We start from the raw sequence: 72089 nt of genomic DNA, 5'->3' as shown, positions 1-72089 counted from the left end.
AGCTTGATTTTTCAGTAGCATCAACCTATGTGGCTATTTGATTTTTGCCAGCATTGCTTACCAATCCAGGTACAGGAGGGAAGAACACAGGTGGTTGGGTTGAGCCAGGATTGGACTTTGCTATATGGATGCAGCAGGATAGTAAAGGCAAGAGTTTGTCAGTATAGACAATAGAATTTTTAAATTAGGGATCAAAGGCTCAGACTTAGTATCAAAGAAAATACTTCCAGGAAGAAACTTTTAGATTGAGAGGGAAAAAAATGGAACTGTCCAGTTATGGAACTGGACACCAATAAATTGTAGAAATGGGTACTAGAATAAGAGGAAGCTAAGCCAGAGAGTGAGGTACTGGCATAGAATATTTCAGAAATGGAGCGTCTCCATGATAAAAAGCCCAGATTTGGCTGGAGGTGATGATTGAAGAGGAGGGAAGAAAAGGTCAGTGGCTTTGACAACACCAAGCAAATATGATACTCATTTGTCAGGTGGTCCACCCAATATTTGGAAAAACCTTAAAGGGCACTAATCCAGCTTCCTTAAACAGAAACTTATATTAAGGCATAACCTTCAATAAATCTTGGCCAAGTAGCTGTCATCCTAATCATAACGTAGTGGCCCAAAATAGAACATTCTCTAGGAATGATTTTACTCACGTTCTTTAAAGCGAGTGTAAAATAAAATCAGTGATACTTTTTGTTTGTTTGAAATTAATGATGATTTGCATACAGTGGTTTGTATCTTTTATTTTCAGAAGAAGTCGTTGACATAATGTGGAGAGAGGGAACTTTTGATTCACTCTGGGTCAAAACCACTTGAACAAAACTTCTAGTGGGAGAAGCAGTGAAGGATGTAACTAAGGTTCTCTTCGAGTGGACATTTAAATTACTTTTCGTGCACAGTCATGAAGCCAACCTCCGTTTTCCCAGCCCAGCTACTCTTGTTCAGCCAGCTCTATTACCTTAAATACCCAGGTTTGGCAACATATCAGAGAGCTAAATCCTATTTTTTTTAACTTTTATATAAATGCATCCCTGGACCTCATATGGAACCAAACACGATCCAAAACATCAATACCTAACCATGGAGCTTTGAATCTATCAGAAGGTTCTACCATTATCGGCCTCTATCGAAAGAAAGCTTAAAGCTGCTTGCTTCCCCAGCCTCTTTCTCTCACTTTCTCTCCAAAAAATGAGTCAAGATCAAGGAAAAAAAGTTTCATTTCCCCTCCTCCTTGAGAAGGAGTGTCGCTTATTGCCAGCTGCAAGACAAGAATAGGCCTGTTGAGCGTGAACAAGTTAATCGAACCCTAGTTAAAAAGCATTAGAAGATACATGCACACGCTTCTTAAAATTTTCCTGAAACCTTTAACTTTATAGCCTAACTATCTTCACCCACTGGCAGAGAAAAGTGAATCTGAGAAGAGAGCTAACTATTAAGAGTCAGATGCCATGATTGCTTCATTTACCACACGCAGTTCTTCAACGGTCCTGCAGTTGAGTTTGCCTATCCTTTCCTTCTGCACTTTCGGGAAGCTCTAGGAGCCACAGCTGATCTGATTCTGGGACCTGAGTTTGGTGTTTGGAATACAAGCTTTTGTGACATGGAGATTAATAAAAATAGTAATAACTGCTAAAACAAAGCCCCAAACAAAACTCCAAAAAACCAAGTGTTAATTGGATAATATGCATGGCTACCTTTAAAAGCTCTAAAAATTGTAATATAGAACATTTAGTTATATTTCTTGTACATTACTGCTGTTGCTATAGTAATTTCTCTTTCGCTGTTGTGGACAACATTAGGTCATAACTGCTGTACTCACATTTAACCCATGACTGCCTAGATAATCGTAAAGCTTACTCTGCCACTGTCTTTCTCGAGCACTCTGTCAGTCAATATTCCTAGACATTTAGTTTTCTTTACCATGTTAAGCAAAACATAAATTATAAACATAATTTATAAATTTATTTGTAACTGTAATTTCAGGATTTTGCTGAATCCTTTCATTACCAGAAAAGAACTCATTTTCCTTCAAACTAGCTAAGAAGTTGGACTTATTACAACTATTTTGCAGATTTCCTAAGTCAAGCGCAAGTAAACTTAAGAGTGTTAGAATCTGGTCTTTTTCTACAATTTAGCAGGATAGAAGGGCCTTTACATTATGTCAAATAATGTGTAACACAAGAAGCTTGACACCAACAGTGGTGAAAGCTAGGCCATAAGACCAGGTGTTTGGCACTCAGGCACAGACACAGGCCTGGGGTGGGTGGGGGGAGTTACTGCCTAGCTAATGCAATGCAGGTTACATTTGAGGATGATTAACTGAAGATCCAAAGGGAAGACAGTTTTCAGAAAATATTTTTCCCGTCTTCAACACGTACCGTCTTGTCAGAACAAACTACTTGCCGTTTCTGACTGTGCCGCACTGCTGCATAACTCGCGATCCACCGTAGGATCATGCCTTCCCAAAATTACCTCTACTCACTTCTCTGCCTGCTGAACTTCTATTCATTCTTTATAATTCAACTAAAACAAGCCCCAGGTGGAACGTTCCCTCATTCTTCTCTATGCCTCAACAGCATATTGTCTATACCTAATTACAATATAAATTCCCCTGTTGACTGAAGCTGCTTACTTGCGGGTTTTGTCTCCTTCAAGTCAGGGACTGTGGCTTCTTCATCCTTGTATTCCCAGTGGCACGTACAGTGAGTGCCTGGCACTTTAGAAACACAGAAAACAATGTTGGATTGTGTTTTAATAAAGGCAGTACTGAGATCAGTGAGATGGAGAGGATAAAAAGAATACTGACAAAGGAATGTTATTTAGTGGTGCTATAAATGAAGAAACAACCTTTGATTATGTGTAAATTAAATGTTATAGATCACATCCAACTTAGCATAGGAGATGTCGGTATGTTCAGAATTGGTAGCAAAAAGAGTAGGCTACTTTTGATGTAACATTAAGAAGCGTTAGAGAAATAGGAGGGAGAAAGTGAATATAAGCAAATGATTCAAGGGCTTGGGATAAAAAGATTACAATGTAGTCAGATGGATATTTTTGGTAACAGTTTGGTAACAGTTTTAGTAGAGAATAAAGATCCAATAGATACATAAAAAACTGTAGTATACATGAAAAAGAATCATTTCATTAAAATGCTTATATTAATGAATGAAGCAAATAGAAACCAATAAAACCACTGAGTTTATGGTTTAACTATAAAAACACCTTGAGAACACAGATAACAGAAGGATAAGTATTAAAGTAAATGATCAGATAATTCAGAGTAGAATAAAGAGAAGTGATAAGCTGGTGTTAAAAGGAAGGTAAGGAACAATTGTCTTATTAAAGAAATGTACAGCAAAAGCCCAGGTGGGGAGTAAAAATGACCTAGGTATATCTTAGGAACAGAAGCCCCAATCCAATGAGGACAAAGCACTGTTCTGATGGGTGGTAGATGCTTGAGTTGACACTAAAGATCAAGTCTTTCATTTCCATAGATCTTCAAATCTTTTTCTACTGTGCTGACAACGATGCCAATGGATGTTTGACTTACAATGAAATAGAGAGTCTACTAGGAGAAGAGACACCAGAACAAGAGTTATTGGAGCTATTTGATGCTGATAACAATAAGATGTTCTCCTATGTTGAACTAATAAGAGCATTTGGACTGACTGGTAAGGGGCTTCAGGGGCTGGGACATGGGTGAAGGCCAGGGGACAGGTAGCCTTGAACAGCATTCTGTATTACAGCCCCAAACTAAGTAATCCACAACTTATAATTTTTAGTTTAAAATTAAATCCAAAAGCAAAGGTTATAAGAAAACCTCGAAAGTAACAAATAAACATGGCATCCCATGCCAAATGCAATGATAAATAGAGTAACAAGTTAGTTTAACTGCATGAGTAGAGGGTTTATGTCTTCTGGAGGTTAAGGAAAGACATAGTAATTAGTGTTCCTCTGTACTTGCTTAAAGGATTTTAGGATGACACTCTTAAGACTGAAACTTTAAAGCTTGACTAGTAGAAAGCAATGAGGTAAAAACAAAACTAGAAGGCTACTTACTATTCATTGATAGAATAAAAAGTTAAAGCAATATGTGAAATGAAATCATACAGAATCTAAAGCACCTTTTAAAATTATACTATTTCCCTCATCTGCTTCTTTTCTATTTAGTTTTCGTAGACTCCATGGTGTAAGGAATTTGAAAACACTTACATTAAATATCTAGGCGTAGTTTCTTAACCAGTGATGTGAAGAACAGCAGAAGGAAATATGGTGGCTATGGAAAGGAAGTGTTCAGTCAATTAAATGAGAAAATTCTGATGTGAAAAAAAAGGAGACGTTTTTAGGTCTAAATTTTTTGAAGACATTAGAGCTGACATCCGAAGCTGGGAGATTAATAGAACACACTTGGCCATAAAACAAAATTCCATGTAATCAAATGCTAAATTCAATCTATTTACTTTTAAAACTGGAGAATAATAAATTATCCCTCTCATTTGAGAAAATATACAATAGTCAGCAGAGAGTTGTTTTGAACCGTCCCATCTTGGCATGGAAACACATGAGCTGACTCTACCTGCCCCTCCAGTGCTGTAGCTACATTCTCAGGGATCACATCTGCTGCATGGTGAAAACATCTATGACATAGGAGGACCCACATGGCTGTAGATGCCTGGATACCGCCAAGGTCTTGCATTTGCCAAATCCCATTGACTTCTCTGGGTCCTGTATTCAAGACTTTAAAGGTCTGTGCTTGATTTTGTCCCGTCCCACCTTCATTTTGGTGAAGAAGAAGAAGAAAAAAAAAAAGATGGGCTAGCATTCCAAAATACAAATTGCATGGCTGGAGGAACCATTCATCCAAAGCATCCTTTCTGAGGTAGTCATGGATCTGAAACTTCTGCCTCCTTCCCAGGACATCCTTGCTTTGTTCCCCACACCTGTTTACTGCTACAGGGAACATGAACATGCTGCCATCCTAGGCTAAGCTCTTGAATGGCTGCCACCTATCAGGCCTGGGCCTATCTCTGGCTCTACCTGACAACTGGCTGCATTCCAGCATCTTCTTTTAGTATCAGGGACAATGAGCGATGCTAAATAAATGAGAGTTAGAGAATCAGAGATAAAACGCATCCTGGTGCAGAAGATCCTTTTAGAAGCTCCAGTAAAGATTATGAGGCAGGCTCCCATGGGGGAAAGTTCAGGTCTCTATTTGTACAAATCAGTTATATAAAAACTTTGATTGACCAAGTGGGAGGTAAGAAGGGGTATACATGGCTTGACAGTTTAAAGATCCCTAAGCTACACCCCAAACCAGTTTACAGGGTCCCCCAGCCAGAGGTCTACACAGTGCCCTAGTCAGTGCAGCATTCTTCCCAAACCTGTGAAGAAGCACCATCTGTGTATTCATTGTTTTTAATGGAACTTCCATCCTAAATGACATTCAGCTAGTTCAAAATATTTTTTTTTGAATTTTATTTTTTTATACAGCAGGTTATTATTAGTTATCTATTTTATACATATTAGTGTATATATGTCAATCCCAATCTCCCAGTTCATCCCACCATCACTACCCCCCGCCACTTTCCCCGCTTGGTGCCCATACGTTTGTTCTCTATATCTGTGACAGACAAAATATTTTTTAACACAGTTGAACATGTTCTCAGTTTGGCCTTTGGTAATTTGGAATGCTTGAACTTCCAATTGGGTTTCCATACTCTGTTAAAAAACAAAGGCATCATCATATACATAAGCACAATCTATGCACCATAAACCTGGAAATGCTAGGGCAACTTAGAAAACATCGAACAGTAGACAACCCAAGAGAGGAAACTGAAAGCTTGGAAGCAAGAAGATGGTAAGCAAGGAAGGGAAGAAGGCAGCTTATGCAATAAGTAGTATGAAATCTGGAACCGGAAGCCAACACACTCAACTCAAAAGTTAATTGCGGCTGGGCCCGTGAGCCATGGCCACTGAGCCTGCGCATCTGGAGCCTGTGCTCCGCAACGGGAGGGGCCACGGCGTCGGGCGGGGTGGGGGTGGGGGGGGAGTTAATTGCGCTTTCACAAACGGCAACGCTGGCTTATCCATTCTCTTGGATCTGTGAAATAGATTCAGAGATACATAAGTGAATTTCTTCCTTTTCTAATCTCCTTGAGACCCTAAATGAAAAATTGTGTGTCAGTTGAATTCATTGTAAGAGAAAATATTATTCATAACTAGGATCTAGTTTGAACGTTTAAATCTCAAAATATTTTTTACTCTAGAATAAATAAGATGGAAGTTCCAGAAAGAAGACTATATATTCAGAGCAGCAGCTTGATTTTATAACAATTTCATCCTGTTTTCCACAATATTTTAGCAAGAAGTGTTACAGAGGTACATCTGAGTTAGATGCTAAAACTGGCTAGTTCTTTTGAATATCATTCAGTTTCAAAGAAGTTTTTCTTTTGAAACAAACTTTAAGTTTATAATACCACCATTATTTAAAAAATAGGTGAAGAAATTTTGGTTTGAGTTAATTTTTATAATCTAATTCTAAAGAATTGTTTAGTATAATTTAAATGTTAACTACACATATGCATACTTAGTATTAACATTATATATTTATATAATGCATATATATATACATTTGTACTTGTTTTTTTTTCTATTGGCCAAGGCTTTAACCAGTTGTTCACAGTGGCATATTTAAGCACCTAGAAGCACCTTCTTATTCATAAGGTGAACTTGTTATATACAGAGGGCAGAATCAGGATTGGAAGCAGAATTGATGATTTTTATATGTTAGCCTTGGGCTTTTCTAAATGCCTGATCTCTATCAGTTCTTTCGATTTGAGAACAAAATGCCTAGACATCACTCAGAAATATAACACCACACATCATCGTTAACTTGAAATTTAATGTTACATGCTATTTACCTAATATGTTTATACTCGAAGTTACCATTTTCTGCTGAAAGTAAGGAATACTCATGGACTTCAGCTACAGTTTCATGAGGGTAGCTAAAGCAGAATTAGCATAAATATATAAAAGGCTTCCTAACATATTAGTTTTTGACATTCTAATGCAGTGCTGTGCTAAGAGTAATAGATCCTTCAACAGCAAAATTATTTGTTTGTAACTAGGCTCTCAATAAGAAACTATTTTTTGTTACATTGTCTTTTACTTATTTCTGACCTGGATGGAAAATTGACCTTAATATTAGGACTAAGGACTTAACGGCTTAGTAGAAATTACCTTTTAAAAGTGTAGATCTTATATTAAATTCAAGCTAGCTCTGCCTTTGTAATAAGAAACAATTGCTTACTGCATAAAATACATTACTGAAAGAGTCAAAACTAACTGTAGATAGAAACTAACACAGCAATGAAATATTTTTAGTTGTATAAAATTCAGTGAGGGGGCTTCCCTGGTGGTGCAGTGGTTGAGAGTCCGCCTAATGATGCAGGGGACACGGGTTCGTGCCCCGGTCCGGGAAGATCCCACATGTTGCGGAGCGGCTGGGCCCGTGAGCCATGGCCACTGAGCCTGCGCATCCGGAGCCTGTGCTCCGCAATAAGAGAGGCCACAGCAGTGAGAGGCCCATGTACCGTAAAAAAAAAAAAAAAAAAAAATTCAGTGAGGACTTCAGGTTTTATTATTTAATAAATGAAAATGCTTTGTAATACCTGAGACATTTAATGTTGGTGTTAGACTTCTTTGAGTAGATTTACACTATAATTGTTTTATTTGAATAACATAGTATAATTTTACATGTAGTTTTGATTTTTCAACGTGACCTTGGATTATATCAATATTTTGCTTGCTGGAAAAAATCTGCTGGTTTTATCACACTAACTAGGCATATTATCAGTAATCTTGTGGGTTATACGAATTAATTCTTTCTTAAATTATGTCTTGTTTATCCAAAAGTAAAGAGTGCAAATTACATAATTATAGTGTGCCTTTTGGTTTCCATATCTTGAAAAATAAGACCATTCATGCCATTCCCCACCCTGGCCCCAAGTCAGAAGCCCAAATACCCAAGTGATTAGGAACTTGTAACATCTTGCAGAATTTGTAGAAAAATGACAATATGTCATTTTGACATATGTCTTAATTGTATAGATTTCTAAGACACCACTAGCTAAAATTTGTTAGAAAAATGTTTTTGCTCTCTGAAAAAACTTTCACTAGCATTTTTGCATGAAACATGCCTTTAAAAGCTGGCTAAAAATTATACTGTCTCAGAAGCAAGGATAAGAAGCTCTTTAATAGCATTCACATAATTCTTAAACTTTGTCATATAAGATTTAAAAGTTTTCTATTTCAAATTGTTTTTGATAATACCAATTGCAAATAAGCATTCTCTAATGTGATTTTATATTTATAAACCAGCTGAATTACTTAGAAACAAGAATGAAAATAATTATACTTCCAATAATAAAACAGATCACTGTATTATCCCTTGAAGTCGTTTTTGTCACCTTATACTGGTTCTCTCATTTTTAAACCTTTTCAAAGTGGAGTCATTCCATTTTGGCAGCATTTTGGGATCTGGTGAATAGCTGAGCTATGAAGAGAGAGGACAAGATATAACTGTGAGAGCCAAGTGCACCACTGACACCTAAAATACCACCAGGTGAACAGAAGCCTTAATAAATAGTTGAATAAATGAATGAAATGAATAAAACACATTTTCCTAAACAACTTTCAAAAACTGAAAGCACGATGATGTGAAAGAAGTTAGTCTATTCAGTATATCCATGACTAATACCACAGATTTGAGGGCTCATCCTGTGCGGGCCATTATGCTAAATGCTTTAAACACATGCACGCACACACACAGTGTATTAAACATTCAGTATAATGGCCAGCACAGTGTATGTGTGCGTGTGTGTGTGTATGTGTGTGTGGTGTGTGTATATGTATTCAAGAAAAGCCCATGAGGTAACCATCATCATACAAACAAGAAATTCAAAAGTTAAGGATTAGTAAATGTTGGGGTAAGCCTTCAAAGTCAGGACCCTCAGACAATCAGAGCTTGAATTCAATACCTGATTCAAAAAATAAATTCATGAGGATGTTCCTGATGAAGCAATTAACGGCATGGACATTGTGTTACAAGACAAGCCAGTAGTGAGTGTGGATTCTCTGGTGCACACAGAGAGGCTTCTTTGACATGTATTCTTGCCTCCCAGGTGTTCCCACAGTACCCTGCACATACATCTGCCATGGGCCCCAGCACTTTACATTATAGTTACTTCTGGGTCCATGTCTCCCACTAGATCACAAGCTCCTTGAAGGAGAGACTGTCCTTATCATCTGTAAACTCCCCTGGTATCCAGCATACTGTCTGCAATGGGACAGGCATCCACTGAACGTCAAGTCACTTCCACTCCCCACCCCTCCATGGCAGTTCCTGAGTTCTTGCTTATAAATAAATATTCTCTCTTCAATTCACTACAGTTGTGTATTTCAAAGAAGGTTCTTACCGTTTATAAATAACAATGGTCCACAAAATGTTTCACAACAACAAACTGAACTTCTTTCATGTTAATTTCATCACAAGTTTTATGCCCCACAGTGTCCAATTATAATGTCTAATCTGCCTAATTACAAGGCAAAGCTGGGAGCATGACATTGAGACAGGTCATCTGAGCATAAATATTCTTGTAGTTTTGGTGGAAACAGGAAATGGGTGGGAAAAAAACAGGATGCTACGTCTTGTCTCAGCAGTGCCTCACCACTACTGGTTCCTAGAAGGGAAGGAGGACAGGGGCAGATAGCAGATCACCTGAATAGGTTTTTCTGAATTGGAGTCCTCTGTGGATCTAGCGTGGTGCATTTCAGCAGTTGGAGAGGGGTGTTGTGTATCACAATCTAGCGGGAGATGTGGTCAATAAGTTGTTGGATAGGTAAGGTTCAGAGGCGATTCATTAAGGACAGTACTCCCAAACCTAAGTTGATAAACACCACCAGAGACTTTGCCAGAAGATATCAATGTTGTATTTGGGAGTCTGAGAATGTCCCCAGATTGTAATACAAAGTGTCTACATCCTCAAGAGAGAATCTCTAGCTTTCTCCAACTTTAACCTAAACACCACTCCCCTTCAATCCCGGACATTCAAATTCTGCCTCTACGTCTATGTGGAGGGATATTAAAATTTATGGCTCTAGAGGAAAAACGATTGATGTCTTAATTCTCATTTGCATTTGATATGATGACCAGCGACAGAAATACTTGCAGAGGTTCTTTTTAAAAAATAAATGAATAAATACCTTCTTGAAAACTTTACTTTATTAGAGAATCTAGCCCAAGCGTGGAAAATTTAAAATCACTCTATTTACCAAAATTGGCTAACAATAAGCTTACTAAAAAAAAACAAAAAAAACCAACAATGATCAGTAAATACCTACACTTAACATTCTTAATTATGGGACAATTTTAAGATCCATGTTGATGTACTTGTAAGGTAAATACCTCTGTTTAATAATAATTTAAAAAAATTCTCACATGTAACACTGTTTTCACACTCATATACACATATAAAGGTTGGGAGACCTGTCTCAGAAACATGTTTATAATGGATTTACATAATATTGTGAAATAAAATCTGAATAAAAATTTTATTCCAACAACATTTCTCTATTTTTAAATAATGTTTATTGTTTAAGTTTTTATCACAGTGGAGATTAATTTATGCTTAATCATCCAGTGAATGCCTACTGTCACCTTTATCCAATTCCAAAAAAGCAAAATCAACTCATTCATACACTCTAAGTCCTGTTGCCATCCCACCATTCATTGCCTGTGTCTTTTTTCCCTTTTAACGGCAATATTATAAGATTGTGAAAAGGTATAACTAATAGGCTTATATGTGTAATACCATTTCTTCAAGTATTCAGACAGCAATATATTTGCCTGCATTGTACACTAGAAAACTACTTGTGACATTATTTCTAAGTACAGGAGAGTGGCTCCTGGTGGGAGTGTGATGAAGTTGTATGTCATAGTGTATGATAAGGATTTAAGCATTCTAGAATTTTCACAACTCTTCCCATGTTAGCGAACGTCATTAGGTAGATGCTGTATTTTTCTACTGTCAGCTGTCAGACATAAGATGTCAAACTACAAATAAATAAAGCATACACTCAACATGTGTAGTGCAAATGCTAAGTAAACAGAATGACAGGGAATAAACTCGTAGTTGCCAGCAAGTGAATGGTTCAGTTGGGAGGTCCTGATTTTGTGATGTCTGTGACTTGCACCCCTATCCTCAAATGAATACTATTCCTGTCCCATGTCAGCCACAATGGATTGAAGTGAGGGTGAAGGCAGTGAGGAGGGGAGTGGGAACTCATTTTCACAAACAAGTAGTACAATTTCTCTGTCACTTCTGTATAACATGTAAAGTTTGACTTGGTAACCAGATCTCAAACCTCTCAGACAAAGCAGGTACCAATATGAAGAAAAGCAAATGTTCCAATGAAAAGAATTAAATGTTGGCACCTATGTAACAGACTGTGTGGCCCAGACAACAAAATAGGATGAAGGAGTTGTTTTGTTAAAGTTAAAACTTTGGAAATACCACACCTGAACATTCAAAAATTACATTACAGAAAAGCCATCAAACAGTTACAAAACATTCAAATAACAACCCTGTTTAAAGATGCCATAGAAGCAGTAATCTTCAGTACTCTGAACAAAAGTCAGAGCTTTGTTGCTTTGTTTTAATTATACATTTAACATACTGTTATTCATTAAAATGAAATAGAAGAAAACTATAAAATTCTCCCAGAGGCAAATTATTGGTAGGGAGAAAATAGAAGTAAAACGTGACAACCAATTTATACATTTACTTAATTGTATGTTTTTTCCCCCAGAAGTATCCACAGTCTGTAAGAAAAGTAAAACTAAAAACAAAAAACCTAAAATGAATAAACAAAAAAACCCTGAAAGTACAAAAACCGGTGTCATCTATCTTTTCATTTTCTTCCTCTGCATTCAGTTTTGAGGGAAAAGTGTTCTTTCATGGTAGTGTTCTGAGCCCCCATATATGAAATTCTAGAAGAGAAACGTCTGGATCCTAACCCTCTTTCTATTTCATTCTTGAATGTGTTGTACCGTCAACAAATGTAACAAGCAGCTGGCTGAAATAATCTTAATTAGGAAACATACACACACACATACATATACAAACAAATCTTTTTTAAGAGAAAAGAAACCATTCCTTATCTGGGACACACATATATCAAGACTTAAAACTAAAGTCTGACACGGTCACTTAATTGATTTAAATAATTAAGGCTTCTAAAAGGTTCAGTGCCAAAACTCTCTGCATCAGTATTCGCATAAAATACATTTTTGCATTTTAGGTCTGTGCTTTTTACAGCCATCTTAATTCCACAGAATTTCATTAGTAAGATCAGATAAGGGAGTGTTAGAATTGTTTACTGATGTTTTCCTTTTAGTAGTTGTTAGACTAAATTATAGCAATAAAAATTCAATGACTGAACAGATTTGTTACTATCAGGTGGGGCTGTTGGCTCATTTCACCTTCTTTTCATGTTTAATGTGGCCATTTCTTTTATACTTGCCATTGGGGATTCCATTATGGTAATGTCCATTAACTGTGCTATGCTTATTTCTAGACCACAAACTTTTGATTTTACTGTAGATAAATTTTGTGACCCAGGACAAGAGGAAGTAAAACAAGGCAGCACCAAGCAAAAGCACAAAGGCAACATCCAGTAAAAAATACTGACAGAAAGAGATTTGATGGACAGCGGCACGTAGGTGATGGGCTCCATTGTGACGCAGAATGTAATCGATCCAATAGACAGTCCGATTGACAGGGTGCCCAGGTTGATCCTTGTGGATTTCTGAAAGCTTCTGAGCCCTCTGACGGTAGCTATGAGGTGGAGGTAAGACACAGAATGATCATGTAGCTACAAGGCTCAGGATCATAACTCCCTAAAGTTAAAAATGGGGAAAATAATAAAAATAGCTATCCTGTATTAAGTACCCAGTATGTGCCAGGCACTGTGATAAGTGCTTTCAACACATTACCTTATACTAACACAGTAAAATAAATTTTACACAGATAAGGAAAATGAAAATCAGAGAGACCAAGTGACCTGACCATGATTACAAATTTGAGATTCAAATTCAAGTTTTTCTGACTCCAAATCCCATGCTCCTTCTACACTAGACCATGCCTCTTATATACACGTAATCCTTCTCTTCATATGCTTTTAAATACTATTAATCAATGAGTCTCAACCAGGAAGAGGAGTGAATTTATTAGATTCTAAAACAGAGGGACGGTGGAAAAAAATGCAGAATTTTGTCCCAACACCTTTTCCTTTTAGTAGTGACATTTAATTCTGTTCTGATTTAAAACAGCACTAGCTGACAGAGTGAGATTATTATATTTAGTAAACAGATGAAAAGGAATTGACAAACACTATGAAGCCATATGTGAGTGACATTATATGCAGTAGAGATACATATATGTATATGTATATACATACATATAAAGAGAACACTCTTAAATGATTGATAAGAGGATCAAAAATATTTAACTGTACATTTCTATGCCAATCTTTGGCACAAAGCCCCTTTGAGCATGGATCTCTGATTAGAGATTGCATTGTTCAAACGTAAGAAATAGTTTCCACATGGAAGGATTACAAAACACATCATGGAGGGTGTGGCCCTCGAGCTGTGCCTTATACAGGAACAAAAGTTTGGACATGTGAAAACTTGCTAGGCCAAGAGAAGAGTGTGAACTAAGTAATAAAGGTGGGAGGGCAAGAGTATGCCCAGAACAAACTTATTTGGAAAGAGTATGTAGCACAGGGGTGTTTGGCTGGAAATTAGACTGGAACGTGAGTCTCCTTCACGTGTGTTCAGAATGACAGATATGCAGCCCTGTTCTTAGAATCAAAGACCATTAAATCAGAGAGACTGGCTTTAAACCAGAGCTTCAGGGATAGGATTAAAGAAAGGAAGAGACTGATGGTGGGAAGATCATCCAAAAGACTGCCCTCGGGCTTCCCTGGTGGCGCAGTGGTTAAGAGTCCGCCTGCCGATCCAGGGGACACGGGTTCGTGCCCCGGTCCGGGAAGATCCCACATGCCGCGGAGCGGCTGGGCCCATGAGCCATGGCCGCTGAGCCTGCGAGTCCGGAGCCTGTGCTCCGCAACGGGAGAGGCCACAGCAGTGAGAGGCCCGCGTACCACAAAAAAACAAATACAAAAACAAAAGACTGCCCTCATGGCCATAATTTCCTGCCTCCCAGGGTCCATGATCTTTCTCCTAAGCCATACTGTCTACCATGTGTTGAAAAGTTTGTGAAAAAACTATAGAACACTGTAAACTGTTGTTGTTTTCTTGTATTTTGAATACTTATATAAGTAAATTTTTTAAAAGAAAAAGCCCATTTTCTGTGTCATCCTAGCCTTACAACAAAATTACTGTTATATAATAAACCCAGTTGGTTTAAAAGTGTAAAACCTCACCCAAATATTAAGAGGCCATCCCTGTAATATTCCTTGTACTATTAAGAGGCCTTGCTTTGTAATCTATCATTATTTCTAATCAACGGCAAAAGGTAAATTAGAAACTTTTGATTACTCTGTTTTGTGAGAAAATTCTTACAGGATAAAAGGGCATCTTTAAAATACGGAAGTGAAACATGGTATCTTAGAAAATGAAATTCAACCTTCTATTTTAACATAGAAGAAGGAGGATTAAAAACAATCTTGGTCCTCAGGTACCTTAATGTCATGAGACTATGGCCCATTCTCTAGAGATGATTAAACAGACTGCATGTGACAAAGATCCTTCTGCAGGGACTCTGGCTTCATTGCCACCTATGAAATTCCAATAGGCCCACTGGTCCAGAACCAGTCCTTACCTGCCTCAGCTTACGTGAGTATGGAGTAGGGCCTCATGGCTCAGACCTTTACTTCTCCCCAAGAGCAGACTCATTAAGTCACTGCCCGGCCCAATTTTCCAAGATTCCCCCTTTCAGAGGTAGCAAGTGGCATTGTCCTTTCAGCATAGTTTGCTTGACAACCCAAAATTTCTACCAGTAGGAATATAAAGTTTGCGGGGAAAAAAAAAAGAACAGTGTGATTAAAATGGTCACTTAAGGCCACTTCTAAACTCTCCTTATGAATGTCTTGGATAAAATTACTTTTAATAAAACAAATTACCTTGTAAGGGGCTCATGTGACTTGCACATTTTATTTTACAAAAGGGGAAGTGTCTCCTATCAAAAGTAATAACTGGGCTTCCCTGGTGGCGCAGTGGTTGAGAGTCCACCTGCCAATGCAGGGGACGCGGGTTCGTGCCCTGGTCCGGGAAGATCCCACATGCCACGGAGCGGCTGGGCCCGTGAGCCATGGCTGCTGAGCCTGCGCGTCCGGAGCCTGTGCTCCGCAACGGGAGAGGCCACAGCAGTGAGAGGCCCATGTACCGCCAAAAAAAAAAAAAAAAAAAAAAAAAAAGTAATAACCAAGGGCTGGATGTGTGTTAAGTTCATAAGGATTAACTACCCATCTTTCTCTACAACTTGCTTTAATAAAATCTCCAGATTCAAAAGAATTCCTTCCAAAGAACAAAAGCAATAGCTTTCAGTAAATAAACCCAAACTAGTATGGGAAGAAGGAAGACATGGTTCAAGTTGAGTAAAAAAGAAATAAGTGATACTTCTTTAGCACTATTGGTTTAAACTAGAATATCTTGGACACTATATTAGTGAATCAAATCAGCCTTTTCAATAATTATGGCATGTTAAATATGGAACATTATCATGTATTTGAAACAAAAAAGATAAATGCCTTAAGTTTACATATAATTACTTTTAGCAAAGAACATACTACCTGAATCATTGTCATTTTTACAATGAATAAAGACATCTTCCTACCCTGAATGTGCAAAAGGCTTTAGTTAAATATTTAAACTTTTCAAGGGTTATATGCAAATAACTAATTATTTATCTTATATGGATACTTTGTGGAAGAATATAAATTTATTCACTAAACAAAATAAAACCTAGTTTGAAATCAAGCACATATGTATACTTGAAGATGGCATAGCTGGGATTTAATCGCAGTGTGACCTAAGACTATAGCCTGGTCTCTGATTTGGCCCCTTTTACACCTCACAGAACACAGCCAGACTGATTTTGTGTGGATGATCCAGACTTTTGCTTTTTCTGCATAACCAACCCAATCTCGGCAGCTCTGCCACTATCTCTCTACAAACTCTACTTGAGGGCTGCATTGTACAAATCTTCCTTTAAAAGCCTGTATGAAAAAAAAAAAAAATGGGGCTTCCCTGGTGGCGCAGTGGTTGAGTCCGCCTGCCAGTGCAGGGGACACGGGTTCGTGCCCTGGTCCGGGAAGATCCCACATGCCGCCGAGTGGCTGGGCCCGTGAGCGATGGCCAGTGAGCCTGCGCGTCCGGAGCCTGTGCTCGGCAACGGGAGAGGCCACAATAGTGACAGGCCCGTGTACCGCAAAAAAAAAAAAAGCCTGTATGATACATACCATCTTCCATAAGAACATCACATTTTGAAAAACACTAGACTTTTAAAAGAAAGGCTACAGAACACAGATGAAGGGATCTCACAGTCAGGTACCTCAGATCAGCAAACATACTGATCCAAGTGCCAAGAGCTGTGACCAAGACACTGGATCCTCTAAGGGGTCAGCACACAAAGGCCACCTCCAAGCCCACATAAGACAGCATAATGAACTGCAGTGCACTTGAACCCAGCCTTTTACCTAAAAGCTACATCGCTTTATATGAAAGAATTGTTCTTATTGTTGGTTGTTTCTTAGAATATGGCAGTGTTTCTCAGTCTACTGTTATGCCATCTACCCTGGGTATAAACAGAAGAAGCTCACACTCTTCAGACATTAATGCCATTTGAAAGGCAAGATCAATTAAATGTCACGTAAAAATGGGAAATATTGTTGCTTTGTTTTAAAACTACACAGGCCAACTCTCTACTCTTTCAGGCTCAGTTGTGAACTGGGTTAACTCAAGACACATCAAGAATTTAAGAAAAAAAATAAAATAAAGATTCTGACTAGTCATTCACCTGAGTAAAAAAATCTTGGCATTTCATTGACGCCCCGCACTAGGGAAACCCAGCACCAGGCAGTATCAAGAGCACCAGCTTTGGAATCAGACAGTCTGGTTCAAATTCCTACTCTAATAGCTTTGTAACTATGGGCAAATTACATAAGCTCTCTGAGTTTCAAGTGCCTCATCTCTATAATATGAATAAGGAGAACGGTGATATATAGTTTTATGAGCATCAAAATGAGACAAAGGACACAAAAATGGACACACAGTAGGGACCCAATGGTTCCCATGGTAGTTTTTCCTTAGTTTGTCAAACCTTGGTAGAATATTATTCAAGGTCATACAAGGCTGGCCAAATGATTGCTATTTCTATTTTCCAAATGACAGAAACATGCACAAGGCATTATACACAGGAATCTAAAGGATATTTCTATAATTGGTTTATTGACAACCTACTGGCAATAATCAGCTATTGACAATGTGCTGTGGTATATATATTTCATCTGCTTTAATATTAATTGAAACCTTACCTGGGATTATTGATAACTTTCACTAGTGCTTCATACAGCTCTCCTTCAGTAACTGTCTTCCATTCTAGCAGTATCCCCATACCTTTTGCCTGTACCCGGGTCATAGTATCATAATGGTCTCCAAAGAGTGGGATTCCCACTACAGGAACACCATGATACATAGTTTCAAAAATACTATTCAAACCACCATGGCTCAGGAAGGCTTTAATATTTGAATGCCCTAAAGAAGGATTAAAAAAGAAAACAACTTAGAATATTGTGTATTGTTCTAGGAAGAGATTTTCCAGAAATTTCTTAAAAGCTGATATTATAATAAACATGTATTTCAGATATAGGATTTTTAAAGGCACAGTTTCACAGATTACTGCTCTATACCAATTACAATGCTTGTTATATACATAATTATCTGATTTACATATATCAGTTAAAAGCCATTTTTAAGCTAATATTTATACCTTTAAGAATTATATCATAATATCTTCTCCCAAAACACAAATATCAACTGCATTCAAATGGCCAATAATTAACAGGATATCAATGAAAGCAAGAAATGACAAAAAGTACCAGGGGGCAATCACATTCTACTAAACACAGACACTCACTTTCTGGCTACTCAAGCATTTATCTATATTAAAGTCTAACACACTTTGCAAAAAAACATATGTAAAAATGTGGGGCTGGATTCCAGATGTCCATGAAGAGTTTCTGTGCTTACCCAAAGAGGAACATTGTATGGTGCTTAGCATTTACAACATTCAAGTCATATCAGCACCTGTGCTACACAATCTTAGGGTCTGATTTTATATTTTAGGTATAAAAACATGTAGGGACAGACAGTTACAAAAGTTAGTTGTAAGAGATGGGACATCACGTAACATCTAGCTGTCATGGAGATAAAAGAGATAATTCATCAAAATTAATGAGGTATTTAAAAATCCAGATCTCCTTCTGAGCATAAAGTTTTGCATAAAAAGTGTAAGACAAAGAAACACTGCACTCAGGATAGGTGCTCTATGGCCAGAAAGGAATTATAGCTTGCAAAAACACAAACATTTAAGATAAACATACATCAAGTAAAAAAACAAACTCTGTGTGTGAACCTGGGTCTCAATGGGGCTCCAGGACTCTCCCACCTCAACATCTAGCAGGCTGGTCACTCAGTGTCTCTTACTCTGACCCACAAGCGGCTTCTCAACTCAGCCCAACTAAGGGATCTACCCTCGCAGTGGATTTCAAACTTTCTTTTCAGTAGTAGAACCAACCCTTTTTCTTTAAACAAAACTTTATTATCACTAAGCCCAGCAGTGAAAAATAATGCAGAGCTGGTGTATGGAGAGCAGGGGGGAGTGTCATGAGAGGAGGGGAGGGGAGAGACACTGACTTGGTTCCTGCTTTTCATCCTGGAGGAATCTTCTGAGCATAGTTAGAAACCAACAGAGGACCCACAAAGGTCATGGCTAGAGTTAAAAAGGATGCTAATGTCAGAAAACGCAGAGAGCTGAGATTCTGAGGAACCCAGAAGAGATGTGAACTTGAGGAGGGCCTCTGGGTGTAGCTACACCTCGCTGTAGAGCCTCGCAGAAAAAAACCCATAAGACCAATTTAGATGCTCCCAGACAGCTGTGCCCCTGCTGAAATGAGATGGCTGATGGTCAAGATATCTTATTTAAATTTACTGCTTCCTTCCTACCTTCTATGGAATCTGAAGTCATAATAGTAAAGACATAAAAAAGAAAAAAAATACAAACATCAAAAAAGGTAAACTGTCTTGTTATTTTTTTCTCAGTTTTACCATTTATAGAATAACATAATAAACTAAACAAAAGGAATTATTTATCTATATACTTACTGTTTTTTAGTTACAAAATTCAATTTGCAGGTTTTTAGGGGGTCAATTTAGCTTCTAAAAGATATTCTTTAAAAGTCTATTTTTAAGAATATAACTTAAAGCTACTTTTACATAATCTGTTAGATTAGTATTATTGAACAAATGATGGTTGATATTGCCAAAATCAGTAACATTTTTATAATTTCCTTAATAAGTAATATCTTAAAGAATAATATGGCCTTATATTTTCCTAGAGATTTAATGAATAAAACAATTTACATTTTACTATCTGTGCTTATTAAACAGAATTAGATTCAGATTCAGATATCTTAAAAGATATGCATATAATTGGTATTTTAATTTTGAGTTGAGGATCAGAACCCCAAGAAATAAATAAATCAAAAGAAATAATGTGTTCAAAAGTGCCCAGTGATTTAGGGTAAAATCTAGGCAGATAATCCAAGTAAAGTTAAAGTAAGTTGACTGTTATTTTGGCTTTCTGCTTCTCTGTGGTTTCAAACAAATGAATAATTTCAAATTTCTCTGGGTTCTTGGATACATCTGTAGTAAAACTATAACATAAATCTAAGTTTTCACTGTTTTAATTTTACTACTTTTAGCTGATCGACATAACTAGGTATAACTTTACTCACCACTAGCTTATATAGTATTAAGTATATTTTTCAGAAAATTAAAATTTGTGACTGGTCTAAAAATTTTAATTTATAGGCCTAAATGATTATACTTTAAAATTATTTGCCAATAACTAAAGGTTTGACTTGTTGGTCTGAAATCCAGGACTTAACGCACTAGATAACATAATGATTCTATCATACACCATACATGTATTGTATAAGCCACTCGAGTGTAAAACTCACATTTACACAATTAAAATCTAAAAGCCAAGTAAGCACCCACATGTCAGTGACTTACCAAGCAGGTCATTTTGTGGTAACCATTCTATGAGCTTGGTGTTGTTTCCCAGATTCTTTGGTTTGGTTCCAGAAAACCTGAAATTTACACCAGACTATGAATCTTCCAAAAAATCACACTTTACTCCTTGTGTGAACTCTCTGGTTAAATTTTTGGATTTAAAATAAATGTTACATGATCTTTCGTTGACATTCTTAAGAGGGAAGAAATGTTTTAGTAACAACAAAAATTTCAGTTTCTTTTTCACATTTTCATTGACTGAGGGATAAATAAGAAACACTCTGATTATACTGAGATCTATTTTCCTTCAGCTCTCCTCCCCTATCCACAGAGATGGGGGACATAGCAACCAAATGACCCTATGCTAGAAAGTCATTTTCTACCAGCTAGAAGGTGAAACAGGAACGACCAGCAAGGGCCACCACTGGGCAGTCAATAGCTCCCATCTGGACACCCCGAAACTGAGGGAAGGCTTGAGAATTGGAAGAAAGCAGGAAGTACTCTTCTCTAGCTGGGCCCCAGAGACAGTTCTGTGGGGCAAAAGGACATAATTAGGCTGTTTCCTGCCTTGATCTTTGAAAGATAAACCATACAGTGCTTATCAACTGAGAGAATGGCAAGAGTTTGAAATAAGCAGATACAAAACTGTTCCAAATAAAGTAGAAGGGGCACTTTCTGGGTTAAGCCTAATAGAAGAAATCCAATAGGACTGGAATCCAAAGGGAGAAGACTTAAACCATTGGAATAAAATATGTATCCATTTCATAGCTTAGCCAGGATAAGGAGGAGCTAATCTCCCACAGTTGTTACAAAGGAAAAACCCCTATTACTCAGAGCCTACTTGTAATGGCTTGACACTGGGGCTGACCTTGATCACTGCTGTATCCCTAGAGCCCAATGGTGGGGACAGGTACTAAGTAAATACACAATAAGTGTCCAGATCCAAGTTTAGACACTGCGTTAGAAACTCCAGAGACAGACACATGTTGGCAGTGCCTCCAAGAAGAAGTGGGGTCTGTTTTGACTAGCATTAACTGGCAAGTTACTGTATTTATTTATTTATTTATTTATTTTTTTGCGGTACGCAGGGCTCTCAATTCTGTGGCCTCTTCCGTTGCGGAGCACAGGCTCCGGATGCGCAGGCTCAGCGGCCATGGCTCACGGGCCCGGCTGCTCCGCAGCATGTGAGATCTTCCCAGACCGGGGCACGAACCCGTGTCCCCTGCATCAGCAGGTGGACTCTCAATCACTGCGCCACCAGGGAAGCCCAAGTTACTGTATTTTTAAAGGCCTGGTCTCTTGGATAAAGGAAATCGGAAGTATTTATAGACAAAGTGGGAGCCCAAAAGGTTCCATGAAATATTTTACCAATTTAATCATTCATCCATCATTTTTTCCTCATTCCAACACTGACTTGAAGGAGTATACAGAAATGCATGCAATTACACATTTTTAAGTGATAATAAATAATAGAAGGGTAAATGAGGGTAACATAAAAATGCACCCATCACAAGAATACATCATTGTGCATCAGATCTTCTTTTTATGCTATGGGCTAGATGTCTTTTTAACCATCACAGAGTATTATATAAGTTAATCCCTAGATTTCGATACACTAAGAAACAAAATGAAAAGTCAAAGGCATCCTGCTAATATTGCCAGGGAATCAATGGGCTGTGCTTTACTCAGACCTGCGGGCTAAGTAAGAGGATATGGAAATCAAGAGTGAAGAAACAACCTATATTATTACCTTACCTCCAAATCACTTTTTGGGGCAGTCTCCCCAGAGCTCCTGCCAGTTTGTTAGCAATGTCTTCTGACAGATACTTGACACCAGCTCCGAAAGATACCAGGACAAAGCCATGTTGATTAGCACCATTGACCCACCTTTGGAGATCCTGAAAATCAAAATGTGGCAGTTAATTTTATGAAGGAGTAACACAGCTCAGAATCAGTGTCATCACAGCTCAGTTTTTAAAAAGCCTTCAGATAATTTTGTTAAACAATTAAATAGTGAAGATAATATAATATTTTCCTTTAGATAACTGCTTTTTAAAAAAAATATTTCACTGAATAATGCTAACTAAAATAAGGAGGGCAGGTAGTTAATTTGGTTAAGATCAAAAAACAACAACAAAAAATCAGTAATTAATGACCTAAGAGCTCAGACAGAAGTAAAAAACAAAAAATTGAAACTCATGTTTAAAATACGGTCAGAGACAAATTTGTATGAGGACGTAAGTGAAAGATTAGACACATGACAAAGACATTAACTACCACCCCCCCACACCCACCCAGGGAGACTTTTATTTTAGGAGTGGGCTGATTTTATCTTGGTCTAAGTTTGATAATTTTCATTTCTGAAGAGCATACTGTATTAATGACTGAGAAAGAGAAGGAATTAGCTAATAATTCCAAACATCCATAGGCCTAACAAGTTTTACTATTTCTCTAATTATCTCTTCAACTCACACAGAATAGAAATCATGCATACTGTATAGTGAGGCATCCAGGGGTTCTGGAAATCTCTGAGCAGAAGCTTTCTCTCATTTTGTGGGAAAATGCTAAATTCTCAAACATGTCCATCTACAGCTAATAGATAAGGGGCCATGGCATATCTGATGTTAAATAGGGACAACTGTCAAATTTCAGGAATACTCATTTCAGAGGAAGACACATTAACACATTTCTACCAGTATTATTGATTTAACTGAAGGTGAAAGAAGTTCGTTTTAAGGGATGCCACCCTTGCTTTATTTTATTCTGTAGGCACCAGCTTTTTTTATGGTAAGTTATCCCTTTGAATAAGTCTTTGTCAAAGACACTGAGCTTCAGTTTCCCATATAAAAATGAATAAAGCCACAGCACTTTGAAGAATACATAATTCTGTTGTAAGGAAAACAAACATGCTGTCTACTGGCAACACCTATGCCATAATATAGTCATGGAAACGGGACAAACGCACTGTGTATTCATAATGTGCAGAGTGAGCTGTCACTGTTATATCTCGCAGACCCGGTAGGTCTCTTGTTCAGGATGAAGTTACCAAGATGACTGTGTCGCCCGTGCTCTTTGCATTTCACACCACTTTCTGGCATAATCTGATTTGCAGCTGGGAGGTAAGAAGTACAGTAAGGGGCTTCCCTGGTGGTGCAATAGTTGAGAGTCCGCCTGCCAATGCAGGGGACACGGGTTCATGCCCCGGTCCGGGAAGATCCCACATGTTGCGGAGCGGCTGGGCCCGTGAGCCATGGCCACTGAGCCTGCGCATCCGGAGCCTGTGCTCCGCAATGGGAGAGGCCACAGCAGTGAGAGGCCCACGTACCGCAAAAAAAAAAAAAAAAAAAAAAAAAAAAAGCAGTACAGTAAGTAGTATCATCGCAATAGCATCACCACATAGCTCAATACTAAGTATTTATATGGAATGTTAGCCCTCTTTATGTCTTTATTTTCTTTGCTTTCTTTCCCTTTTCTTTTCCTTTTCTCACTTAATGACATCTGTGTTAACTGGCTCTATCACACTTATATTCTTAGCAGGAAAGAGGGGACCACATTTTATGCCTCAAATGAATTAGTGAATAGTGTCATTATATGACCAAGAGTGATGATGGAAAGGAGGTACATCCTTCCAGCTACTGAGTGAGTAAAATAGGCTATAATTATTTGGGAGGGAAGAAAACCTTATCAAAACACCTCATTTTCCAGGAAACTCTATTTGTTTATGAACATATAAAAGAAATCGAGAATATATCAACTGTGGATTAAAGCTTTTAACTTATATTCTACCACATTTACCAAGACTATCACGTGCTGAAAATTTAACAGCGTAACTTGTAGATTCAAAGTAAGAAACAAAACAATTTAGAATTTTCAATTTATATATAGTCTTAAGCCAGATATACTTAGAACAAATATAAATGCTGCACAGTAGAATAATCTGAATTCATATGGTGTTTTCTCCCTATGGTTTGTCTTCAAATAATTTATCACCTACTATCCAATTCTCTAAAGAGAAAAATTTCAGGGTCGATGCCATTTGCAAAATGTTTACATTCAGAAATACTAAGCGTTATGGGAATAACATTTAAATTTTGTTTCCCGAGGACTTAAAAGGTCTTTGAGTTTCAACTGACTCTTTGTATACATGTTTGTTCTTTGTTTTGCATGATATAAAATGAAATCCATAAACCTATTTTTCCAGGTTTTTTCCTACCATAGTCATTAGCCGTAACAAGAATACATTCAAGTATATAATCTTTATTTGTATGGAAGGGAATAGAGAAAATTTTATTCATCATGGTTCCCTCCAGGGAAAGTACTCAGCATTTTTAGAAGGTAACACTGCACTTGGCTTAGAGGGGAGAGTGAGGCCCCAAGGTGATATCCCCACTGCCATGTCCTTAGCTGGAGATGGAACAGGGGAGTGAGAGGTCGGAGTAGAGAGAGTGAGGGGCAGAGGCCACTGGGCCGCTTGGGGATGTAACCCCTCCCCGTGATCTGTGATCGCCAATCTGCAGCCTCAACTCAGAAAATGTCTGGTGTGACTCATGTTTTATGAGAAGATAGAAGGGGCTGGGTTTGGGGTTTGGCTGATACAGTGACCTTCTGGTAGCATAGAGCCAGAGGCCGAAGGGATCTAGAATTTGCTCAACTTATAGTGAAGACTTTGGAACCAGAACTTCACAAAAAGTGTGCTTAGGTCTCCAAAGGGCTGGAAGGCCAGGTGGCATCTCAACTCTATATATATGTACTGTATTTTCTGGAATTTAAGACCCCATCAGTTATAAAATATAAACTGATTTAATAACAACTCTTCACTAAACCGCCCCCTTCATAATAAATGTAATTAATGTTAAAAAAAAATCCCAATTCCAGAAATTTACCACTGTTAAAAATATAGGTACTTTAGAAACCCCCTGTCCTGGGGCAAATACCAACTTAAAAAATTGGACTGAAAAAAAAAAACCCTCACAATATCAACAAAAATAATACATATTTAAGACTAGAGTAAACCTAAGGATGCACATAAAGAAAACAAGACAATTTTACCGAAGGACAAAAAAGAAAATCTATTCAAATGGAGAGATGTAACGTGGGCTGGGAAGGAAACATCAAAGTTATGAAGATGCTGATTTTTTATAAAATTAAGTTCAATGCATCCTCAGCCTACATTCCAAAAGGATTGTTATGGAACTTGAAAAGCTGAGCCTAAAATTCATTTAGAAAAGAAAATGTACAAGAGAGGCCAAGAAATTTTTGAAAAAGAACAGAGTTTACCCTTCAAGATATTAAAATGTACTCTAGAATCTAGAACCATCACAATGCATGTCTTCATTATTAGGAGAAGGAAGATAGGAAGTCAGCATTTTCATCAGCGGGGAAAGGAGGCCTCCAGCTACTGATTCAGAAAAAATAGTGAGTTAGCTCCCTCCACTAACACAAATTACAGAAGGATTAAAAAGTTAAATTGAATTAAAATATATGAAGTACTTGAAGAAAACCCCCAAAGATAATGTTCGTGTATTTGGGTGGGGAAGGTCTTCCTGGGCCAGTCACAGACTCCAGAAGTCATAAGGAAAAGACTGACAGATCTGACTGTAGAACAACAAAAATCTTCTAGGGTATGGAAGACATTTTACAAAGCAAAAGAATAATAAATAGATGCAGAAGTATTTGTAACACACAAAACAAAGAATTAATATCTAAAACAAAATAATGAGGGGAAAAAAACCCCGCAAACAACATGAGAAAACACCTCTTTCACAGAAGGAGAGCATTCGGCATAAAACATGGAAAGATGCTTAGCCTCAGATGGATAATCAGAGAAACGTAAATTCAAATTGTTTTCATCTCTTGTTCTCTCGGTAGTCTGTATAGTACTCTACTAGATGCTGTCAATATACTATTACTTAATTGATTTTAACTTAAGAATTGACTGTAGTATTTCCCTTTAAGTATTACTGTTTTATAATTTTCTGTCAACTATTTTGTTTTGCTAGAAGGATAAAATGCCTTTTCCTAAGTGGACTCTGGGTTTATTTTCCAATTATTTAGCAAACTTTTCCCACTTTAAGATTATCTTTTAAATAGCTCTACCTTTTTTTTTTAGTAATTTTACATCGTTTCATTTCTTTAAGTTTTAACCTTTCCTCACCACTTTTTTTGGAGTAAAGAATGAAACTGGGATCCATCTTTAATTTTAACCAAACAGCCAGCCTTCTCAACACTACAGAGTATTATTTCATCTTGTCCTCATTTATTTGAAATGCCACCCTCTCAGTCAATTTCTAAGTTCTATTCTCTTCCACTGATCTATCCATCCATTCCTGTGTCCGTGTCAAAGTTTTACTTACTGCTCTTTTATAATAGATTTTAATATTTGCAGTGATAGATTTCTCAATACTTTTCATTTAAGGACTTTGTTTTTTAAAACACATCAACTGCCATTTGTTAGCAGTACCACTTTTTCTTATGTATGTTATGGATATTTGTGCATATATGTACAGAATACACACCTCACATCATGTACCGCACGAGTTTAGTAATTGCATTCAGTCCTTTATACTTAATTGGCCAGCACTGCATGCTCGCTGCTCCACTAGATGGCAGGGCAGGAACAGAGCATGGATGTCCGGGCTCTGCTGAGTTTCCCAGGCTCTCAGCCATCATCACAGGCCCAAACCCAGAGCCTGTCTCTACGGTTTTTCCTGCTCATTCTCCAGGGGAAAAACTCTGTCATTTCCACAATGTAAGTAAAAGCAAAATCGTCACAGGAATAGAACAAGTACTGAGCAGGAAAGCAGCAATAGTCATAGGTGCTTCTCTCACTTTATTACCATGACTACTTCCATTTCTATGCAATTAAAGTAACCAATTTAGATACTTACCTACACTTTGCTATAATTTTATATACATAGCTTTTGAAAAGACAACCTTGCAATAAGAATAATCATTTTATCTTCTTGTAGAGTTAAATAGGGAAGGCGTCTTATGCCCTTTGTGGAAAAAAGTAGCATAATAAGGAAATATGGATAACATATTTATCATAAGCAAATACTATATATTAACATATTTTTTTTTTTTTTTTTTTTTAACAATTGTGACCTGGTCCACATGATGCGTTTCCTGGTATGGCCAGATTCCTTTCCCTACAGTAATTATACACCAAATGCCTTGACTTGGTTGTTGGAAGAATAAGGCAATGAAAAGTATATCATCTTCCCCTTCCCCACTTCCCTCCCTGGAGCGCGGTTCAGGATGAGTGGGCAATGTAACCTGGCCCTGTGAGACAGCAGATGGGGGTGGAACAGGACCCAAGAGATGTACCAGAGCTAGACTGGGGCAGCAAACGCCCCCAGAGTTTAAAACTTCCAATAACTTCAGGTAATATTTTGACATGGTGAATGTCGAGACATGGAGGATAGTGAAAAAATATTCTAAGAAGGAGGAGAGAGCAGATTCTGAGACTTTCAGAGAAGACAATCATTGGGCGACTCCTTTCTCCTTTTTTATACACTTAAGCCTCCTATCCAAAACCAAAACTTCCTCTTAATTGTACAAATGTAAAACACATCCCAATTCCAGAAATGTAAACGTAGACTTTTAAAAGATCATCACTTCAGAATCAATGAAAGAATATCTAATGAAAAGGTGGATGGTATAGGCCCCCCTCTATCCTGTCTAGGCTTAATTCTGAGGACATCAGGATGTGGACAGACCCCTAAGGAAATCTTTAACAGCTCAGAGCCTGGGGACAGACTGCGCTGTGGAGGTTAGCACCAGATCTGTCCTGACGGCAGCCTGTGACCCAAACCTACTCCTTTCTCCCCACAAAATAGAGCCTTGAGAGGGGGCCAGTGCAGTGGAGACACCAATAACACTGCATCCTTTGTCAGCCCCATCCATTCTGAGGCAAAGAATGCCTGGACTGTGAGAGAATCCTACACAGAGATGGTGATGGGAGAAGGGGGGTGGGTGTTGGGACCTCTGTTCTTGTTCCCAACACCAATATCAATAGGCCTCTTTTCCCATTTTAAAGGGCCTGATACAAAGAATGCTCCAATTTGGTCAGGTGGGCTGCACAGAACTGAAATATTCATTCTGCAAAATCTAGTAGATAAGATAATAATGAACATTTTTGATATAAAATGTTTTAAAAACACCGCGGGACATCAAACGTGATCTTTACTGCTAAGATAGTTAACCAAGACTTAGTAAACAAACAATAATTAAAAATACCATTGAAAATATAAAAGTTACCATTCAAAACGAAAACGGACCAACTAATTGTTTTTACTGAGTTAATTGGCAAAGAATGTGGTTTAAACCCCAATTCCACAGATTGCTGTGCTATCTCCATCAAGTGCCTATTCTCTCTGAGGCCCAGCTTTCTCTTCTTAAAAGATGCTGATAATACTTCACAGGGGCACTGTGAAGATTAAATGGGATCAAATATATAAAAGTGCTTTGAAACATAAAAATTATGGTGTTATTTTCCCAGGGCAGGAAGTCTGAGAAGCAACACACAGATGATGGACTAAAATGATAGCCACACTGAGAAAAGGAAAAAAATAAAGTTTTTCTGCACCAAGACATTTTCTCTGAATTATACATACTCTCTTCGCCATGTTTTTGATCCTTCAGAATAAAGCCAGTTAAAACAAATACATAAATGAGAAAAAGTACAAAAAATGTTTTATATGCAGTATCAAATATAGTTGTCAGTTTTTCAGAACAGTCAAGTAATTTCTAAGATTATCCAAAGGAGTTAAGCCACAACTAACCTGAAGAAGCAAGAGAGTGATCAATGTCAAGGTGATGGTTCTATTAAAAAAAAAAATCTCAGAAGATGCCTTCATTAACACAGTGAACATTTTCAGGAGGATGTAATAAGTACCTAGAAGGATGTATTCATTTCCACTGAGATTCTGCAGTATCTTTTTTCTTTCTCATAAGGCTTTTAATTGTTGCCATTACAGTTACAATTAAAAGAAGTAAGCAAAATTTGAAACCCTGATTTGACTTTGAAGACAGTTAAATTTTCAAGGTTCTTAAGACCTTCAAGAAACTGCACACAGTCAGGATGTCCCAAGGATATGATCATGGCAAGGTACCCAGGCACTATGGAAAGTAACCACTGGGTGTAAAAAGATGAAAATCTCACCAGGAAAAAAAAAAATCAATGCAAACAGTGACAGCTAAATCTTTCTTATGTTACAAAAGGAAATTAAGAATCCAGAGGTTTGGGGAGGATGAGAGAGATCTGAGCATGAGGATTTGTAACAGACAAGGAGGACAGGGGTATGAAAGGGAGGGATAAAGATGCAGAAACAGTAGGCGTATGTTGTCTTGGCACATGTGAGTGTAGTATACAGATCTGTGATCCTGGAACATTCCAAAACAATCTGCTGTCAACTCTAAAAGTTCACATTCCTGCAGGAAAAAAAAAGACCATGGGGCTTCCCTGGTGGCGCAGTGGTTGAGAGTCCTCCTGCCGATGCAGGGGACACGGGTTTGTGCCCCGGTCTGGGAAGATCCCACATGCCGCAGAGCGGCTGGGCCCGTGAGCCATGGCCGCTGAGCCTGCGCGTCCGGAGCCTGTGCCCCGCAACGGGAGAGGCCACAACAGTGAGAGGCCCGCGTACCGCAAAAAAAAAAAAAAAAAGACCATGGCTAACAAATACTTCTTTATCAAATAGTGCCTCGGCAAGTGAGGAGTCCATTCATTAATTCAGCAAATACTATTGACTACCTGCCGTGTACCATACCTGGCATTCTTCTAAGCACTTGAGACATACCAAAGAAGAAATTTATCACCAAAAATTCCTGTCCCCAGAGAGTTTACATTCTTAACAATGTAGCCACAACCTAACTTTCTACCCCCACCTCCCATCAGGTTTCCACCCCTCATCTACTCTTCCTTCTTCAAATATAGCCTGCCCCTCGGTGCCTGGCATATCCTCTTCACCTCATAGTTATTTATCAAAGTTCTCACAAAGGATACTAACTCTCTGTGAGATGTGCTCTCTCAGAGGACACACATCACATACCTTGTGGTGTGTGAGTTTAGGCACAGGATTTTCTCTCTTCCTGGGTTGTGAGAAATCGTAGGTGCTCACTACTTATTTCTTTTCATAAATCAAGAAAGGCAGTAGTAATCTACATCCTTAAAAAATAAACAATAAATGCATTGTTTTATTTTTTCATCCAGTTTCTTAGATAAGTAACACCGTCTCTTCCCTAGCATTTGAACTAACGAAGAGAACGTTGGGCATTTTAAAATTAGAGTTTAACTACATGGCCTGCCTGGAGAAAATAAAGGTAGGTTTGCCAGCCAGTCCACCCGTCTGCCTTCTTTCCTTCCAGGAAAAGCAAAATGAAAGTTTCTTTGTGATAATCACAATATTATGCCAGAAAGACACGATGAAGGAGGCAAAATTCATGTCTAGTGTGAAGGCGGACAAGGGAAATGGCTGTAGTAGAGTGAGACGGGTGCAGGAGGAGACCAGGGGAGATAAGGTGAGGCTCTAAGGCTGAGAAGAGGAAGGACTGGGTGCAGGTGGGTGTTTGTTAGAACCAAAGACAGTGAGGGGTTGGGAGAGGATGGGGCTACCATGATTTTCAGGTTTCTGGCTTGGAATAATTCTGTAATTAACCAAGAGAAGAACCCTATAAGGAGAAGCAGGTCTGAGGAGGGGGGAAGAAGAAGAGTTTATATTTGAACGTAATGAATTGAGATTTCTGTGTAATATCCAAGTGGAACTACTTAGAAAGCAGTGGGAACCAGAAAACTTGGGAGGGAAAATTGGGCTGCAGATACAGTTTTTTAGAGCTCTCAAATACATCAAGAGGAAACACATGAGTGTTATGGACAACCGGCGACACAGTGGACTCTTTAAGGAGAAGTGAGAAAAAGAGATTCTGGGTCTAGAATACCTAACAGAATAAATTAGTTACATTTCTGCTCAGAGCACTAGTTAGAACATGGTCCCCTAGTTCAGTAAGTAGGAGTGCAGAGGACCCATGGCACCCGCCTGCAGCTGTAGCCCAGGGAACCCCACAAAGGGTTGAGTGGGCCCCATACTCAATCCAGTTCCTTCAGGGAGGACCCCAAAGCAAATCAAAACCACGAAATGACCATCAGTTACTCTGATTCCAGAAAGACTCCTACTTAATCTGATGGCTTTAATTCCGTGGAGTCCCCTGCTGGGCTCTCCAGACACCCTTCAAGCTGAGAGAAGCTGAGCTTTTCTCTGGAGTCTAACTCGCTGAATTCAGTGCTATTCAGGCAGAAAAGACAATGACTTCCTGACTAGCAAAACTAGCACCTGGCCTAAAAGAAGGTGATATAAAACACAATAAGCCAGTTTGAGAAAGGGAGTCCATACCAATTTTTATTTTTCTTAGAACTATTTTCCACTGAGAAATTCCTGTATAAGATATCTGTATAACTCCCTGTCCTATCACAAAATATAGCTTAGTAACATAAAAAATGGACATGGTAGTTCACTGACAAGTACGTCTTTGCTATATGTCTGAATTAAGATGCCTTTGATTAAAATTAAAGGCAAGAGAAGAACGAAAGAGCACACAGCAAAAAGAAACTGGAAAAAATTACCTAGAAGGTGAGTATTCATTATTTACTTGTGCAAAAGAAGGATGAAGTCATTTTATTCCTTTTACAATCTAATTTGATTATAAATCCTAACTATTTGCTCTCCAAAGTATTAACAAACCTATAATTGCCTCACTGGGAAATACAAATCAAAAATTCTAGATAATCTATTAATTTTTATTTTTTAATTTAAACTTCCCTCCATCAATTTCAGCATGTAATCTAAACATTTAACAGCAAGTTACTAAACAAACAAACAAACAAACAACTAGATACAGGGAATCGGTAAGTAGGCTGTTAGGTAAAAACAACCTCGAAAGATGCAAATTATTAATCATATGTGAAAATTACAGCAAAAGACGTGGGAAGTATATTGTGTGGCAGACTGTATTTTCCCAGCAATAATTCAAGCATTAGTTCCAGTCTTGCACATGCTTTCAGAACCTTGCTGCTCCCTCCCACAATGGGGCTGTGTCCACACCCCTTGAACCTGGGAAGGCCTGTGACTTTCCTGATCAATTGATATAGTAGAAGTAACGCTATGTGACATTCAAGGCGAGGTCATAAAAAAGGCTACAGATGCCAACTGCTTCTCTCTCTTGGAACATGCACTGTTGATGCCCAATCACCATACCATGCGCAAATCCAAACCCCACGTGGAGAGGCCACAAGGAGGTGTTCTAACTAACAGCCAAAACCAAAGTCTCAGCCACCAGCCAATATCAACAGCCAAACATGTGACTGAATGAACCTATAGATGATTCCAGCTTCTAGTTCTCAAGTTGTCCTGCTAAGGCTGCAGATAAATGGGAAGCACGAGAAAGCCCTTCCCACTGAGTCCTGCCTGAATTCCTCAGCTACAGACTCTGTGGGCCAGAGAAATGGTTGTTTAAATGCCACTAAAGTTGTCCTTACAGCTCTAGTAACTGGAATATCTCAATAGATCTTCATTTGGTTAGTTTCTCAAGAGTCACAGATGGACTCTAAAAACAGGGCTAAGAGATCCACATGCTAGCATAGCATTTTTTTTCTCAGAAAAAACTGGGAGAATAGGAAGTAACTGACAGTCACTGAATACCTATTCTGTGACTTTCAACCTATCTAAATTATTTCTTCTAAGAAAATAAGATGATGAATAAAGGTGAGGCCCAATAATACAAAATAACCTAATTCTGAGCCATGGACCTGTGGCCCTCGTCAATACTTCAATAGAGAAAAATGTAATATTTACCTGGTATTTTTCCAAAATAATTCTTATAGCCACATTCCCTTTTGATGTGTACTGATGTTAGCAACAGGGACTGAGTACAGTGCCCTTAATTAATCTGCAGTCATATTCATGTCATCAATAATTCAGCAACAGTTAAACTGTACTGGTTACTTTCTTTGCTCCAGGTAACAGGGGCCAGGAATACAAAAGAGCAAGACATGGTTCCCTGCCCAGAATGTCACAGTCCAGGTCAGATGCACAAGTTTCACTATCAGCATCGCATAAATACTGCCTTTGCCCCATTTCTTCCCTCTATGCTGGGGAAATGGGAGACTCTAGGAATAAATAATTTCAAAATACGCATTTACATTAAATTTCTATAAATTCATTCTTTGTTTGTTTGTTTTGTTTTTGCGGTATGCGGGCCTCTCACTGTTGTGGCCTCTCCCGTTGCGGAGCACAGGCTCCGGACGCGCAGGCTCAGCGGCCATGGCTCACGGGCCCAGCCGCTCCGCGGCATGTGGGATCTTCCCGGACCGGGGCACGAACCCGTGTCCCCTGCATCGGCAGGCGGACTCTCAACCACTGCGCCACCAGGGAAGCCCTGTAAATTCATTCTTGATTTCAGAGTTGAATTTCCAATGGAAGAGTGTGGCAACAAGCAATGAAAATTTGTATGCTAACAGTTCCAAAACCAATTGGAAACACATTGATAGTTCAATTAAATAAAATGTCAAAAAAAATTTCCTTGGCAACTAAAGAATCCCTTCATAAATCAAAGAAAATCTCCCTTTTTCTGATATTATAATACAGATATTGCTCTTTCTAAATTCTAAACCTATAAAAAAATAGTAAATGTAAAAACTGGCAAAAACTAGTCTAGTTCATATCACTTCTGGGGTAAATCATTCAATTAGATCCTTGCAGGTCAATGACAGCATCAGAGTGCACCTGAGTCAGCTTCTCCCAAATGCCTAAATACATACATAAGAAGCTAGACAAATACCAAAATATGCAATGAGACTGAATCCTAGGACCTAATGGATATTTCCATTAAGTCTTGTGTCTTTCCATGTTGAACATGAGTGGTGCACATGGCTGTGAAGAAGGCAGAAGTCTTTGGTTTCCTTTGGCTGTCAGCTTGGGGTAAGAGGCTATACAGACTAGAAAACTAGGAACTGACCCACCTCTTCCCCTCCATCTCACTCCGCCTTTAGATAATCTATTTCTACAACTCTTCAGGAAGTATGACTCCTCCTATGCAACAAAGCCAATGACCCAGGGCTTCCCTGGTGGCGCAGTGGTTGAGAGTCCGCCTGCCGATGCAGGGGACATGGGTTTGTTTGTGCCCCGGTCTGAGAAGATCCCACATGCCGTGGGGCGGCTGGGCCCGTGAGCCATGGCCGCTGAGCCTGCGCGTCCTGAGCCTGCGCGTCCGGGGCCTGTGCTCCGCAACGGCAGAGGCCACAACAATGAGAGGCCCACGTATGGCAAAAAAAAAAAGAAAAAAAAAAAGCCAATGACCCAGAAGGGTCTGGGCAATGGCTCATTGATCCTGGGATGAGTAGGTGAGTCATCTCAGGGAAAGCATTTCTCCCTGGGGCAGAAACATGCAGAGCCACGGTAACAGTGCCAGCTAGACTGTGTAACCTTCCATGCACTACCCTACGTATTACGAAACAAATCTCACTCTCTGCTTGGATAAGAAAGGGAAGCTCAGAATAAGATGAAAATCCTAGCTGGGCCCAGCAAAGGCTATACCAATGGAGGATAATCATCAGAAGACTGTGTGGGTTGTTATGCCTCCCGGTCTCTCTCCAGGCATGCTCTGCCAGGAGCACTCCCTCAGCATCTTCATACTCTCAAGTCAATTCTGTGGAACTACAACTTGGATTGATCTGTTCTTCTATTTCACCATTATCATGACTTCCTTCCATCAACACAATTAACCACTGTGCTCCTAGAGAAGCTTGCAGTAGAAGTCTATCTTTGAACAAGAAACCCCAAATTTCCTTTCTCACCTATCTGCTTTTTGTCCTAATGCCTGGGCCCTCTCAAAAGTTTACTGCCCAACCTGAACCAGTGTATTTTAAAAGTCTTATTCAAGTACTCTCCACTCAGTGCTTGAGTGCTCAATTTCTCTTAACTTTATCCATGAGAAAAATCTTAAAATTGTCATTGACAATGCAAGGTCAGTTTGTTTCTCACTTCTGACCCTGAACCACACCAGATCATTCCACATTCTCTTAGCCTATCCCATCCTGCTCTCACTGGTAACTGGGTTCTCTGCTTCCCCTGCATCATGGTACTCCTAGCTACCCAAATTCAACAGGCCCCTCAAGGTCAGAACAAACACCACCTTCTACATCAGTCTTTGCTCTTGCCACGTTTAAGAATTTATTCTATATTTCTCTTGATAGTACTTTACATCTCCATTAGGTACTGTCCACATCTGAACTTGTTATAAAATTATTTGCATACATATATCATCTCCTTTAGCAGACTATAACTTCCTTGAATACCAAAGCACCTAAAGGAGTGTATGGCCCATGGCTCAACTACACTCAATAAATATTCATTGGATATATATCTATCCGATGGGTTACATTAAGTTTTCATTATTGTTTTACTAAACCAAACCCATGCAAACATCCATCAACCTATAAACAGGTTTATTCTTAAGGTTCATTTGTAAATCTTTTTCTGAAATCTATGTGCATTTTCACAAAATGTTATTGTTATACGTGGTAACTCAGGATAACTGATGTTGACTTCAATACTTCAAAGATATTATGGATAAATAATTAACTTAAAGGTCATGTAGGAGATGCCGTAAGAACCTAGCTGTGATGGATAACATTGTACCAATGGGAACTTTGGGACAACAAATTCACCTTCTCTACTCCTATTCCTGGGCATTAGTGACGGATGGACTTGCTGCATCTGTTAAAAATAAAGCATCTCTCTGCATATCTTTAAATGTAAGCAACTTAAAGAGTTTATGAATCTGAAATATGTTTGTGAAAGAGGAGACATGAAGGAAGCCCCTAACAGAGCATTACAGCAAGAGAGCAGAAGTGATGTATGTATGGAAAACCAGCCAGTATTTGTTTTTAGTCTTGAAATTGTCTTAAATTTCACATAAAATTAAAAGATGTGAGAATTTTATCTTATAAAAGAGAAACATGGCTAAAGAAAAGGGCTTAAGTAATACTCCTCTTAGAAGAGGAGTCTTCAAGTATTCTCAATTGAGGAAAAATGGAAAGAACAAAGACTTGCCAAATCTTAAGTCCAATTGTTCACATATTTTCCTGATATACGTGATTTATTTCACTATGTGGCTCCAAAGGAAAATTTCTATGATGATCATCCACTAGAATGAAAATTGGAAAAATGGGGAAACCAATTTTCCCTCTAAATTAACAGCTACAAGAAAGTTTGCGGGCAAAAATCTCAACTATCTCACCTAGTTCTAAAAATATGCCTGAGACTAGGCAAACTGAGAACAAAAGTACAGAAGAAATACTGCGAAGAACAGAGATCAGATGTTTCAAGGATCGATCAAGTAAAGAGTTTTTGAAGAGAGGTGAGTTTGCACATCTACAGGAGAAAAAGCCTTTCTATGGAAAAGCAAGAAATGAACATGGTCAGTTAAAGAACATGTGCCAGAGGGCTCAAAGGTTAAAAAAACAAACAAACCGCCCCCCCACCCCAATTTTGTGAGTTCATCTTGGATTCCTGTTACCTGACAGTTGATTCTGACAAACTGAATAATCCTCAAAGTAGATGAAAAACCAACAACCAAAAGTCAAAAACAACACCAAGAAAGAAATTATTTTCATGGAATTAGAAATCATAGTCACAATATTAGACTAAGTATTGCAAAAAAAGTAAGAATGTACATATATTAATTTAAAGTAAAAACGGACAAATTAGCTTTAATATATTTGTAAGTAGTAGCTGTACACAGATGGCTTCTAAGCATACAATCCTTAAAAAAATAGCTCATACATAAGAGAAATGTGAATGTGGGAAAATTACCCTACAAGTGCTATTTGTAATACTGTAATCTGCTCCAAGAGGAGAACATGCAAATAAAGTGATATGAAAAAGGGTTCCAAGGCTGGTCAATTGCCAGTCATTTTGAAATAATGCAACTCAAAAGGCAACGAATGTGACCACACAGCTGGAATCACAGTAAAGAATTTAGCACCTGGGAAAAGAGGAACCAGTGATCCCTACGCACAACAGGTCCTCAGGGCAAATGCAGAATCTCCAGCTCAGCTTGGGAAAAATCTCTGCATACCAATCCAGTGTGGTAAAAACAACAACAACAACACAAAACTCAAAATCCACTGGTCCAAAACACTGCTGCTTTTAATTAACAGTTCACATACCATTTTAGTCAGTGTTTACTGAATTTAAACAATCACATATAAATCTGTACTTCTCAAAGTGAGGAAACACCCAGGTGTAGGAGGGAATGCCCACACCACAAAGCCATAAAATAAATACATCCTGGAATGTTAATTTTAATCTACAAATAATGTTAAAGTCCTTTTTTTAAAATAATTAAAACGAAGGTATAAGATTGTAGGAGAGAGTGCTAGTTGCCTAGCAATATCTATTTTCTCTACTTCCTTAGTAACAACTCCCAGCTTTTAGCTAGGCTCATTGCAGCCCAGGCAAAGAGGACATTTTCCAGCCTTAGCTGAAGCTGAGCATGAAAAGGTGAGCAGCCAATGTTCTGGACAATGAGATGTTAAGAGGAAGTAATTGGGCCTGACAATGGCTGGAACACAGCAGCCATCTTGGCTATGAGGACCAGAGCTGCACTCCAGGATGGCAGAACAGAGAGCTGGTTCCCTGCTGACGTCTCAAAGTTGCCATACCACCCTGGACTGCCAACCTTAGAAATTCCTTTTTTTTTTTTTTTTTTTTTGCGGTACGCGGGCCTCTCACTGTTGTGGCCTCTCCCGTTGCGGAGCACAGGCTCCGGACGTGCAGGCTCAGCAGCCATGGCTCATGGGCCCAGCCGCTCCAAGGCATGTGGGATCTTCCCTGACCGGGGCACGAACCCGTGTCCCCTGCATCGGCAGGCGGACTCTCAACCACTGCGCCACCAGGGAAGCCCAGAAATTCCTTTTTGTGACACAAAAATACACTTCCATTGTGCACGACTATTTATTTGTTTTCTGTTTTTTGTGTTAAACATAATTCCTAAGTAATGCAATTATGAAGAAGAATGCAAAATAGGAGACTTCAAATAAATGTCCATGTTTATGGCTGACTGCATATGGCTTTCCCGGTATCACCCAGGTGAACAAATTCATTACTCTGTGGTGTAGGTTTAAGAAGTACCGCATTGCAAATTATTAATAAGAATGCTAATTTCTGGATCATTTGGGTTGATTTAAAGCTAGAATACTCTACCCATACTATATCATCAATCTCTAATACCCTGGTGACTAGGAGTTGCACCTGAAAATCCAACCTCACGCCAGCATCACAAAGTCTGAAGAGCTAAAACTCATGACAGTCCTACTAATTTATTTTACAATTGAAGAAACTGAAGAAAGACATAAACTGAAACCAGGAAATCAGAAGTGGAGCTAGAACTGAGTTCCAGTCCTAAGTTCTAGTGCCCTCTGTTATGAAATGGTGGTATGGCCATATAGTCTATGAGACAGTTCAGACTATTTTAAATTCCTCAGAAGAATAATGTTATGTAAATTGAAGATATTAATCCAAGTAATCCGCAAAGAATTTTTTTTACTTCATCAATGAAAAGATACTATGTTGCATTATATCCTCCAAGCCTACATTTTACCTTCCCCTTTGCAGTGCACTGGAAGGCAGTGAAAAACAGTGATATTCATGGGAAAAAAAACTTAACTTATTTTGTTACTGGTAAACACTGTGTTTCTTATTTTCTCTTTTTTTTTTTTTTGCTTTAGTGCATATGTATTAATCCACCTGAAGCACAGCCAATGGAGTTTTTAAAAATGTGCCAACTGCTTCTTCTTCATAAATGTATTTTTATTTAATTATGATACATGACAAAATTGGACTAAAAGTCCACCTATGTCAAATCTCATTCTTGTGTCATAATGGAAGGATTGTTTTAAAAGGCCTTTCTCCGAAACCGTGACATACAGCCTAAATAGTACCCTGGATTTGATTTGACTGAAAAAATATAAAGAATACAAAATAGGTCATCTGTGTGTCTGAAGACACATATAAGTGATGCTACTGAGCATACATGTTCATGACACAATCCTCCTTCCGCACCACAGGTAAGAAGTGCATACTCTTCATATGCTTCCGAATGTTAGTAAAGCACATAAGCGTCACCACGTACTGATCTGCTGAGAGTGAGCTCAATATGCTGGAGTGACATTCCATCTTACATAATGAAGATAAATAAAGGGAATCAAACCAAGAAGTGTTCTGTTCTATATGCCCAGGTACTGAATAGGCAAAGGACTTTGGAAGAAAAGCTAAATTCATTACAGTTTAGATTCTTTATGGTAGAAAACTTCCCCAGTTGGCAAACAAATGACACTGAATTGACATAACTATAATAATAAGCAAGAATACTATGCTATACATGAGCTGGGATATCTGCTTGTGTTCACCGGTCTTCCACAGATTTGTCCTGTAATAAGCAGGAGGATGAAATGAAACGGTGCCTGTAAATCACTCAACGTCATGCCTCTTCATGGTGAGCCCACACCAAAGGACATCCACCAGTATTATTTTCAACGACCCTTGGTAGTGAAATTCTTGATGCTTATTCCCATTCAAGGAATTCTACAACGGCTTTCCTAACAATTCTGACCAATTCTTAGACTTGTTAATTGCTCATTAAATTTTTTCTTCTATAAATACAGTCTGAATTCCTTCCACAAAGCATCCTTATTTACTTTCAGTTCCTGATGATGGTTAGGAAGTCTGTATCTCTGAGCCTTGTATGTAGTAGGTGTTTTATGGATAGTTAATTATAGTAGAAGCTGACGTGACTTTAATGAGCTAAGAGCACGTTAGCAATATTAAGACCCAAATAAATAAGTAGCGATGTGATGAGCCCCAGTAAAGGGGCACATCAAATTGTTAATGGAAGAGGCAAGCACACTGCTTTCAGCTATAGAGGGACCAGGCAGAGAGGCATGTTCACCACTGCATACTCAGTACCCAGTAGAGTATCTTGCAGATACTTAACACTCAGTAAGCTTTAACTGAACAAAGGAAAGAAGGAGATATGGGATTTTAATAGGCATAAAGCAAGGACAGGACATCTTAGGCAGGGAAAGATTTAAAAATGCATAGACCACAAATTATAAGTTGCATTAACTCGTTCTTTTGGTGCATGTTTATGAAAGGCCTATAATATTCCAACTCCAAGGACACCAAAATGATGAAACAAGACGTCTACCTCAGGACACTCGTAGTCCAGTGAGGGAAAGATGAGTAAATAAATCCTTGCAAATTCAATATGATGTGCTAACATAGACTATGGAATTCTGATAAAAGTATCTAAGGGTTCAGGAAGTCTTTCAAATGAAGTGATGTTAAAAATGGGGACCAGATCAGTTGTGAGTGAATTGTGAGAAATAAAATTAGAAAGGTAAGCAGGTAGTCCTGACTGCAAGTATCAGGTTTTTGAACTTAATCATTTATGTATGGGAACCACACAGAATTTATCAAGAGAGAAATACCAGTGCTGTACTGTTTGAAGATTAATTAGTCATTGTTTTTAGGGTAGATTAGGTTCAGGGAAGAAGGACACTGTGACTGAAGGGTGAGTCTGGGAAAAAGGTGAGCAGCCTTTGTAATTGTCACACATGAGGTCATTACAATTTGCAGAAAATGGGAATGGAAAAATAAAATGGAACAGAAAGGGACAGAAAACATATCCAAGGAAGAACCACCAGTATTTGCTGAAACCAGGAAGAAAGATGCATTGAAGTAGTTTAAGAAATATGTTATTTCACTTTTGATGTGTCATGGCTTTCAATAGAATATTAAAAAGGAATGCATGTGGTTGGTTGGCTATTGTGCAAGATTTAGTTTGGTGTATATTTCTAACACAACATCTGGTTGAAAACCAAAAAAAAAAGAAAAAAAAAAACAAAGAAAAAGAATGCCTAAGTTAGCCAAAGTGATTCCCTTTCTATAACTCCATATGTACTATACTTAAAGTCTTTGTTTCCACCTAAGCAACTAACATAAAAGTTACAAGTGCGTTCATGCATCCAACAGAGATCCACTGAGGACCTACTATGTATATGCCAAATACCGAGCTCAGCACTGTCAGAAGGAAATAAATTTGAATGATTTATCTGTGAAATAGTACCTTACTCTACAGTAATGGCAGGAAGAAGCTATTTAAAAGTCAAGTAATACTAACCTCACTCGGGAATACGTGATAACGTTTATTCTAAGCCCCACAAGGGCCTTTTTATCAGTACCAAATGGAATACCACAAAATACATAACTACTTCTACCTGTTATTTTATGGTTCAGGACTTTTTTTGCCCCCAAGGATTTTCCCAACTAATTGTCTCAACTGTAGTTAGGTGTCATCCACCTTATTTAGGTGCTTTATCATTCACCAATACTGTGTAACTATTAAAATTTAAACTTAACGGTTATAGTATTTCTTTCCATCCTTCTGAACGTAAGTGCCTAATGGCCTAGAAGCTGCTTTCAATGCCACTGCCATCATCTTGCATCCAGAATTGGTTTTATAACTTAATGTTTAAACAAAAAAGTCAGAGAGAATGTGACTGTGCATCTTAAGTACTGGGCCCCGCCATTTCACAGCTTTTACCTTGGACCTTAAGCCACAATTTTACAAACTAAAACACCATTAAAATAACAAGAACAAAAAGCAAGCTTCTTTGTTTTTCTTTTAGGCCCCCCCAAAAATGATTTCCCATTTTGGAGAAAAACAACCTTTTAAAGGGTCAGCTCTTTCTAATTTTGTTCTGATTAAAGTGTGATACATATCAGAGATCACATCTTATCTCAGAGGGCCACCGGTAATATACACAAAAGACAACACCATATTCTGCATTAAAAAGAATTTCTTGGACTTCCCTGGTGGCGCAGAGGTTAAGAATCCGCCTGCCAATGCAGGGGACACGGGTTTGATCCCTGGTCCGGGAAGATCCCACGTGCCATGGAGCAACTAAGCCCGTGCACCACAACTACGGAGCCTGCGCTCTAAAGCCCGCTGTGCCACAACCACTGAAGCCCATGCGCCACAACTACTGAAGCCCACGCACTTAGAGCCTGTGCTCCGCAACAAGAGAAGCCACCACAATGAGAAACCCATGCACCACAACGAAGAATAGCCCCCGCTTGCCGCAACTAGAGAAAGCCCATGCGCAGCAACAACAACCCAACGCAGCCAAAAATAATTAATTAAAAAAATTTTTAAAGAAAAGGAATTTCTCTAAATGCAAGAGGAAAATAGTGTCTTTAGACAATTCCACCCTATTAAGTTTTCTATAAGTTATCTTTTTACGGGACTTTAAAACAACATTTTTTAAATAAATACATTTTTCTCTTATACCAACAGAAAGTCAAACAGCAAACTTAAATCCTGTTGCTTACAAACTAAAGCAGATGAGAGAGAAAAGAAAAAAAAATAAAATGATGTTTTATTTACTGAATTGTTGAGTGCTAGTTTATTCAGCTGTCCATACTGGGTGATTCATTACAGCTGCTCATTCAAGTGAAAATGGAGAAGTGAATTCAGGAAGCAAAATATTCATAGCCCAATAAGTTGGTAAAAAGAACAGGTTTAGCTAAAGAATCTCATATTGAAAAGTATACATCAATAAAATTTGAACTAAAATATTATAACAGTATGTTTTTCTTGCTTTAAGCTAATTGCTATTGATTACTGCATGCCTAGTATATGCTGGGCATGGCATGAAACAATGTGCTTTACTTACTCTACTATCCTATTTAAACTGCAAAATACCACTATAAGGTAGCTAGTTTCCCCTTAATACAGATGAAAAACCTGCAGGCTCCAAGTGCCAGTATCTCAAAGATATAAATGGCTTAAAAAAGTTCCACCAAGGGCTTCCCTGGTGGCCCAGTGGTTGAGAGTCCTCCTGCCGATGCAGGGGACACGGGTTCGTGCCCCGGTCTGGGAAGATCCCACATGCCGCGGAGCGGCTGGGCCCGTGAGCCATGGCCGCTGAGCCTGCACATCTGGAGCCTGTGCTCCGCAACGGGAGAGGCCACAACAGTGAGAGGCCCGCGTACTGCAAAAAAAAAAAAAGTTCCACCAAGGTTAATGTAAGTTGGAAAAGCTCGTGAGCTTTCTGCCAGCCATTAGTGCATCTGACCTCACAATTCTGTTAAATATCTGGGGGTCAAGTTACCAATTTTAACAAGAGGAGGCTGTTACTCAGCTTGATGGTAGCACTAACTCCCATGTATACTCCCTTATAAAACATAATGAGCCCATTTCCTCCTCTTATTGATGTTTATCTCTTTCCCTTTAAAAGAAATTTCCACATGCTTAAAAACTATTAAATTTCATCTTGTAACATTTCAAATTAACTTTTTAAACTATCCATCATATATATTGTAATATGCACAGATGGATGGAAAAATAATGACTGTCAATTTTTCCTTTTTCTGTCAAATTGCAAATGAAGATGAGAAGACTAATTCAGGCAATGGAGAAATCTAGACCCTGTAATTTCTTCAAGTTTAATTGCATCTAGTTTAGGTTCTAAAAATCTAATAAAATCCCAGCCATGCCAGGCTGGTTTAACATTCAAAAATAAATTAATCTATCACATCAACAGGCTAAAACAGCAAAAAATCACATGATCATAACAATATATACAGTAAAAGAATTTGACAAAATCTAACACCCATTCATGATAAGAACTGCTAGTAAATTAGAAATAGAGAAGTACCTTCTCAACTGGATAAAGAACATCTACAAAAAACTGTAGAGCTAACACCATACTTAAATGAAATAAACTAGAAGCGTTCCAACTAAGATCAGGAACAAAGGAAGGATGTCCCCTCTCACCACTCCTTTTTGACACTGTATGGGGATGCAATACATTAAGATAAGAAAAGGAAATAAAAATTATATCGATTGGGAAGGAAGAAATAAAACTGTCTTTGTTCACAGATGACATGATTAGAAAGGCCAAAAGAATCTCCTGGAACTAATAAGTGACTATATCAAGGTTTCAGGATACAAGGTTAATATACAAAAGTCAATCACTTTCCCATACACATACCAGCAATGAACAAACGGAATTTGAAATTAAACAATATTATTTAAATTAGCATCTCCAAAAATGAAATGTTTTGGTATAAATTTAACAAAATATGTATGAAGTCTATGTGAGAAAAAGTATACAACTCTGATGAATGAAATCAAAGAACTAAATAAATAGGAGATATTGCATGTTCACAGACAGGAAGACTCAATATTGCCAAGATGTTAGCTCTTCCCAACTTAATCTATAGATTCAATGCAATTCCATCAAAATTCCAGCAAGTTATCTTGTGGATATCAACTGATTCTAAAGTTTATATAAAGAGGTAAAAGACCCAGAATAGCCAACATAATATTAAGAAGAGGAACAAAATTGGAAACCTGATGCTTCCCAACTTCAAGACTTACTTTACAGCTATAGTAATCAAGACACTATGGCATTATCAAAAGAATAGACCGATAGGTCAATGTGACAGAACAGACAACCCAGAAACAGACACACAAACTGCTCTTTGACAAAGGAGCAAAGGCATACAATGCAGCAAAGACAGTCTCTTCAACAAATGGTGCTGGAGCAGCTGGATATCCACATACAAAAAAAAAGAATCTAGACACAGACCTCACACCATTCACAAAAATTAATTCAAAATGGATCACAAATGTAAACATAAAAGACAAAAATATAAAACCCCTAGAAGATTACATAGGAGAAAACCTAGATGACCTTGGGTATATCAATGACTGTTTATAGATAAAATGACAAAGGTATGATCCATGAAAGAAAGAACTGATAAGCTGGACTTGATTAAAATTAATATCTTACTGCTCTATAAAAAATAATTTCCAGAGAATGAGAAGACAAGCTGCAAACTAAGAGAAAATGCAAAAGACACATCTGATAAAGGACTGTTATCCAAAATATACAAAGAACTCTTAAAACTCAATAATAAAATGAACCTGATTTTAAAATGGGACAAAGACCTGAACAGATACCTCACTAAAGAAGATATATAGATGGCAAAGAAGCATATGAAAAGATGCTCCACATTCTATATTGTCAAGGAAACACAAATTAAAACAATGTGATACCACCACACACCTATCAGAATGGCCAAAATCCAAACACTTGACAATACCAAGTACTGACGAGGATGTGGAACAATAGGAACTCTCATTCATCGCTGGTGAGAATGCAAATATAATACAGCCACTTTCGAAGACAGTCTGGCAGTTTCTTACAAAACTAAAAATATTCTTACTATCTGATCCAGCAATTACTCTTGGTATTTACCCAGAAGAGTCGAAAACTTACAACCATACAAAAACCTGCATATAAGTACTTATAGCTTAATCATAATTCCCAAACTTGGAAGCAGCCAAGTTGTCCTTCAGTAGGTAAGTGGATAAACAAACTGTGGTCCATCCAGACATTGGAACATTATTCAGTACTAAAAAGAAACGAGCTGTCAAGCCATGAAAAGACATAAAGGAACCTTAAATGCATATTCTCAAGTGAAAGAAGCCAATCTGAAAAGGCTACATACTACATGATTCCAACTATATGCCATTCTGGAAAAGGTAAAATTATAGAGACAGCAAAAAAAAAATCAGTGGTGGCTAGGAGTTGGGGGGGGGGATGAATAGGTGGAGTTCATAGCACTTTAGGGCAGTGAAACTATTCTGTATGACACTATAATGATGAATACATGTCGTTATACGTCTGTCAAAACCCACAGAATGTGCAACACCAAGAGTAAACCCTAATGTAGACTATGAACTTTGTGGGGTTATGATGTAATGATGTGACACAAGGTTCATCAATTGTTATAAACGTACTACTCTGGAGGCGGGTGTTGATAATGGGAAAGCAAGGGTATATGGGAAATCTCAATTTTGCTGTGAACCTAAAACTGCTCTTAAAAATTAAGTCTGAAAAATTTAACAATTTTTTTCTCCACCCTCCTCTCTCATTTTGCTATCAATTTACTTCAATGGTTAATCTCTCATTTTATGAATCAGTAAATATTGTCAAAACACTTGGGGTCTTAATCTCGTAACACCAGTCATATAAATGTATATGAATGAAGCTGTAGCTAACATCCACTGAGGTTTAGAGACGTCAAATATTCTTTTTTTCTTTTCTTCTTTTTAACTAACATTATGAAAAATTTCTAGACCAAATATTTTACGTAAGACATAGCTTTCTCATCACTCATATGAATTGGAATCTATGACTGGCTCATTGAGAACTGTCACCAGACCAAAGTTTAATATAATCCAAAGTCAAGTACTGCTTTGTTTCTAGTAATGGAAACAAAATGAGGTTGAGCAAAGAGGGACAGATTTCTTACACGGCTGGAAGAAAAGGAAGGAATAAACTAAAACTGATGCTGTATTTTAAAGTAACATTATTACTTATGAAGGTAACAATGCCACCAACAGTAGGGCTTTTGTGATCCCTTTTTTAGCAACTGATTATTAGTTGACAAAAATTCACTGCAAATTTTTAGTTCAAACTTCATCCTTAGCCCTCCTAAAGGCTATTAATTTAGCTTTTAAATTTAGATTTTGCCTGTCATGTTTGAACACAGTGACAATCAAAAGTTTACCAGAATTTCTCGACAGAAATTACTCTAAGATTAACAGTAATGATTAAAGTGCCAGAAAAATTAGGGCTTCACTTTTAAGGTGAGACTATCCCGTCTTTTTGGTGGTATTTTCTAGGCTACATCTTCAAATTAAATATAATCCAGCAATATATGGCTCTAGAACATTATATATATATATATATATATATATATATATATATATTTACTTTAACACTATTTTTTAAACACTTTCTTATTTATTTTAGATGGCAGTGAGCAGCTACTGGAGTCAACAGCTATAAATGTATTCATCCTAAAGAATATTATAGATGTAGGAACCTGAGGAATGTTTCTCTTCTAAGGAAAATTCTTAAAAACTTTTCTAATATCTCTATACATGAAAATGATCAATCTATGAGATCAAAACAGTGAAAACCAAAGTGGAGTAAGTGCCACACGAAAGTAAAGTCAACAATGAATCCAATAAAGCATCTGTCATCTCCGTTCCAGTTCAGTGCTTACCTGTGATCCCCTTTTCCTCCTATCAGCTCTATTTCTGGGAGACAACGCTAGGCAGCCAAGGAAAAATAAGTCTACATGTGCCAGGCACTTACAACTTATCATGTTTATCTTTACAATGGAATTATTTTTCTTATTTCATGGATTAAAAAAGTTGAGGTTCAGAGAAATTAAATAACTTGTCCAATAACCTAAAACTAATAACAGGGAAACCATGATTAAAACATAGTGCCTGGCCTGAAAGCCTGAGTCCATTCTAGTAGCAGGAGGCCTCCTTACATCAGTTCCAACAAAGATGGTTTCCAAATGGAATGGTACTTGGATCTCATGGGAAAAGTCAAGGGACAATAAAAGAAAAAAAAGGCAAAGCAAACAGATGGTAAAGATTACAGGGCAGAGATTCTTCATTCCATATTAACAGGAGGCTGCCTTTCCTGGCATCACTTTCTGAGTGCATAAACCCAATCCTACTCTTCGCCTTAACTGTGTGCCTAGGCATAATGGGGATATGAAAATCCTTGTTTAGCAAGAGAGCTGGGACATCAGAATGTCCATAAGGTCAGGTCTGGGGATGGCAGCCTCTTCCAGTTCCTTTAATGGAGGGCATGGTTCATATACTACTTGGCCATGGCATTCAGAATAACGTCTAACCCTCAATAAATATTTGCTAACAGAACTGATGAACGAATGATATAAGTGAATGGAGTCTATAAAGAAGGTGACAGAGAGCTAGAGATTGCTGTCCTTCACTTCCACTCGGGGTTTTCTTTCACAAGTGGAACCAGCATGGAAATCCCAATGGGCTATAAAACTAACAGACTACATACATGTAAGACCCTCTGGAGGCGTAGAGACTATGATGTTTTACTCTGAATCCTCAGCATCTAATGGAGTATCCTGCACAAGGAAGGGGCTCAACAAATACTGCTCAATAAGTGAGTGAGTGAATAAACAAGGATATAGGTATGAAGGACTGGGCATTTTCTTTTATAAGGATTAATAATGTCCTCAGGTGAGATCCCCATCAGAGTAGGAAAGTCTATGAGCCTTAGAGATCCTCAGTGAGCTTGGGATGGAAGCTCAGGAAGACCTTCTGCAGTAAGAGATGTCTAAAAATGATGCTGGACCTAAGCATGGCTGGTGACCGCCAACCTGTTAAACTTAATGAAATTGAAAAATGACAAACAAGCAGCTAGTGGGAAGGAGTAACTTTCCAATAAATAGAGAACATTCAGCATGAATCAAACGTCAGAGCGACCTAAAATGTCAGCCACGGTGGTGGCAGAAGGAGGACCTTGCTCCTGTCAAAGGAGATGAGTTTTAAAATGTGCCTCACACATGGTGACCTTCAATAAATTATTATGGAAAGAATGGCAGAGAAGGAAAAGAGGGACAGAAGGAAGGAGGGAGGGAGGGAAGGAGAAATGAATGCCCCCAAATCTGCCCAGCCTGACGTTTTCCTTATTACTCCTTTGAAGGAGCTTTAGTTCTGCATTCCCCAGAGGGTCTTATTATAAGGCGGTGGTCTTATCCTGTAAGCATTTCATAGCACAGATCCAGAACCCAGGGATAGAAAAACTGCAGTGGACTTGGGACTCCCAGCTAAAAGCTCCTAATGGACACTATTTGTTATTCCTAGGTTCTAATGCCACATTCTTTAGGTACCTATGTTTTCCTTCATAGCATTTCCAAATATCACTTAATGTGATTAGAAGTTTAATATCTGTCTCTTCCACCACACTTAAGTTTTCGTTTATTCCCAGGAGCTAACACAGTCTATGGATTTAAGAAAGTGCTTCATGTATAGTTGTTAAATAAATGAATAAATAACTTAAAAATTTCTAAGTGTTATTTTATGGTCTGATCTTAAAGATGAAAGGCTTTTTTTGTGTTTTTAAGTGAAAAGCAAGTACTGCATGCTATTCCGTCTTTATCATATATATATATATATATATATAGTTTATGTAAGAATTGATTTCAAGAAATGTGGCTGAGTTTTAAAGTATACAATATTATTCTGGTAGAAGAGATAGATGAGGTTACATATTTAGCTTGTAATTCTAAAGGTTAGTTTAGCCCAAGCTCTTCGTTTTGCAAATGAATAAATTGGGCCTATCTTGATGAAGTAGTTCTGGATCCCTTAACCTAAGTACAAATACAATCTATCTGAAGCCTGTTGTGAATTTGCATCTTTCTGGGTACTTTAGTTTACATGATAGCTAGCGCCTGTTATTGATGGATGGACTAATAATGGTGCTATGCACACTTCATTCTTTGATTATGCAGGGAATATATAACATATGAACTTAATTTTGTTTTTGTGTCACTGTAACAGAGCGATGTCCTTAGCGTCTGTAACACTAAATGGCCCAAGAGGGCTATGTTCTTTCAGTTACTTCTATTCTTCTTCTAGTTGTTTCGGAAGGGGTCTCCTTTTTCTGCCAGATTATTCAATTGTTATTTTTCACTATTTTCAGCATGCCAACATGAAAAATTTATTTGCTTTTTTAATCTTCCATAGTCTTAGAAATAAAATAACCCAGCTGTTTTACAGGTATGTAATTAGAGTGAATTAACTCTGGGGGAAGAAGGTCTAAGGGTATCTACTGTGAGTCGAGTGTATGAATTTTAGTTCCCGGACATTTTGGCTTCCCAAATGTCTTTTCGATTTAGATTTTAGCTCTTCATTTTCATCCAGATAAGCAAAACTGCCAGAAAAAGCCTGTTTGTTATTGAAGTTAGTGGGGGACATGGCACTAAAACTCAGACCTTTGGTTCTCCACTAAATGTTCTCTTAAAAATGCAGCTCATCTTAATATATATCTTTTAAAATCCATAATGTATAGTTCCCATGAAATGGCTCAATAATCCTCTACTTTTATATAATGCTCTGCAATTTATAGATACAAATACCATTTCATTCTTCAATGAACATTTCTGACACAGACAAAAATGTTATTATCCCCCTCCTTTTACAAATAACTGGACGTGGAAAGCTCAGGTGACAAAGCTAGCAAGTGGCAGTCATGGGACACTTCAGTCTCTCGAATTCCAGAACTCTTCTGCCACTTACAAGGACATAGGTTTAATAATACGAATTAGTGGAGCAGAGCTAGTCTACAAAGGCTAAAAACAAACAACAACAGAAAAAACTAAGAAGTATGTATTTGTTGAATTTCAGACAATCATAACTTCAGTACTTCCCCGAATGCATCCTTCTAACAGGAAATATTTTCAACAAAATCTGTGCCATTTAAACATTTTCAATGCATTTAAATATTTTCTGCACATCTTTGCTTCTCAACATAGTATTTGTCTGGCTTATTTAATCTGTGAAATCTACAAGAGTGTTAAGCACCCATTGTATTAGCACCACATCAGGCCCCGTAACCCTCCTATTACCACTTAAACTCACGAGAACTGTGAGATCCGGTGCTGTAAAGAGCTAAAATGGCTGCATTCCCAGAGTAAGTTAGAACTTTTAAGCGTATAACGTGAGTGGGTAAAAAGAACTGATATTAGGGACACCCAGCAAGTGCCCCTCATTCTCTGGAGCCATTATCTTTCCCTTTTCCTAACCAGACTAGTTATGCTGCTGGTATTGATTCATCTGACTTGATGTCTTACTGACACGAGACCTCCGATTTCAGTATAAAATATTCACTACTCCTAGAAAGGTAATACGTTAACATTGCTATCAGCCATTAACACAGCACTGAATAAACTTCTTAGTTCTCATCTACACTACAGCTAGCTAACTGCATCTCAGGTTTGGAAACAAGGTGTTTTTTTTAACAAAAAGAAAAGGAGAAGGGGATTGATTTGGGAGCACTGGGCAGCCTGAGCCACAGTAAGGCTGACTGAAGGGGCTACAGCGGGGTTCAAATCAGAGGTAAAACACAGCAGAGGAGAGGAGAGCAGTAGAAAGTCTGTGTGTGTTTAGTGGTGGGTGGCTGTCAGGTTGGGGGGTGTTACTGAAAGGGAACAGAATAAGGAAAGTGAAGAATAGAAAGAGAAGTCGATAAGCCACATGTAAACTTGACAGTTCTGACTAAGGCTGGCCACATTTTAGAGGGATTATAGATTTCTGTGAAAGGATGATATTGATAAAGTATTCCCAGCGGGTTAAAACATTTTGCTAAAGATTGCCTACTTTCCATACTCGGCACAAAAGCTTATTAATGAAACCACTACTGCGTAAAGATTATTTATTTATGTTTCTCAAACAAAAATGGCATTGTCTCGACTCCACTGGGTATGCTTTGTCCAGTTTGATGTTCTAATTAGCAATTCTTAGCATGATTAAATGCTAAATACACAGCTGTGTGAGGCTTCAGCTGGTAGTAACCAGTAGTGCCTAATACTGACTTTTTAAAGAGAAAAACAAAAGTACTCAAATACTGGATATAAAACTTTAGAGGCCCTATTCAGCTGAAAGAAGTAAAGTTATCAATATAAGCACAGATTATGTACAATGTGTGCATAAAGCTAACAGCTATGTCGTATTTTTCATCTCTGTTGAAAAATTATTTGGACTAGGAACAAAATTAGCCTAATCTAAGTAGCTGGTTTCGTTTAACTCACATAAATAACATATTACATATGATTGCCATTAAATCATCATAGTTTTAAAAAGACAATTACTAAGCAAGTCTAGAGGGATAACCTATATTCAAACATTATTATAGGAAACCTATATACTTTTTTGAATAAAATGAATTTTTCTACATTCAACTGAAAATAAGTTGTACATAATAAACTAGTAGATAAATAACTCCACTTTTTATCTTTACCTAACTTTAGTCCTTATAACACCTAACACTTCTAAATAGTTTAAAACAATGGCGACTTTTCTATCTTCATAATAGAAAAGTGATCCAAATTACGTGTCAGCATAAATTTCTACCCTTTAAATCTGTAAAGATCCAGTAAATAAACCTCGTTTGAAGTTTTATTTATGAAGCAAGTTACTTAAAACTCAACTGAAATAAGTTGTAAAGAGAAAAAAAATACCTTATCTGGTAAGGCTTTGTTAACAGAAAACAGGTTTCTGTTTCGTGCCTCAGATGTATGATAGTTCTCAATCTTATACATATTTCTATGTATATTTTCTACGTATAACTAACACAAGTTTTCACGCATCTAAGCTTTGGCAACGTAGTGGGCAAATTCCTTCCTTTTTTTACTGCTCTACATAATGTTCAACTAAGTATGAACTTTACCAAAATGAAATCAAATTTGCAAAGGCTTTAAGCATTTTCCTATCATTTCAATTTTTGCCTTTGAGAAGAATATTTTACAAAATCCATTCACAAATTTTCATTAAAAACTAAAAGATATAATCTTTCAGGTGAGAAGAAACCACGTTATGTGTATGACTTGATGTGTTTTAAAATTCTCTTTAAGATTACACTTCAGGAAAATATCCTTCAATAAAAGTGGTAATTCAATTATATTCCCTGAAAAAGATGCATTTTGTGTATTGTGCAAAATAAAACCAAACGATGAACTGAATGTTAAGCAGCTTTTTAAAAAGCAAAAATTATTTCTCTTAATACTATTTCTAATTATTCTTTATGATTTACCAGACAACAAAAGCTTCACCATATGTAAATTGCAAAATCAATCCTCTTTCATACCTATCCCTTGTCCACTCTCTGCAAGCCTCCACTTCTATGAACTAGGACTTAAAACACACCTACAGAGAGGTCTGCTGGACTTTGATTCTGTCAACATTAATTGCACCAAAAGTAAAAATGTTTTAATTTAAGAATATAAGTCTGGATTTTAATGTATGTATGGTGCTCAATATGTTCGATTTCACACCATCACTGAAGTGGAAAAACCTTTAAAAACCAGTTTAATCCCCATCCACTCACCCACCCACGGCTTAGTGATAAAGAAACAGGAGCCCACAAAGAGAAATCGATCTCTCCAGGACCTAGCCAGAGACTCTGAATACGCAGCTGACCCCTGAACAACTTGGGGGATAGGGGTGCCAACCCTCCCCGCAGTCAATAAGCCCAGTGTAATTTACAGTCGGCCCTCTGTATCTATGGTTCCTCTGTATCGGCACATAAGTGGACCCACGCAGTTCAAACCCCTGTTGTTCAAGGGTCAACTGTATATATTTGTCCGGTTCCCAGTGGGTGCTCTTTCAACTTTACCAACGGACTGATGCAGCAGATGCAAGGCTGATTCTTAAAGGTGAGCATGACTTTAAAGTCCTTTGTTGCTATTATCTACTTAGCAACAATTAAAGTTGTCTGGTGACATACAACCACATGTATATGTCCCCAACTAACACATGGAAACATCTGATTTGGTGGCAATGATAACTGATGGACTGTCCCTTCCTGAAACACCCACTCCTTGGATTCTAAAACACCACTTGACTTCTCAGAGTTCTTGGAAGCTCCTCTGAGTTTACCCAGCTGCTACATGATAGAGTATCAGGGGCTCAAACCTAAGTCCTCCTCTTTCTCTACACTTCTCTGTAAGTGATTTCATTTATTCCCACCACTTTAGTACTGTCTTCTGGAAGATCACCCCCACCTTTGAATACACAGCCCTGGCCTTTCCTATCAACTACATGCTCACATGTTCAAAGGTCAACTGAACATCTGCACTCAGACATCCACAGGTTTCTCAAATTCAGTATGTCCCGACCTGAACAATCCATTTTCCCTCAAAAATCTGTTCATCCCCCACTCTTTCCCATCCAGGAAATGACACCTACTGGTTATTTAAGCAGGAAACCTGCCTGTTTTTGAAGTATCCCCACTCCCCAAATTTGATCCCAGTTAATTCTACCTCCCAGTATACTTGGAATCATCCCTCTGCTCACCACCTCCGCATCCATCAACCCACCTCTTTCCTGAGCTAAAAAAAGCAACATGCACTCATTCGGTCCTCCTGTCTTCTCTCTTCCCCTCTTATAATACTTTCTCCACAAAGCAACCAGAGGGAGTCTTTCTAAACACAAATCCAATCACCTTTAAACTCATCTAGTGAAATCCAAACCCCTTTTAGTGGCAGGATCTTTGCTCACCTCTCCAAACCCAGCTGAGCCACCTGCCCTAGCCTCACGCCTTCACCCTCACTGATTTTTCTGGGGTCTTCAAAGTGCAAGTGCCTTCCACCCTGAGGATGGGTATGTCCTTTGTCTGGAAAGCTTTCCTCCCCTTGGCTCCACCTTCTCCTAAGGCCCTACCCTGTCTCCTTGTTCTCTATCATTGCACCCTGTTGGTTTCCTTCCCAGCACTTCAGCATCGAAATTACACATCTTATTAATCTGTCTACATCTCTACTAGTCATTTCTCCCATTAGACTATAAGCAGCACAAAGAAACTAACTTGCACTTAACATTACTAGCCCGGTGCCAGGCACATACTAGGAACTCAATAAACATGCACTGAATATATAACTAAATAGCTATCTATCCTTTTTATGAGTGGCTATCCCTTTGTGTTTTGCAAAACCTTTTCCTTGCCACACACAGGGAAAAGTTCTCAAAGGACTTTGCAGTGAAAAAGAAAACATCAAGCTGGTTTAGCTGTTCCTCACACTGGACTGACAAGGGTAGGCAGGGAACTTAGTTATTAGCCTCAAGGTTTTAATAATATTTATCAAGACATTTGAGCTGCTTTTCACCAACAAAAACTCTGGCAATTTACAATATAGAAACAATTTTATCCCACTTTTGCAAAATAAATTGGGCAAACGCATCAGCTTTTACAACTCGAAATTATATTAATTCAAAATGTATGTACGAGGGCCTATACTTCGCAAAGTGCTGCAATACTAGGTATGAAAGTGGGTGGGATATAAAAGATGACTGAGCCGATAGCACTGCTGTCAAAGAGTTTCTTCCATTACTCTTTCTGAAAGGTCTTCAGTTTTTCAGAGCCTAGTGACTTTCTTAAAGATCTACGCAGATGAAATCTTTTCAGTTCCTATCAAAAGGACTTTTCTCTAGATCTAATTGAGCATAAAACAATTCAAAGCAACAGACAATTATTAAGTAGTTGCTATATTCAAAGATGTATAAAATGAGGTCAGCTTACTTTGACAGGTTTATTTTTACTATTATCATATATCTAGGGGAAAAGAAGAGAAGCAAATCGAGGGAAAATAAATAATATCCTGAACATGGCATTAAGTTTTCCCTTCTTGCATCTGAGCACCAATTTTCCCAAAGGCCACCCTGACAAAAAGCCACCCATGTGAAATAATCTAAGTATTAACTTTAACAGGCACTCTTCTCAGAAGTAGACAAACTTTTTTAGGAAAAAAGAAGACATGCCTCCCTCTCACAGTACTTTCTAGAATGAATGCTCTGTTAAGAGACTAATTAACTGACTACATTTATACTGACAGAATCAGAATTCTTAAATCTCCTACTAAAAGTGATTCCTAAAACAGCAATAAATGTTGCTTTACAAAAATATACCTTGATATAAAGCCAAAAGAAAATGGTGGAGGTATGTGTATCCCACAGTTGCTTTGTGATCAGGGTTTAAGGAACAGGCCTTCCACCACAAATACTCAGGGTTCTGGTATGCATACTTTTATCATTTTCATTTTGGTGCCAATTCCTATTACTGAGTACAGGCATTGTGAGTGTCCTGCCACCCTCTACACTGTGTGAGGAGGAATTTTCTATACTCCATGATTTCAGATGGAATTAGAATACATTCTGGATTAAGAAGTACCTGAAAAATTCCATCCCACTACTTCAATGCCTATTTCCCTCTGGCTATCTGTCCTGTTTTCTTGCTACAAAAATACCCTTTACAAAGCAACTCACAGCTCCAGGACAATACTGGGTTTATCAGGCAGGGGCCACTGTTTGCCTTACGTGCATGCTCAGGGTTTGTTAACTTGCAAGAGAGATGCCTTCAAACTAAAAACATAAAAGTGGTTGTCGCAGTGTAAAAATACACGTGACCCTTGAACAACATGGGTCTGAACTACATGGATCCACAAACACATGGATTTTTTTCAATAGTACATACTACAGTATCACATGATCCGTGGTTGCTTGAATCCGTGAATGAGGAACTACAAATAAAGAGGAAATGTGTATACAGAGCCAACTGTAAATTACACGTGGATTTTTTCTTTGTTTTCTGTTTTTGCGGTACACGGGCCTCTCACTGTTGTGGCCTCTCCCGTTGCGGAGCACAGGCTCCGGACGCGCAGGCTCAGCGGCCATGGCTCACGGGCCCAGCCACTCCACGGCATGTGGGATCCTCCCGGACTGGGGCACGAACCCGTGTCCCCTGCATCGGCAGGCAGACTCTTAACCACTGCGCCACCAGGGAGGCCCTACACGTGGATTTTTGAGAGGAAGGAGGGTCAACGTCCCTAACCCCTGTGTTGTTCAAGGGTCAACTGTATTTTCTGAGTAAGCAAGCTAATGTAAAGATTGGACACTAAAAAACAAACCCTTTCTCATTTTGTTATATTTATAATATTGATATATTATAAATACAAAGAAATGTTAATGGGTAGTGAGCATTTACAAAATGCTACATAAAGTAAATGACATTCTGCTTGCTACTAGATTTTGGATATAAGATTGTACATAAGAACAAAAACAATTTCAGCATATAACTTCTTAGGATTTTAGAAACAGGCATTTCTGTAATATGACTTTAAAATCATAGCCTGTTTTGATCCAGTGCTATATATTAACCTGAGATAAAATATTTTTAGAACGTTGTAAAAAAAAGTGATAGTTTCATCTTCTCCAGAAGGATAGTCCCCCAAATTTGGCAATACCTAAATCTTGCCATTTCTTCAGCATACTTAAGGTCCTGTGTGGGTCTTCCCTTCATGAGCAAAAAGATTGGAAGATTAAAAAATAAAAACCATAATAACAAATGTTACAGTCCCTAGAGGATCGACTTTCAAGATGGTGGAGGAGTAAGATGTGGCGATCACCTTCCTCTCCACAAATACATCAGAAATACATCTACACGTGGAACAACTCCTACAGAACACCTACTGAACGCTGGCAGAGGACCTCAGACTTCCCAAAAGGAAAGAAACTCCCCACATACCTGGTCATGTGGCTGACAGGGTCTTGGTGCTCCAGCCAGTGTCAGGCATGAGCCTCTGAGGTGGGAGAGCCAAGGTGAGGACACTGGACCATGAGAGACCTCCCCACTCCATGTATTATCAATCGGCGAGAGCTCTCCCAGAGATCTCCATCTCAACACTAAGACCCAGCTCCCCTCAGCGACAAGCAAGCTCCAGTGCTGGACAACCTGTGCCAAACAACTAGGAAGTTAGGAACACAACCCCACCCATTAGCAGAGAGGCTGGCTAGTAAGTTCAGAGACACCCAAAAACATACCACCAGACACAGTCCTGCCCACCAGAAAGACAAGATCCAGCCTCATCCACCAGCACACAGGCACTAGTCCCCTCCACCAGGAAGCCTACACACCTTCCTGAACCAACATAAGCCACTGGGGGCAGACACCAAAAACAATGGGAACTACGAACCTGCAGCCTGCAAAAACGAGACACCAAACAGTCAGTTAAGGAAAATGAGAAGACAGAGAAATATGCAGCAGATGAAGGAGCAAAGTAAAAACCCACCAGACCAAACAAATGAAGAGGAAATAGGCAGTCCACCTGATAAAGAATTCAGGGTAATGATAGTAAAGATGATCCAAAATCTTGGAAATAGTAGGAAGAAAATACAAGAAATGTATAACAAGGCCCTAGAAGAACTAAAGAGCAAACAAACAATGATGAACAACACAACAAATGAAATTAAAAATTCTACAGAAGGAATCAATAGCAGAATAACTGAGGCAAAAGAACAGATAAGTGACCTGGAAGATAAAATAGTGGAAATAATTACCACAGAGCAGAATAAAGAAAAAAGAAGGAAAAGAATTGAGGACAGTCTCAGAGAACACTGGGACAAAATTAAATGCACCAACATTCGAATTATAGGGGTCCCAGAAGAAGAGAAAAAGACAGGGACTGAGAAAATATTTGAAGAGATTATAGTTGAAAACTTCCCTAATACGGGAAAGGAAATAGTCAATCCAGTCCAGGAACCGCAGTGAGTCCCATATAGAATAAATCCAAGGAGAAACATGCCAAGACATGGATTAACCAATCAAAAATTAAATAAAAAGAAAAAAATATTAAAAGCAGCAAGGGGAAAGCAACAAATAACACACAAGGGAATCCCCATAAGGTTAACAGCTGATTTTTCAGCAGAAACTCTGCAAGCCAGAAGGGAGTGGCAAGACATACTTTAAGTGATTAAAGGGAAAAACCTACAACCAAGGTTACTCTACCCAGCAAGGATCTCATTCAGATTCAACAGAGAAATTAAAACCTTTACAGACAAGCAAAAGCTAAGAAAATTCAGCACCAGCAAACCAGCTTCACAACAAATGCTAAAGGAACTTCTCTAGGCAGGAAACATAAGAGAAGGAAAAGACCTACAAAAACAAACCCAAAACAATTAAGCAAATGGTAAAGGAAACATACATATTGATAATTACCTTAAATGTAAATGGGTTAAATGCTCCAACCAGAAGACACAGACTGGCTGAATGGATACAAAAATAAGACCTGTATATATGCTGTCTACAAGAGACCAACTTCAGACCTAAGGACACATACAGACTGAAAGTGAGGGGATAGAAAAAGACAGTCCATGCAAATGGAAATCAAGAGAAAGCCGGAGTAGCAGTTCTCATATCAGACAAAATAAACTTTAAAATACAGACTGTTACAAAACACAAAGAAGGACACTACATAATGATCAAGGCATCAATCCAAGAAGAAGATATAACAATTGAAAATATTTATGCACCCAACATAGGAGCACCTCAATACATAAGGCAAATGCTAATAGCCATAAAAGAGGAAATCGACAGTAACACAATAATAGTAGGTGACTTTAACACCCCACTTTCACCAATGGACAGATCATCCAAAATGAAAATAAATAAGGAAACACAAGCTTTAAATGATACATTAAATAAGATGGACTTAATTGATATTTATAGGACATGCCATCCAAAAAGTACAGAATACACTTTCTTCTCAAGTGCTCATGGAACACTGTCCAGGAGAGATCATATTTTGGGTCACGAATCAAGCCTTGGTAAATTTAATAAAACTGAAATTGCATTAAGCATCTTTTGCAACCACAAAGCTATGAGATTAGAAATAAACTACAGGGGAAAAAATGTAAAAAACACAAACACATGGAGGTTAAACCATACACTACTAAATAACCAAGAGATCACTGAAGAAATCAAAGAGGAAATCAAAAAATACCTAGAGACATATGACAACGAAAATACGATGATCCAAAACGTATGGGATGCAGCAAAAGCAGTTCTAAGAGGGAAGTTTATAGCAATACCATCCTACCTCAAGAAACAAGAAACATCAAACATCTCAAATAAACAGCCTAACCTCACACCTAAAGCAATTAGAGAAAGAACAAAAACCCCCAAAAGTTAGCAGAAGGAAAGAAATCATAAAGATCAGATTAGAAATAAATGAAAAAGAAATGAAGGAAATGATAGCAAAGATCTATAAAATTAAAAGCTGGTTCTTGGAGAAGATAAACAAAATTGATAAACCATTAGCCAGACTCATCACGAAAAAAAGGGAGAAGACTCAAATCAATAGAATTAGAAATGAAAAAGGAGAAGTAACAACTGACACTGCAGAAATCATGAGAGAATACTAAAAGCAACTATATGCTAATTAAATGGACAACCATGAAGAAATGGACAAATTCTTAGAAAAAGCACAACCTTCCAAGACTGAACCAAGAAGAAACAGAAAGTATAAACAGACCAATCACAAGCACTGAAATTGAGACTGTGATTAACAATCTTCCAGCAAACAAAAGCCCTGGACCAGATGGCTTCACAGACGAATTCTATCAAACATTAAGAGAAGACTTAACACCTATCCTTCTCGCACTCTTCCAAAATAGAGTAGAGGGTGGAACACTCCCAAACTCATTCTATGAAGCCACCATCATCCTGATTCCAAATCCAGACAAAGATGCCAAAAGAAAGAAAACTACAGGCCATTATCACTGATGAACATACATGTGAAAATCCTCAACAAAATACTAGCAAACAGAATCCAACAGCACATTAAAAGGATCATACACCATGATCAAGTGGGGTTTATCCCAGGAATACAAAGATTCTTGAATATGCAAATCAATCAATGTGATAAATCATATTAACAAATTGAGGAGAAAAACCATATGATCCTCTCAATACATGCAGAAAAAGCTTTTGACAAAATTCAACACCATTTATGATAAATACTCTCCAGAAATCAGGCATAGAGGGAACTTACCTCAACATAATAAAGGCCATATATGACAAACCCACAGCCAACATTATTCTCAATGGTGAAAAACTAAAACCATTTCCTCTAAGATCAAGAACAAGACAAGGTTATCCACTCTCATGACTATTATTCAACATAGTTTTGGAAGTTTTAGCCACATCAGAGAAGAAAAAGAAATAAAAGGAATCCAAATCAGAAAAGAAGAAGTAAAGCTGTCACTGTTTGCAGATGACACGATACTATACATAGAGAATCCTGAAGATGCTACCAGAAAACTACTAGAGCTAATCAATGATTTGGTAAAGTAGCAGGATAGAAAATTAATGCACAGAAATCTCTGGCATTCCTATACACTAATGATGAAAAATCTGAAAGAGAAATTAAGGAAACACTCCTATTTACCATTGCAACAAAAAGAATAAAATACATAGGAATAAACCTACCTAAGGAGACAAAAGACCTGTATGCAGAAAAGTATAAGACACTGATGAAGAAATTAAAGATGATACAAATAGATGGAGAGATATACCATGTCCTTGGAATGGAAGAATCATTATTGTGAAAATGACTCTACTACCCAAAGCAATCTACAGTTTCAATGCAATCCCTATCAAACTACCACTGGCATTTTTCACAAAACTAGAACAAAAATTTTCTCAATTTGTATGGAAACACAAAAGACCCTGAATAGCCAAAGCAATCTTGAGAACGAAAAACGGAGCTGGAGGAATCAGGCTCCCTGACTTCAGACTATACTACAAAGCTACAGTAATGAAGACAGTATGGTACTGGCACAAAATAAGAAATCATGATCAATGGAACAGGATAGAAAGCCCAGAGATAAACCCACACACATATGTCAACTTCTCTTTGATTAAGGAGGAAAGAATATACAATGGAGAAAAGACAGCCTCTTCAATAAGTGGTGCTGGGAAAACCGGACAGCTACATGGAAAAGAATGAAATTAGAACACTCCCTAACACCATACACAAAAATAAACTCAAAATGGATTAAAGACCTAAATGTAAGGCCAGACACTATCAAACTCTTAGAGGAAAACATAGGCAGAACACTCTATGACATAAATCACAGCAAGATGCTTTTTGACCCACCCTCTAGAGAAATAGAAATAAAAAAAAAAATAAACAAATGGGACCTAATGAAACTTCAAAGCTGTTGCACAGCAAAGGAAACCATAAACAAGATGAAAAGACAGCCCTCAGAATGGGAGAACATATTTGCAAATGAAGCAACTGACAGAGGATTAATCTCCAAAATTTACAAGGAGCTCATGCAGCTCAATAACAAAAAAACAAACAACCCAATCAAAAAATGGGCAGAAGACATAAATAGACATTTCTCCAAAGAAGATATACAGACTGCCAACAAACACATGAAAGAATGCTCAACATCATTAATCATTAGAGAAATGCAAATCAAAACTACAATGAGGTATCACCTCTCACCAGTCAGAATGCCATCATCAAAAAATCTAGAAACAATAAACGCTGGAGAGGGTGTGGAGAAAAGGGAACCCTCTTGCACTGTTGGTGGGAATGTAAATTGATACAGCCACTATGGAGAACAGTATGGAGGTTCCTCAAAAAACTAAAAATAGGGCTTCCCTGGTGGCGCAGTGGTTGAGAGTCTGCCCGCCGATGCAGGGGACACGGGTTCATGCCCCGGTCCAGGAAGATCCCATATGCCGCGGAGCGGCTGGGCCCGTGAGCCATGGCCGCTGAGCCTGCGCGTCCGGAGCCTGTGCTCCACAACAGGAGAGGCCACAACAGTGAGAGGCCCGCATACCGGAAAAAAAAAAAAAAGACCTACAAATAGAACTACCATACGACCCAGCAATCACACTACTGGGAATATACCCTGAGAAAACCATAATTCAAAGAGTCATGTACAACAATGTTCACTGCAGCACTATTTACAATAGCCCGGACATGGAAGCAACCTAAGTGTCCATCGACAGATGAATGGATAAAGATGATGTGGCACATATATACAATGGAATATTACTCAGCCATAAAAAGGAATGAAATTGAGTTATTTGTAGGGAGGTGGATGGACCTAGAGTCTGTCATACAGAGTGAAGTAAGTCAGAATGAGGAAAACAAATACCATATGCTAACACATATATATGCAATGTAAAAAAAAAAAAAGGTTCTGAAGAACCTAGCGCAGGACAGGAATAAAGACGCAGACGTAGAGAATGTACTTGACACAGGGAGGGGGAAGGGTAAACTGGGATGAAGTGAGAGAGTGCCATGGACACATATACACTACCAAATGTAAAACAGATAGCTAGTGGGAAGCAGCCTCACAGCACAGGGAGATCAGCTCGGTGCTCTGTGAACACCTGGAGGGGTGGGATAGGGAGGGTGGGAGGGAGACACAAGAGGGAGGGGATATGGGGATATATGTATATGTATAGCTGATTCACTTTGTTATACAGCAGCAACTCAGACAACAATGTAAAGCAATTATACTGCAATAAAGATGTTAAAAAGAAAACAGTGATAGAGATAAAGGAAAATAGGGAGAAAAGTTAAAGGACTTTAGTACTGAAGACCTTACCTATTATTAACATGGCTGCACATGGATGTTCTATGTAGATCTGCTTCCTAAAGCAAGGGGAATCTAGATATGTATATACATTTCTGGTGGTACAATTTATACTGAAAATAATTTTCTAGAAGAGAAAATATAATGATCAGGAAAAAAATGATTCTCATACAAAATATATTACATAATGTAATTAAAATGTACAGTTCACACTTATTGTCTGAATGTAAATGTGGTTAGTCCTTAAACCAGCAGCATCAACATCACCTAGGAACTCGTTACAGATTAGTACACCCATCCCAGATCTCCTAACTGGCCCTACAATCCATGTTTTAACAAGAACGAACGTGATGAGATTCTGATCTAAACAATACTGCGGAGTGAGAAGGAATTACAGTATACAAAAGCTACAACTTGGGCTGGCTATAGAGATACAGGAAGAAGTAAGGATAAACACCGAGGCTGACTGCAGTCTGCACTCTAGATCTTAGAAGAAAATCTCAAACTTTTTTTTTTTTTTTTTGAGGGTTATGGGTTACCTCATCTAATAAGCTAATTCAGCAGGGCCTGAGTGTGGAGGAGAATCTGGGTAGAATCTCTGTCTAGAAGGCAGGTATTTATTTGTCTGGAGCTTCCCCCAAGGTCCCTCAGGAATGGGAAGCCCAGAAGGAGAAGGAACAAGCCTGGAGGCGGCAGAACAGGAGCAGAATCCCTGCTCCTCCACTTAAAGGACTGAAAAACCACAGATAGGATCACTGAACCTGAAGAAGCCAGCATTCGAAAGTACCAGAGGGCTACTTCCTTAATTCTCCTGCCCTTACAACACATACCTGTCAGCTTCTGCTCATTTCTTAAGACGCTCAGACGGTCTAAGGGGCACCTATCTCACTTGTCATTTTCATTCTACTTCAGTGAGAAAGACAATGAAAGAAAGGGAAATAAACATCCCCAAGATGGAAGTAGAAGTACCAAGTGCCAACCCCTAAAATGAGTAGACGTGACACCATAGACACTTCCTCCACGTACTCCCTACACCTCTGAAACCATTCTTCTATCTGCCAGGTGGACGACAGCAAGTGATAGTGATTCAGTAACTACAGCGCATCTTAAATAACGAGTTATCACAACAATAATAAGAGCAACAACTACCACCACTAGTTATTGCCATTGCGCTCATTTATGGAAACCCTCGGAGGTAAGCACTGCTGTCCTCATTTTAACGAGGCTGACTCCCTCCCTTGTCCGAAAGAGTCTTATGAAGGCCAGGACTAAAAGCCAGGACCATTTGGCTGAAAAGGCCCATGTTTTTCCACTTTGCTACTTTGCTGCAGCCCCTGGAAAGTTGGTATAAAAAATTCCGTAAACAAACTATGAAATAGGTAGCTTGTCTCCAGTGCCACTGCTTCTTCAGAAGCTCGTGCTCACTCCATCCTCTCTGTCAAAATCTGCACTCAGGAATAGATCTGACAAACTCATTGACAGTAGCAATTTAACTGTTTGGCTTGGAATGAGATTATTTGTGAAGAATATCATTCTAAAAACTGGTGCCAAAGCAATTTAATTATGAGAACTATCATTTGTAGAAAATGATCAGTTAAAAAATATTTCCTTTGACATCGCCAGCGTTTGAATGAATATCTAAACAAACAATTCTGCAGGGCATCTTAAAGCTTAAACACTTAACAGCAGAGGGAGGAAGGTGTTTAAAAATCATGTCAGACTCTGCAATTTCAATTATATTCGGGTCTCCTAATGTATCAGGAAATCCTTTTAAGCCTATGATGCTTACAGAAGCAACTGATAAGCTATTTAAAACTACAGTGCTTCTTAGAAAATTACCACTATCAGTGAACTAAACAGTAACTTATTGATGTTTGCAACAGTGCCTGATTTACTTCTTGGATAGATTCACTTAGCCAGGTAATCTGGTTTCTTACTACAATAAAGACAAAAATATACAATCAACCTACAAAACCTTTGCAAGAAATATCTGCAACAACATTTACATTACTGAGTTCCCACAGGGAATCTATTATTTATGCCCAACTATCATGTTGTGGTGAATATTTAAGCTAAGAATCAGTAATTGGAATTAAATCATTCATCTCTTCCAAATATTAGAGTTCTCAATTTTCCGATTCCTGCACAGCTACCAATATAGCACAGTAGTACTGCATGGATGAAGACATCCTAAAAAATTATTTGTGAGTGATGGTATCCAACATAAGGAACTTACTATAAAAGATATATATTTTGATTAAATGATACTTATTTAAAAGGGGACATTTTAATCAATATGATACAATGGTTATAATTTTATCTCTAGCTTTATATTTCAAGAGATAACTTATATGCAACATACTATTAAAATGGCCTTAATTTTCCACATCTGCCGTGCAACCCTGGATCAAACTGTTAGCCCCAAGGACTCTGGTCCCATAACTCAGCTTAGACATCCATTCACTCTTGGGGAGCCAGCTTTCCATTTCCATATGTAATAATAAGTAATGGCTTCTAGGTGACTCAATGAAAACTAAATAAAAAAGCCACTGTCTCGCTTCTTGGTTTTATTCTTCTTCTCATGACCTGATCTTCTCACAAGTGGGTAATCTAATGAATCCATTGCACAATGTCCCTTTTTTGCCCCCAAACCTTTCTCTGTGAGGGAGTTCAGGCAAACTACAAAATGACAAACAGTGAGTATCTCATGACACTGTCCTTGGCCTCTTGCTCTTTCTTATCTGTTTATCTCTTATCTGTATCTTTCCCCAGGACTGTGTTTCCCTAAATTAAGAATGTCTCTACAAATGGTGAAATGAAAATGCCTTTCATACTCCTAGCCTGGCCATAAAGCACCTCTGAGGTCCACCAAATGAGTGCCATACCACCCCAAATCATCTTTGACACAGCAACAGCTGCCCTGACTTGCATTACTAGCCCTGTTCACATGTATGTTTGGAACATAGTAGAGACCATTTAGCTCACCAGTTGGGTAATGTATGATGATCTCCTTTTCTCAATATCAGTATCATTAAGTGGCTATTCTAATTTATTAAAATAACTTAACCTGGAAAGTTTGGTTACTTAATGGCTGCAATGGCATCTGGACATAACTTGGAATAAACAAATAATGGTTATAATATTAACAACACTGTTGTACTAGTTCAATCACCTATTTTTTGGCAACTATTTCTCTTTGATGCAATTCATTTAAACATTCATTGAGTGGCTACCATTTTCCAGGCACTCAGGGTACAGAGGTTACCCACCTTGGTGTCCACCCTTTATGGCATCCACACCCTAGCTAGGGAGAAAGCCATGTGAAAAACCAATAATTAAGGTACAATCCATTAGGTGCAATTACGGTTCAGGGCTATAGAAGCTGAAAAGTGGCTGAGGTCAACTGCTTGACAGGGCTAGACCACTTCCCACCAATGGGAAATCATCTAAAAATTATCACCTGAAACGTGAATTTTAATCATCAAAAGACTCCCTAAGTAAATGTACTATTCTTTGGTAGTATTATTGTTATTACCCCCTAATCAAACCACTAAAAGCTACAGTCACCCTCTATAAGATGTTATTATTTCATTTACATTTAATACTTGAAGGACCTAATCAAATAGGGATCTATTTACAGACCTCCTTCCTGACCTAAGTAAAGCTTTTTATTTTTTTAATTTGTTTCCATGTTCTCTACCACCCTGTAAAGATAGAGATAAGCCACTATATGGATATAATCCAACCTAAACCTCTTCCCCTTAAGGACATTTTAAGGCCTCCTACTGTAGGCAGCCCGGTAGTAAATAGTATGATAAGTTAGGCGCATGCGTTTAGAAATGATTCTATTATCAAGGCAGACAATTTCTTCACTTTACACCAATGCAACATTTTGTAATCAAAAGCATTTGGGTTCTGCCTGATTTCTATCATTACATCTGTAAAGCACAAGGAAGAGTCCAAATGGTGTAATGTGACTCTCATATTAAGTCCTCACAATCTCTGAGATAGCAAATAAAGATCAGCAAAATTGTCTCTGCATAGTTTTGTATACACTCTAAATGTGTAAATGAGTAAAATGAGTGACAAGAGATGCAGGCAGCTTGACAAAATATCTAACTAATAGCAAAACAATCCACTTGGCTTTGTTTAATAGCAAAACAATTCATTTGGCTGTGCCACAAACTCTGGCCTGGACGAGACACTCAAATTCTTTTCATCTCCTGTGTGACAAACGAATTTTTGTATTTTGAGGAGGAAAAATAGAGCTGAACTAGATGCTCTCTAGAGTTTCTTTGGGCTCAAACATTATGAAAGCTCCTGGAAAATGTCTTTTAGACATTTTCTCTATCTTTTCATCCCAGGTTGTGAAATGAAATCCCACTGTCAAATCATTTCCAGACATCTGGAAAATTTAATCCATTGCCAGTGTAAGATACCAAGGCAGTTAACAATTAAGCTGTTATTAGTGAATCATGTGTTCTAGGAGGCCACTTGCTGGGCTCTATTATTTTAGTGTCACAACCATGACCTGTAAGTAATACCGGCATTTGAGAAACTCATTAACTTTCAGAAACCTGAGGTACAGTTTACTGTATCAGACAAATCTACTAGAGAAATCGCAATAGGAACACACGTGTTCCTACACATATAAAGCCTCACTAGTGTGAGGACTATATGAAAGGATAAGACACATCATTCTTCAAAATACTCCCTATTGAAGAACTTTGTAAATGGCACACTGAAGTGAAAAAGGCCCTTCACACTTACAACCTAACAGATTTTCCATGATAATAATATACTTATCTGGTCCACATACGTAACACATGCACATGCCAGATGTGTATGTATCTGAGTGTGACACCTAACTGTCACAGCTAAAGCAATAATTGTAAATAAAGAGCACGTTTTCAAAAGAATCATTACAAAAAGCCCAAAGAGGAAAAAAGAACACAAAGTAGGTCAAGCCAGCGTCAAACTAGAAATCATGGCAAATCAGAAAACATTTTGGGTAATAACCTTATATGAGGCTCCAAAAACCACATAAAAGATGCCTTTAAAGTAAAACAAGGTAGAGTAGCCCCCCCTTTATCCACAGAGTATATGTTCCAAACCTCCAGTGAGTGCTTGAAATCTTGAATAGTACTGAACCCTATACATACCTTTTCTTTCCTATACATCCATACCTACGATGAAGTTTAACTTATAAATTAGGCACAGTAGGAGATTAACAACAATAACTAATATAAAATAGATCATAATATACTGTAATAGAAATTATGTGAATGTGGTTTCTCTCTCTCTCAATATCTTATTGTGCTCTACTCACCCTTCTTGTGATGACACGAGATGATAAAATGCCTATGTGATCAGATGAAGTGAGGTGAATGACGCAGGCATGATAAAATGCCTACGTGATCAGATGAAGTGAGGTGAATGACGCAGGCACCGTGACACAGAGTTAGGCTACTGTTGACCTTCTGATGATACATCAAAAGGAGGATCATCTGCTCCAAGCGATGCTGGATCATGGAGCCATTACGATGGCAACGGCTGGATGTCAGGAGCAGACCATGTGGATGGCTGGGTATTCTGGGCAGGACAGAGCTAGGCTATGTGACATTTCATCAAGCTACTCAAAATTATGTGCAATTTAAAACTTATGAACTGCTTATTTATGGAATTTTAATATTTTCAGACCGTGGGTGACCGAGGATGACTGAAGCTGCAGATAAGGGGGGACTACCACAGTGAAACTGACAGGCATAAGGACCCATGCTACTCGACTAAGCATACAATAGTACTCTGTACTTATATAGTTCAAGCCGCTACAACTCAAGAAAAAGGTACAGGGATGGAAGAAACAAAAAGGCAATCAGAAGATTCCTTATCATTGGTTCCTTCTTCAACCTGAAGAAGGGAGATAGCATTCGAACAAAAACCCAAAGGAGCAAGCAGAAGGGCAGTACCCTGTTTGGGAAAAGATGAAGATTTGAGGGAGTACGGCTGATGTGCCTGACATTACGAACGACTCAGTTAAAGCAGAGACAGACTTGCTTCCAGGTCTCTTGGAAGCTGCTTCTGAAGTTTGATTTTAGTTACCTTTAGGAAAGGGATAAAACATCACACAGTGACTCTGGCAGAGACTATGTGGGATTCGAAGTGGGCTTAAGTAAATTCACAAATGGCTGAGACATGCTGAGACTAACCCCTATCCTTCACAGCTGGTGTCAGAGAGAAGGCCTGAGCTCACTCTCACAGCCTCTACCAGCGGCATCTAGGGCTTATGGGCCAAAGATCTGGCAAGTTCTATTTCTCCATGTTACATGAAATATATCAAAGTATTATTTATTAAATATGCTTCTAATGGAGGTGTTAAAGAAGTCTACAGGCTGTATATTCCAATCACCTTATGTCCCCACGAGAAAATTCTGCCTAGTGATTGTGCTTACCTGATAACTATAGGAGAAAAACTAGATTTACTCTTCATCAAGGCCCTGGCAGATTTTTTCTTAAATGTAGTGACCAGAGTTAGGGATGAACAATTTAACAGTTGTCGTGAGTGGCTACTTTAAGAATTTTAAGAGTAGAAATGGTTGCAATAGCAAAAATCATAGAACAGGCCCTACACTTCTGGTAAATGCCATTAGATGTTGCGATTAAATCCAGCGTCAACCTGAGGTTAGAAAATCCCCTACAACAACTGATATGCAATACGGCTCCTGCCAGTTTGAGATACCTAATAAAAAAACAAACTAGGATGGAGAACAGAACACAAGGGTATGTGCTGACAGCTCAGCCAGCAAAAAGAGTTCAGGTTTGACTCAGAGTAGAAGGGTTTTGTTAAGACATAATTAATTCCATCTTTGAAATGAAATCACAATGGGGCATGATTTCTTTAAACAGTTACATTTGCTTACTAACTTAAAATTAGTTAGCTTCCTAGGCGAATGGAAGTTACTACCTCATTTTCAATGTTGGACATAAACTTTCTAGTGGTCAGGACTGCTGAAAGAAGAACCACTATTCACGTCATCCTACTTATTTGAGTTCACGGGACCTAACCTAGATGCAGACAACTGTGTTTGTGCTTTCTGGGGGAGATAGAAGGATCTCTGTGTTTAATTAAAAGCAAAATCACTCACACTCATTAAAACGAACTATCTAACTACATTCTCTGTTATACTACAGTGATAACTTAATCAAAAATCTACTTTCCAGTCTACTGACCATATGGCAGAGTGGCCTCTCGGGATTACCGAAATGCTCCTCTGACGTAGGAATGCGTTCCAGGGGAGTGAGGCACCCACAGATAAAGGGACCTTGGTAGGCTCTGTGTCTTAACCACTTTTTAGAATAGCATTTGTTACCCGACAATGCCCAGCTCTATCTCTTCAAAACTCAAAGCTGACAAACTGACATTTATATTTAGAAAAGATTCCCAAGGAGCTCAGCAAACCTTACTTCTGGTAGTGGGCTGGCTGGTTTGGTGAGGATCCCTCCTACATAAACAACATTAGGCAGAGTGGGTCTCGGAAACTCCAGTGCTACATCTGTACACAGCATCCACAGGCTGGACCCATGGACCAAGTCATACATGGACTTCTCCGGCAGCAGGTTGTACTTCTGCATTATCCTCTCATATTTGGGAAGAACCAGAAAGCTGACCCCTAATCTGGAAATGAGGTAAACGCCGGTGTTTTTCATCCTTTGCAGCAGGTTCATGTGGTCTGTGAGGAGTGAGTTAAACTCCGGGACGTAAGCTAATGGGGCAGGAGCGCCCACTTCGGCAGGATACCAAAGGCCAGTTGAAAATACAGCATATTTAACCCCTAAAAGATGAGCTATCACAAATCCACACATGTCATTAGGGTCCACCAGCAGCAGGTCAAACTTTTCCTTTTTTAGACCCTGAATCAGGGCACGGTTGCCAACCATCATATCACAGTTCTTGGTATAGTGATCCAGTATGTCAAACAGTTCGATTGCTGTCAATCTCCCAGAGAAAATATTCCTCATTTTGGACTGCAGGAAAGCATCCGAGGTGGTACTGTTAAAGATCCCTGGGTAGCGCTGGAGGCTGTAATGATTAGATGGCGTGATGTCTCTACCTTCAGAGAGGAGGAACACTGTGTGGTGCCCACTCTCGTGCAAGGCAGAGGCTAGTGTCTTGAAAATGTACATATGGCTTTCGAACATAATTGGCGGCACGATGATGATTTTGGCGGCCTTCGCTATCCCAACAGCACTCCACAGGAGCATGAAATACGGAGTGTAAGACTTCATAGCTGAAATGACAACCAGAAAACTACTGAAACCAGAATGCAACCCTTATCATTCAAAACAACCACAAAGACACTTTTTCAAAGTATTTGATGATCCAGTACTTTGCCTAAGGATCACTTTTAAAAATTATCCCAATGTTTGTTCTAGTTGCCTCTTTATTTTTGAAAGGTATTTTTCAAAGTATAGAATTGACAGCAAAACTGGCATAGACTGAAATATATTTAAAATGTATCAGTTTTGGAACACACAATTGCATCAATAATGGAGAACTAATTTTTTTTAAAATTTG

The 72089-nt window shown here is 38.3% G+C and overlaps 1 protein-coding gene across 1 annotated transcript; it reads right to left on the bottom strand.

Annotated features, from left to right (window-relative positions):
* Positions 1 to 12532: 12532 nt before the first annotated feature.
* Positions 12533 to 71800, bottom strand: UGT8 (UDP glycosyltransferase 8; the record flags this gene model as incomplete). The annotated part of the gene is made up of 5 exons (XM_082653482.1): positions 12533 to 12896; positions 17620 to 17839; positions 20381 to 20457; positions 22136 to 22278; positions 70979 to 71800. 5 exons carry the CDS (start codon positions 71798 to 71800, stop codon positions 12533 to 12535), a joined length of 1626 nt encoding a protein of 541 aa, XP_082509608.1.
* Positions 71801 to 72089: the final 289 nt, after the last annotated feature.

This window comes from Grampus griseus, assembly GCF_964374135.1.
Source record: "Grampus griseus genome assembly, chromosome: 4".
In the NCBI taxonomy this organism is placed as follows: Eukaryota; Metazoa; Chordata; class Mammalia; order Artiodactyla; family Delphinidae; genus Grampus; species Grampus griseus.
The sequence above is the reverse complement of the archived record's forward strand: the minus strand, read 5'-3'. Positions and strand labels throughout refer to the sequence as shown.